At 41.9% G+C, this 72,089-nt stretch overlaps 1 protein-coding gene across 1 annotated transcript; it reads right to left on the reverse strand.

Annotated features, from left to right (window-relative positions):
- Nucleotides 1-28,972: 28,972 nt before the first annotated feature.
- On the reverse strand, nucleotides 28,973-38,257 carry LOC139354764 (uncharacterized). Its single transcript, XM_070999014.1, has 2 exons — nucleotides 37,951-38,257; nucleotides 28,973-29,682 (listed from the first exon to the last, which is right to left on the reverse strand). The coding sequence occupies exons 1-2, from the start codon at nucleotides 38,255-38,257 to the stop codon at nucleotides 28,973-28,975; spliced, it is 1,017 nt and encodes a 338-aa protein (XP_070855115.1).
- Nucleotides 38,258-72,089: the final 33,832 nt, after the last annotated feature.

Here is a 72,089-nt window from a genome sequence, read left to right on the forward strand (position 1 = left end):
CTCCCATAGTTTCCGAGATCTCAGCGTTCATCCGGACAGACAGACGGACAGACGGACATGGCTAGATCGACTCGGCTAGTGATCCTGATCAAGAATAAATATACATGCCTGTTACATACTTTCCGACGAATCTAGTATACCCTTTTACTCTACGAGTAACGGGTATAAATACTGAAATCCAGTTATCCGCGTGTATGTGTGTATATGGGATGTTCCACACCAACCCGGCCACTTATTTTTTATTTTTTTTAGTGCACAGCGCTTTTATACCCTTGCAGAGGGTATACTGATTTCAATCAGAAGCTTGCATTGCAGTGAAGGAGAGATTTCCGACCCCATAAAGTATATATGTTCCTCATAAGCATCAATAGACGAGTCGATCTAGCTTTGTCCGTCTCTCCGTCCGTGTGTCCGTCCGTCTGTCCGATTCTACGCAAACAAGTCTCTCAGTTTTGAAGTTATCGGGATTATACATTCCCAAAATATTTATTTCTGTTGCAGGTAGCTTATCTCTCACAGGAACGATCAAAAATAATTTTTTAAATGCTTAAATTATAATTTTAACTTTTCTTGTCACACTAACTTTTACTCCTGGGAATACCATTCTTTTAATATTTCAGAACTTCGAATAAAAAAGAATCATACGAATTTTGCGATCATATAATTAATGTCAAAACAATAAAATTCTATTATATTTTTATTTTTTATCCTTTCTCTTTATTTAAAACAAGGGAGAACGCTATCGTCGAGTGTTTCGACCATCGAATATCCGTTACTCAGCTTGTAAATTGAAAATTGATATAAGTTAAGTTAATATGTTAAGATGACCGCATTATAACTGGAGTAAACATCGAAGATTCGCTTAAAGTCCCATTAGGCACACGATTTCCGGCTTACGAGAGTTAGTCGTGAACTAATAGGAAAACATTAAGATAAACAGCGATGTTACGTCCACAAATTTTTACTATCCTATTACCTATTATACGGTAGTTAATAAAAAAGGAACAAGACCTTAATATTTCTATAATTCTTTTTTAGTTTTCTAAACATAGAAAAGCTCTATACATACAATGCTCCCACTAGAACGACTTGCAAGGGTGTAGAAACGTCGGCTTGCCGAAGTTTTCTTTTCAACACTGGGTAAACGATTTTCCGTCTCTTTCTTTTTCTCTTATGTGAATGCACTGCATGTCAGAATAAAGAGAGGGGTAATGAAAGGAGCAAAAAGGGCACCTCCCGCACACTTACCATGGTTTTTTGGCAAAGAACCAAAAGCCCCCCTCCCGCGCGCATAAGGAAACTGTATTTTAAGCATTTTAAAGTAAGCATTAACATAATGGGAGGCGGAGATAAGAGGTAACTATTTGCTTAAATTTTTAATTGTTCAATAGAATAAGTAAGCCTCGCACATAGCTCTCTCTTAGCGCCAGCTTTGCCGCGCAGTTTGATCTCCAACTATTTACTTACACAAATGCATAAATTCAATTGTTTTTGTCTGGCTCTAACGTCATTGCTTTTCTTCTTGGGAGGTTTGTGGGAGTTAGAGTGAGCATGGAAAACGCAATCGATAGGTATTGACGAGAACAATACATTTCAGTTGAGTTTGACTTTTTAGCATCAAAACTGTGGGCCTCGCAGTATTTCAAGGATTGTGGGCTTTAGAGTAGGCGTGGCACATCATCGTAACAAACATGCGCTGCGTACGAAGCTAAGGAATCTAGATCTTAAGCTAAGGAATCTAGATCTTATCTATCTTTGATAGTTTCCGAGAAATCAGCGTTCATATGGACCTTTTTTTTGTAGTTTGTGGGCGTGACAATTTTTTTTTAATCGATGAGTATTGATCAGAAGAAAACATTTTAGATACAATTTTTTTCTATCACTTAAAAAGTAGGAGTCAAAATTTTGGGCGGATCATGTGCGTTAGGGTGGGCGTGATATAATGCGGAAATAAACTTGCGCTGCGTAATAATCTCAAGAATCTGCTTGCCTAATCCCAACTTTCTAGCTTTTTGTAGTTTCCAAGATCACAGCGTTCAGACAGACAGACGGACATTGCTGGATCGGCTCGGCTAGAGATCCTAATCATGAATATAAATACTATATGGGGTCGGACAAGCTGCCTTCTACCTGTGGCATACTTTCAGACGAATCAAGTATACCCTTTTACTCTTTGAGTAACGGGTATAGCAAGAGAGAACGCTATAGTTGATGCCATCGATTTTTAAGTACCAGTAGTATGGAAACGCGTATTCTGGGAAAATTAGCATATGCATGTATGCGGGTTTTGGGACAGTTAGCATAATCCAATAAATTAACTGATTTTAATGGGCTTGGAAGTCCTAAAAATGTCACGATCATGTCTATAAGGAGTATACTTAATTGCCACCATCGCCCCCACATCCCCATATGAAAATATTGATCATGTATCCTTCCCCTCATTATGTGCAATTAATAGTCACGTGAGAAAGGTGCACGTGAGAAAGGTCGCACACCCATAGTATTCAAAAGTTGTTATCTAAGATGAACATATCCGATCATGTTGGGGAAAGTTGTGATCACGTACCCCTTTGCATCATTATCACAGGTGTTGCAGTGCACGTGAGAAAGGTCGCACACCCAAAGTAACCAAAGATAGTTATCTTAGAGGAATATGTCCGATCATGTTGGGGAACAATGTTTCCTATGATTGTAAAACTAATTTAGAAATCAAAAGAACCCCAAAAAACTAAATCTTACAAGTAAATGATACGCAGATGTGGAATATTTTCAAAAACACATTTTTGTTTCCGCCCCAGAACGTTTAACTGGTAAATTGTCTAAGATTCTCACCTTTCCACAAATGGGTCATAAACATGTCATAAAAGGGATTCAAGCAAGAGCTATATACCGCAATAAAAGGGACACATGCACAAGCCTTAAGGCACACGCTCATTGACAAGCGCAATAAAAGGGACACATGCCCAAGCCTGAAGGCGCGCGCTCATTGACAAGATCATGGGCCTCATGCCAACGACCTCACGGCTGACTGCTAACTCTATTACGTCCCATAATAGGAGTTGAAATCACGACCGCGCAACAACTCGCAAGTAGCCGACATATCTCAGTCAATGAAATATTTTTCATTCTCCGTACCTATAATTTTAACCCGAAATAAAAAGTCAGAAGTTTTTTTTGTAGCATAATAATACATTTATTCATTTATTTTGGTATTGCGAACATGTTTTATTATATATTGAAATTAATTTTCTGACTTCATTCCGGCGTTTCCGACGTCAATTCAGGATTACAAAATGTAAGGTGTTCACCAAAATTCGTAGTTTTGAGATCATGTCCACCTCGATTCATGAACATAGTTTTTGTATTTTGAAGGTATTGTAAATGTTGAACAATTATCTGTCCTTTAAATTGTTCAATAAATTGGGCACTTTCTTCATGAAATTTCGTTTTGTTAATTTGGTTTTCTTGTAGGTCTTTACACATCTAGTCTCATTCTCCATTTTAACTCGAAATACAAGGTCAGAAGTTTATTTTGTAGCATTTTAATACATTTATTCATTTATTTCGGATTATTATTGCGAATATGTTTTATTATATATTGAAATTAATTTTCTGACTTCGTTCTGGCGATTTGCATAGAAGAGGCAGGTGCACGTTTCCGACGTCAATTCAGGATTACGAAATGTAAAGTATTCACCATAATTCGTAGTTTTGAGATTATGTCCAAGGTATTAAAAATGTTGAACAATAATCTGTCCCTTAAATTGTTCAACAAATTGGAAAATTTTCACATAAAATTTTGTATTGTTAATTTGGTTTTCTTGTAGGTCTTTACACATATAGTCTCAACTTTAAAATGATGTTTAATAATTATTTTATTGTTTTGGAGCTACTTTAATAAAAATGTCAAAATAATGTTTGCATTGTTAAGAGCACAAACCCCGCCCTTAAAGTGTGTTTCACAATAGGGAAACCGGTTTCCTTTAAACCTGTTTAATGACGGACAGCCCATTTCCTCCCCCAAACCTAGAACATCAATCGAAACAGTATCTTTCAACATTTTTCTAATGTTATATAACTCATTGTACTAGTCCGTTTAATGGGTTATATTCAACTAAACGGTCATGCATGAGGAGACAGTAAGCTTGGGTATTTTCATGACTTGGTGTCTTCAGTTCTATTGAAATTCTCACATCAATAGGACCAGCTATCACTGACTCGTTTTGAAATGAAAGATCAACCACAATAATTCAATTTAAATTCATTTGGGATAAAAAATGGTTGTGATTCAGGATTGTAGTAACTAGTGTTGGGGCGGTGCGGCTTGATCGATGAAATAGTTGAAGCCCCAAGATCGAATGGTACGCATAAAAATACGCGGGTACTTTAGGGTTTTTACGCGACGTGCGTAGGTGTTTATTAGTACACTTTGAAACATGAACTGCTTAAGCCTAACTTAACTTAAGCGCTCCAGAGCAGAGCGGAGACTTAGGGGAGAGATGGAGAGGGAGAGCGGACGGCAGTGCGAGCGCGCGAGATATAGAAATCTGGATAAAACTGCCGCTCGACACTGCCTCCTGAAATTAAACGCCCTTTTGGCGTGAACAACTAGATTGAAATCTTGTATTCATTTCATATAGGTGAGCATACTGATTCTTACTAAAATCAACATTCAGATTATCATATGGATATGACTCAGAATTCAAGTTAACTTTCAAGTTTGATAAGTAATTTGTGATAAGTTCTCCGTTTAGTATAAATCCAATTATGGCAAATCTTGGTTTTTCGCGGTTAGCCGACAATTTCACATTCCAGTTGTGTTGACTCCCATACCCCAATTTGGCGTTAGCATATGAATACCAACTCCGGAATGCGATTGGTAGGTTTACACCATTTTTAATAATATCGTACATATTAATTTTTTCAAAATCGCTCGAAGTTATATGGGCATTTTCCAGGTTATATTCGACATTTCCAGTTTAAAAGTTTTCTTCATTTCTGTTTTGTTTAAGCATACCGCCAAGATTTTTAGTTAGCATCGACACTAGTTCATGTTTACATTATAACAAAACTTTTGTATCATCCCCAGCAAATCCCAACAAATTTTTTAATGGTACAGAAGAGATAAAGTGGGGTCCAGTAGAAATTTCGTCTCCACTGCTCCATCCGGAATTGAATAGATTTTGACTTTGAAGATTGTCCAGAGATATATAATTTTTTAGGGTAGTAGTCATACCGACATGAACTTGACACGTTGGACACATTGAACTTAGTTGTTACCTAGCAGTATTTTGAAGGTTACTTTCTGTTTAGTCTTTAGTCTAACTGTTCATGAAAGGTTGCAGTCTTTAATAAACTCTCAAATTTAGGCGCATAGTGCCATCTCTATCCTATGTAACAGAAAACTGACCAACATATATATATATACCTTTCTTCGTTTCTGGCAACGCTGCTACGACGGCGCCTTTTTGTGAAATTCGTATCAGTATCAAATAAGCTTCGCAACTAGCAAGAATAAAAATACATGCAGTCCACACATCCAAATCGTTTATATTTCTAACCAGTACCTGTACAGTACTTGGTTTTGAATTTTTACTATCTGTATAGTACCTGTAAAGAACTTGGTTTTAGATGGTAACTAACTTTTAACAAGTGTTATGAGTTGTTATAGTCTCTTATTAAAAGTTTTCAAAGCACACAAGCTATTGTTTCTCAGATGTGTTAGCTATATTTTACACACATTTAGAACTGAAAATATATTTGAGAAATATTTTAGTTGAGTAGTAGCACTGAAATATCTTCTGGAATTGTTTCAAGTGTACAATTGTGGGCAAAGAAAACTGGAATATTGTCGGGCACAAGTAACGGAATTGAAATACATGTATTCAATTCCGTTGCGTCGGATTAATCACTTTTGGACTTAGACAATATATCATACAGAAAGTTAGTCGAAATAGGGTTCGAAAAACTGGCTGTATGACCGGCAATTATAGTAAGTGGAACTTATCTGGAGCTGTAAGTAACGGAATTGAAATACATGTATTCAATTCCGTTGCGTCGGATTAATCACTTTTGGACTTAGACAATATATCATACAGAAAGTTAGTCGAAATAGGGTTCGAAAAACTGGCTGTATGAGCGGCAATTATAGTAAGTGGAACTTATCTGGAGCTGTAAGTAACGGAATTGAAATACATGTATTCAATTCCGTTGCGTCGGATTAATCACTTTTGGACTTAGACAATATATCATACAGAAAGTTAGTCGAAATAGGGTTCGAAAAACTGGCTGTATGAGCGGCAATTATAGTAAGTGGAACTTATCTGGAGCTGTTCAAGCCGGCTGGGACAAAGTCAAAGGAAACTCCAGGAGAGAAAAATCCAAAAGATTTTGAAATCCGGCTTCGACTGGACCAAAATGTTGGGGCGGGGTGGCTTGATCGATGAAAATAGGTGAAGCCCCAAGATCGAATGGTACCCAAAAAACACGGGAGTACTTTGGGGCTCTTACGCGACGTGCGTAGATGTTTATTGGATCACTTTGAAATAAGAACTGCTTAAGCCGAACTTAACTTAAGCGCTCCAGAGCAGAGCGGAGACTTAAGGGAGAGATGGAGAGGGAGAGCGGACGGCAGTGCGAGCGCGCGAGATGTAGACTTCTGGATAAAACTGCCGCTCGACACTGCCTCCTGAAATTAAACGCCCTTTTGACGTAAACAATACTATTGGGAAGCGAGCACGTATGGTCAGTGTTCACAGGACGAAAGATGTATGACAACAAGGGTAATCTTATCGCTATTTCCTCGGTATTCGGATGGGTTATCACTTTACTCATCACATCGAACGCAAGCAACGCTATTCCACTAACCACAACAATGGATATCGACAACACGCTTCAGAAGTTTAGGGAACTGGAGAATGTTCAAAGCAAAACAAAATTGGAACCGCAAGGCGACCAGGTCGAGAAGCACTTTCTCGTCACCCACAGTCGCGATGAAAACCGGAAGTATGTCGTTGAACTTCCATTCAACCTCAGATCGGAGAAACTCTACATGGAGCTCTTAAACGTTTCAAATCGGTGGAGCGACGACTACAACAAATCGAACAGCTGCGGATACATTACGTTTACTTTATGCGGGAGTATATCAATCTGGGACACATGCGTGAGGTGCCGCCAGAGGAAATCGCTACTGGCAATCAGTTCCTTCTTCCCCACCACCCAGTGCTAGACCGAAAACTGCGAGTGGTCTTTGATGGATCCTTTCGCGACGCCAATGGTATGGCCTTAAATGACACTCTTTTCACAGGGCCCAGGACTCAACGCGATCTATTTGCCGTGTACCTACGCCAAATATGGGTTAGCGAAAAGCACAGAAACTACCAGAAGATCGTTTTCAGAGAGGATCCATCCATTTTCAATTGTGCACTGTAACCTACGGAACGTCATGTGCACCCTTCCTGGGGGTACGAGTGCTGGAACAACTCGCCGTGGATCATCAAGAGGAACACCCGAATGCTTCAATAATCCTACTGGAGGATTTTTATGTCGATGATGTTCTTACTAGGTAAAACAATGAGGATGAGTTGATTCAGCTGATGTCGTGCGCAAATCTATAACTCGGGAAATGGTTATCCAATACCTTATTCATACAAACGAATGATACCTACGCACAATCGTCTCCAGTTAAAGTTCTCGGACTATACTGGCATCCTGGAAAAGACATTCTAACGTACAATATTGTTCTAGCGGCAAGTCCTGAATGCACAAAGAGACAAGTCTTGTCCGACGTCTTCAGGATATTTAATCGTCTCTGACTCTTAGCACCAATTGTAATACAGTTTAAGATTATTTTTCAAAAACTCTGGCTTTTAAACTTGGATTGGGATGACCCGCTCCCAACAACGACTAGCGGACAACTGGCTGATGTGGAGAGCAGATCAAGGCACTCTACAAAAATTCCAATTGTCACGCTTCGTTACCAACGACGCAGACAATATCGAGCTCCACGGATTTTCGGATGCTTCAACCAAGGCGATTGCTGCTGTGGTGTACAGCAGAGTTACAAATGACGACGGATCCATATCGGTGCCCTTGTGGGTGCGAAGACAAGGGTGGCGCCACTAAAACAACAATTCTTGCTACGCCTGGAGCTTTGCGCAGCACTTCTTCTAAGCCAACTCATTCGTTCGATCTCTTCTGGATTACGCCACAAGAACATAACTGTTTTTGCCTGGTCCGACTCATCAATAGTTCTCTCCTGGTTATCCTATGTACCAGCCCAACTAATAACTTTTTTCGGAAACAGAACTTCGGAAATCCTTGACACTATTCCTAGGAAGGCCTGGCGGCACGAAGACTCCAAATCAAACCCAGCTGACTGCGCTTCTAGGGGTCTGATGGCTGCTGACCTCATCGACTTCCATTTGTTTTGGAATGAACCTTTGTGGCTACGGGACCAGGATCAATACATGGTAAGGTTCAACGATTAACGTTTTGGTTTAGCTCTTTCAGACAAACGCATTCAAGGAGAAGTCAAGTCCAACTGTTTGACTACAGTGGCTGTTGCAACTCAGGTTCATCCACTCGATGAGCTGATCGCACGAGTTTCTTCTTGACTTAAGCTCGTTCACATTGTCGCCGATGTGAAGCGATTCATTCAACGCACACAATATCCGTCTCGTGCTAGGGCCTCAAGAGCTCTTACATTTGAAGATATTAAGGCAGCAAGGATCAAAACGCACCGAATCTCGAAGCTGAACCTGGAACACGAGCGCCGAGTTCGGGATTGGGATACCAGGAATCTCCGAATTGAGACGCACACGGCTAGGTCAAGGCAGTCGATTAACCTTATCCACAAAGTACTGGCGTTACGCCTGGAGAGAGTATAATGAGCCAGAAGGGAGAGCGGTCGATCGGTACGGTCTTGAGTGGAATTGTCCAGGAGAGCCCTACGGATTCGACTTGAGACGTCCCGGAGCGGCGTTCCTGAACCCCGAGTACCAAAAGCCACGCGGAAACGTCCCAGACAAAAAGCAAAAGGGTGAGGCTAGGGTGGAACGCTCGTTTACACTAGGCGTGGAAGCGAAGTAAAGCGCGAGACAGCTTCCTGGCGTTCCGCCTTGACTGTCCGCGCGGGCTGAGCGGAAACCCCAGTGGGACCATCCGGGACAAAGCAAGGGATAGGCGGCGGTGTGTCGAAAAGAGCGATCCTGGAGAGCGCAGCTTCTAGCTTCCTAGTCTGAGAATGGTGACGCTTCACTAAGCCCGTACGGCTGATCCCCCTCGCGAGTCCGAGTCGTTACCAGCAGTCACCAAGTCACGCGTGAGGAGCTGCGAGGATCTTCAGGGAGCTACAGAACTGGAGCACCGAGTCATCAAGGCGAGAGGTCGTCGAGCCAATCAGGACCGTCGGAAGTACCGAAGGTCACAAGCGACGAGTCAAGGCCAACCAAGCTACCAAGACATTTGTAATAATATACCCGCAATAAACCCAATACGAACTCGTGAATTCTGTGCTTTCCCACTGAGCTACTGGGCGGTCACGTTAATATAAATTTGTTGGGACGAACACACAATATACTGAGCTAGCCGCACGAATCTCGTAGCGAGCAGACCACAAAAATCAGTTCGTAACATCTGGCGCCCAACGTTTTAAATGTTTCCCGAAGTAAGGGGGGAATGTGAGGAGTTGAATAACTCCCCACAAATAGAAGCAGCAGCAGATGGCCGGCCGCTTACCAGATACGCGGCGAATTCGCGTAGTAACGGCGCGGCGAGGAGTCTTGGATGGAGAACGAGAGAGTTTGGAGACCAGGGATGGAGAGCGAGAAAGTTTGGAAACCAAGGATGGAGATCGAGAGAGCTTGGAGACCCAGGGTGGAGAGCGAGAGTGTTTGGAGACCTCGCGGGCAAGGCAAGTGTGCCGTGTGCAAAAGCGGATAACGGGACTCCACTTGACTTTGGACTCTCCCGTGAACTTTGGACCGGGAAAGGAAGTGCCACATCTCGGCAGTGGAGCGGCACACAGGCGCGCCACCAGCATCACGGGAATCAGAGGGACGGCAGCAGTGGGCGGAGCACCGGTTGGAAGCGGTACGTGAAGGACAACTGGGTCAACCAGGAGGCACGGACTTTGGACCCGGAGTGGAGAGATTCAGCGGGCCATGCGCAATAGGGAAATAACGGTTCCCGGAGGCCCTATATAAGGCCGCAGAGCGCTGGCAGCTGGATCAGTCGATCACAAGGAGTCAAACCGTCAAGATCATTTGGATACCAAAGTGAACAATCAAACAACCAGATAATCTACAAGGGAGCAACAGCAAGTCGAGTCGCCAGAGAAGCAGCGCCGTGGGAGCCTACAAGTAGCAAGATTGCTACGTCGAGACGTTTGGGATTGGGATACCAGGAATCTCCGAATTGAGACGCACACGGCTAGGTCAAGGCAGTCGATTAACCTTATCCACAAAGTCCTGACGTTACGCCTGGAGAGAGTATAACAAGCCAGAAGGGAGAGCGGTCGATCGGTACGGTCTCGAGTGGAATTGTCCAGGAAGCCCTACAGATTCGACTTGCGAGGTCCCGGTGCCGCGAACCCGAACCCCAAATATAACAAGCCAGAAGGGAGAGCGGTCGATCGGTACGGTCTTGAGTGGAATTGTCCAGGAGAGCTTTACGGATTCAAATTGCGAGGTCCCGGAGCGGCGTGCCCGAACCCCGAGTACCAAAAGCCACGCGGAAACGTCCCGGACCAAAAGCAAAAGGGTGAGGCTAGGGTGGAACGTTCGTTTACACTAGGCGTGGAAGCGATGTAAAGCGCGAGGCAGCTTCCTGGCGTTCCGCCTTGACTGTCCGCGCGGGCTGAACGGAAACCCATGTGGGACCATCCGGGACAGAGCAAGGGAGAGGCGGCGGTGTGTCGAAAGGTGCGATCCTGGAGAGCGCAGCTTCTGTTCACCCTAGTCTGAAAACGGTGACGCTTCCCTAAGCCCGTACGGCTGATCCCCCTCGCGAGTCCGAGTCTTTACCAGCAGTCACCAAGTCACGCGTGAGGAGCGAGCAGCGAGCGAGCGTCTTCAGGGAGCTGCGAGGATCTTCAGGGAGCTACAGAACTGGAGCACCGAGTCATCAAGGCAAGAGGTCGTCGAGCCAATCAGGACCGTCGGAAGTACCGAAGGTCACAAGCGACGAGTCAAGGCCAACCAAGCTACCAAGACATTTGTAATAATATACCCGCAATAAACCCCATACGATCCCGTGAATACTGTGCTTTCTCACTGAGCTACTGGGCGGTCACGTTAATATAAATTTGTTGGGACGAACACACAATATACTGAGCTAGCCGCACGAAATCAGTTCGTTAAATGTTTCAGTTCAGTTTTCAGTTTTAAATGTTTCCCAAAGTAAGGGGGGAATGTGAGGAGTTGAATAACTCCCCACAAATAGAAGCAGCAGCAGATGGCCGGCCGCTTACCAGATACGCGGCGAATTCGCGTGGTAACGGCGCGGCGAGGAGAGTTTGGAGTCTTGGATGGAGAACGAGAGAGTTTGGAGACCAAGGATGGAGAGCGAGAAAGTTTGGAGACCAAGGATGGAGATCGAGAGAGTTTGGAGACCCAGGGTGGAGAGCGAGAGAGTTTGGAGACCTCGCGGGCAAGGCAAGACTTTGGACTCTCCCTTGAACTTTGGACCGGGAGAAGAAGTGCCACATCTCGGCAGTGGAGCGGCAAAAAGGCGTGCCACCAGCAACACGGGAATCAGCGGGACGGCAGCAGTGGGCGGAGCATCGATTGGAAGCGGTACGTGAAGGACAAGTGGGTCAATCAGGAGGCACGGACTTTGGACCCGGAGTGGAGAGATTCAGCGGGCCATGCGCAATAGGGAAATAACGGTTCCCGGAGGCCCTATATAAGGCCGCAGAGCGCTGGCAGCTGGATCAGTCGATCACAAGGAGTCAAACCGTCAAGATCATTTGGATACCAAAGTGAACAATCAAACAACCAGATAATCTACAAGGGAGCAACAGCAAGTCGAGTCGCCAGAGAAGCACCGCCGTGGGAGCCTACAAGGAGCAAGATTGCTACTTCGAGACGTTCGGGATTGGGATACCAGGAATCTCCGAATTGAGACGCAGGTAGCTGAGGTCCAGAGTGCATCACACGGCTAGGTCAAGGCGGTCGATTAACCTTATCCACAAAGTCCTGGCGTTACGCCTGGAGAGAGTATAACAAGCCAGAAGGGAGAGCAGTCGATCGGTACGGTCTCGAGTGGAATTGTCCAGGAGAGCCCTACAGATTCGACTTGCGAGGTCCCGGAGCGGCGTGCCCGAACCCCGAGTACCAAAAGCCACTCGGAAACGTCCCGGACCAAATGCAAAAGGGTGCGGCTAGGGTGGAACGTTCGTTTACACTAGGCGTGGAAGCGAAGTTAAGCGCGAGGCAGCTTTTTGGCGTTCCGCCTTGTCTGTCCGCGCGGGCTGAGCGGAAACCCCAGTGGGACTTTCCGGGACAAAGCAAGGGATAAGCGGCGGTGTATCGAAAGGAGCGATCCTGGAGAGCGCAGCTTCTGTTCACCCTAGTCTGAGAATGGTGACGCTTCCCTTAGCCCGTACGGCTGATCCCCCTCGCGAGTTCGAGTCGTTACCAGCAGTCACCAAGTCACGCGTGAGGAGCGAGCAGCGAGCGAGCGCCTTCAGGGAGCTGCGAGGATCTTCAGGGAGCTACAGGACTGGAGCACCGAGTCATCAAGGCGAGAGGTCGTCGAGTCAGTCAGGACCGTCGGAGGTACCGAAGGTCACAAGCGACGAGTCAAGGCCAACCAAGCTACCAAGACATTTGTAATAATATACCCGCAATAAAGCCAATACGAACCCGTGAATTCTGTGCTTTCATGGTTTCATGGTTTATTCAACCATGCGAGGACGATGGTGGAATCAGTCCAGCACAAAATGTCGGAATTAGTAATTGCCATATTTGGAAGGATAGCTGCGATCATTTCTGACAACAACAATGCTCCACACAGCTCGAGCCGTGGAGGGACACCGTTTTAACAGGGGCGACTCGAGTTTTGGCGGTAAGCAGACGTGTCATAATGATATGGCCTACTTCAACCCGACGCATCACAAAAACCATGATGCTCTACCTTCACCTCTGGCTGGAAACCAACCCACCTTGGAATACGGATCTGTTCAAGCTCGGAATAGCTGCGCAAAAATTCTTGCCATCTTTGATTCATTTCTGTGGGGATATTTTCATCCCAGCCCAACTCTTGCAACCAAATTTCTTGCATAAAGATTATTGAGCGGACAATAAACGAGGACAGCCATCCGGCTGGGTCAGAAAGTTTCGCGATTTGAGAAAGAACCTCTCTCTTCGTATAAGTAGATTCAATCGAAACTGGCAGTGGACAAAATAGAACTCATCCGAAGTCGCTTTCCACCGAACACCAAGTGTTTTGGGAAAACTTTCGGAGTTAAGGTCACGAAAGGCGTCGTGGAGTAGATGCTCGTTTGGGATATCTTCGAGTATGCTCTCCTGATTAGCTGTCCATTTTCTCAATGGGAACCCAGCGCGGTTAAGGGCGTGGTGAAGCTCGCTGATCGCAGGTTGAGCCTATTGAATGGAATTGGCCCCTGCTAGAACGTCGTCTACGTACATAAAATGCCGAACAATATTGCTTGCTTTAGGGAAGTCCTTTTCTACGACATCTGCCAATTGCTGGAGTACGCGGAGTGCCAGAAAAGGTGCGCAGTTGACACCAAAGGTGCCGGTTTTTAGTTCGAAATTGCTTACTTCTCCTTCTTTATTCCGGAACAAAATTCTTTGGAACGGCGTATGCTTAGGATCGACCCAGATCTGATGGTACATCTTTGTAATGTCTGCACTGAACACGTATTTGAAATAACGCCACTTCAAGATCTGAATGGTTAAATCAGATTGTAGGACTGGACCAGCATGAAGAAAATCGTTCAAGCTTGTCCCATTTGCTGAAGGGCTAGAAGCATTGAATACCACGCGAAGTTTGGTGGTGGTGCTCTCAGGTTTGACCACCGCGTGGCGGGGAAGATAATACCTTGGAGAATCGTAAGACGGGGGGACTTCTCTCATGTGACCCAGATCCAAATACTCTTGAATGACTGAGTCATATTGCTCTTTTAATGGAAAGTTTCTTTTTAAAAGGTTTTCGTTTCTAAGAAACTGAGCTAGGGCAATGGATCGCGAGTGCCTCAATTTGGATCCGATATTTTCGGGTACGCGAAACGGTAAAGTTACCACGTATCTACCGCTTGCGTCTCTAGTGGTGGTTTGGAGAAAATTGCACTCGCAATAGGAATCTGATTCTTTTAACCTCTTAGTTGGTATATTGTCCACCTCCCAAAACTTAGTGAGAAGTTCTTCCAAACCCCTGTCACTTGTTTCGGTTATCTGGGTCGTGAAAGCTGATACCCGATTTTGGCTAGATGTACTAGCAACTGGGCCGGTAAGCACCCAGCCGAACATAGTTTCCTGACCTAGGAGAAAACCACAAATATTTGTGCGCGTGCCGCTCAGCAACACGGACGGTAAAATGTCGGCTCCGATCAGAACATCTATCTGGGATCTCTCTAAAAATGTTGAATCTGCCAGGGGAATGGCAGGTAAATCAATCAATGCAACAGTGTATGATGCCGCGCTCGACATGTGAAACAGCTGTGAGTGCTAGTACATTCACGTAGCTGGTGGCCTCTCGCGAAACAATTTAGGCAAAGCTGCTTTTTTTTGATGTAGTTCGTTCGCGTATCCACAGACATCTGAAGAAAACGCTGGCGCGCTTATGCCTGGATGACTCTCTTTTGAGCACAGATCGCAATTCTTTGGTTTTGTGCCCACCTTAGCTTCGAAGGAGTTGAGCTTCCTGGAAACGGATTGACTCTTAGTGTTAGAGTGATTGCTGGTGCTGGGTTTCATATCCTCAATCGCCTCCAGCGTTCGGTACCGGTCGCTAAGAACCGTGTTCATTTCATCCCAGGTCGGAATGTCGGACTTGGATGAAAGGGACTGCTCTCATAAGGAGAGAGTCAGTTTTGGTAATCTGCTGGCGCACAGGAATACCAGGAGACAAACCCAGTTCTCTGTGGAAATGTTGGAATGAGCCAGCGCTATCAAACACCCTTGGATTGTGCTCTGTAGGTCTTTCAGAGCCTTGTCAGATTCAGAACTTACGGAACTCAAATTAAAAAGAAGTTTGAGTTGGCTGTTTACTAGCAGTCTCTTATTTTCGAAACGGTCTGGAAGCGCTGCCCATGCTGAATCGAACCCCTCATTTGTGAGAGGGGACATGGCTACGATTGCCCTAGCCTCGCCGCTAGTTTTAGCGTTGAGATGAAAAAGTTTTTCGACCGATGTTAACCTAGAATTGTTGACATAAACTGCTGTAAAAAGATCCCTAAATGTCGGCCACTTCAGATAGTCCCCTTCGTATACTTCAGTATCGCATGGCGGTAACCGGCACCCCGACGGAATGTAAATGGACTTATTATTGGTGCTCGTGGGCGGATGCTGAGAATTGGCTCGGTCGATAAGCTCACTGAGCTGAACCGCTAGCTCCTCGTACACCGAATAGAAATATTCATATTTTCGGTGCAGAGTCGCCAGAATCTCTTCCGCCCCTTCAGTCGTAATGCTGGAAATCGTGTCTAGACACGCTTCAAATTCTTTCTCGGCTTTGTCCCAGAGTGAGCGGACTTGTTCCTTACGGACTTTGCAGGTGTGGACGGACGGAGATGACGACCCTAAAGTTTCAATCGTCGCTCTGAAATGGCTCATACATCGTGAGACATCGTGATGAACCGCGCGAGGGCTGCAATTGCAATTTCGTTACTCATTTTTTCCTGAGAAGGAGTTGATAGCGATTTTACGGATTTGGTCTGGATTTGTGGCCTAACCTTTGGCGTGAGCGGACTCAGAGACGATCGTTTCTGATTGCTGGTAGGTGGCTAAGGAAGTTTCGCTCTGGGTTTAGAACTGGCACTCCAGAACTCAGATTAACTGGGCCGCCGGAGAAACATCGATGTTTTTCGATGTTTTATCGATGTTTGCCTGTTAAAACATCGGAAAAGCGATGTTCTCTGCACCTCTACCGCCCTTGTTTGCTTTCTAAAAATTAGACCCACCCGGAAAAGTCTGTCCTGGAGTGTGGTCACACTGTTGCGGATCACCGGATTGGATTCCAAGAGAAAAAAGAACGAAAAAAAATCGTATGGAATTAATTTAATTTGAATTAATTTTATTTAATGGATATGAGCCGCAGGTGTGTGCGAATTAGCGCTGCTGAAATAAATATCATGCAAATTCTGGAAAGGCGTATCGTATGGGGTTCGGTGGAATCAGGTTATTTTGATTTTGATAATATTCATATACATATAATAAATATCTTTGTTATAATTTTTGTAGGGTGTACCGTATAAACTTATGTGCGTTTCTCCTTATGTACATATGCTGCAGTGGACAGGCATATGTACGTACATTAATAAGCATGCATCAGGGTTATATGTGTGTATGTATGGGAGTATGATTTGTGTGTTTTTGGGAACTCGGAAATATATGTGTGTATATTGGCCTTTTTATATTTAGAAATTATAAATAATGTGGACTGTATTGTAAATGTCGCTTTCGAAATGTTTGTAGGGTGTACTTGGGTTACCGTGCTTACGTTGCCTTACGTTACGCTACGTGACTTTTTCCCTTATGTACATATGTTGAGATGGCCAGGCATATGTACGTACATTAATAAGCATGCATCAGGGTTATATGTGTGTATGTATGGGCGTATGATTTGTGTGTTTCTCCTTATGTACATATGTTGCAGTGGACAGGCATATGTACGTACATTAATAAGCATGCATCAGGGTTATATGTGTGTATGTAAGGGCGTATGATTTGTGTGTTTGTGGGACTCGGAAATATATGTCTGTAAATTGCAATTTTAAATTTGTAATTTGCAATAATTTTGGAAATTGGAAATAATATGGACTGTATTGTTAATGTCGCTGTAGAAATGTCGCAGGGTGCAACGCGAATGGAAGTATGTGTATATGAATACGAATATGTATGGAAATGGCAAATACGAAAAAGAAGCCGGAATGTGGCGATCGTATGCACAATGGCCGATCAGACAAATATAAGAAAATTGGGAAATATCTGGCTGGTCGGCAATGGAAATATGGAATATTCGTACTCATCTTGGATTTTTTGAAGAACTCGGAAAAACTCCGCCGCTGAACGCTGGAACTCGTAACTGTTGGAAATATCCGGTCGATGGATCATGAACTGGAGGGTGGCGGCTTTCCTGGGTTCCTCAAGCTTGTGGTGGGGAATTTCCTGGAAGAAATATGCTTCAGGGCATAGAAAACTACTTGGGCTTCGTTTCACTTGGAACTTCACTTTTATTAGCCACAGCGTGGGCTTTCTTTCGATGGTAACTTAGCACTAACAGCTTGAACTTAACTCTAATGTTAGGAGAGCGGGGCTGGAGACTGTTAACAGTCTGAGAGCGAGATGAGAGACCATCTGGACGTAACTGCTCTCGTCTGTTAACCACTAACATTAACAGTAGCGCCTCCTTGGCGCGGACAGTTTTCATTCAACAATTTTTGGAACTTTTTTTTTTAACGCGGCCCCACGTTGGGCGCCAATTAAATTCTTTGTTAGAATATGATTTAAACAAATGTTTTTTTTTTTATTTTAAAACTCGTGTGTTAAACCTTTATTCTTGATACACAATTAATACAAGACACTTTTAAGACTTGCAAACCGATCGCGGTCTGGGACAAAATAGGAGTGACTTCTTAATTCTAAAAATTTATCCAACGAATGTCGGCCAGAATCTTTTCTTTCTTAAGCTTCCAGAACTTTAATTTTTGTTTAAAATAAAAGATTATGCTGAAACTGTCGCATCTCGTTGTGAAATGAAATTATTCTGACCGATGCAATTTGATTGAGAATCGGACTAAGTACAAGGGGAGTTCCGAAGTAAACAGGACTTTAAGAAAAAAAAAGAAAAAATAGTTTTTTCGGCCAAATCAATTTATTTTATTCAAAATAGTCTCCTTCTGCTTTAATACAGCGTTTTGCACGGTCCAAAAGCATGTCGAACGAGTGTCTTAGCTCGTTGCCCGGTATGGTCGCCAGTATGCCGGTGCAAGCCTTTTGAATGGCCTCTACGTCTGCATAACGCTTTCCTTTCATCGGCAAATGCATTTTTCCGAAAAGGTAGAAAAAGCTCGGTGCCATATCAGGTGAATACGGGGAGTGGTTGATGGTTAAAATGTGATCTTTTTTTGCCTCTTTAATGATGTTCTTCGAATGTTGAATTCTGAGCAATTTTTGGGCGTCAGTCATTTTTTGTGCGAAAAAACCGTGCACACACCTTTTGTAAGCCCATATGTTCGGTCCAAATGCGATAAATCGATGTCTTGGAGATGTTCAATTCTATTTCCATGAATTTCAATGATGATTTCGGCTGATTTTTTATGAATTCACGCACAGTTTCGATGGAATTTTCGGGGATCACGGATTTTGGTTGGCCCACATGTTCATCGTCATTTATGTCCTCACGACCACTTTGAAAACGCTGAAACCACTCGTGCACTCTGCTACGGGATAGGCAATCATCGCCATAAGCTTGTTTAATCAATTGAAACGTTTCGGTAAAAGTTTTACCAATTTTAAAACAAAATTTAATGTTGGCTCTTTGTTCGAAGCTCATTTTCGCACCGATGACAAAAACATACTGACACTTAAAACGCAATAACCTCACTGTTTGTGCCTAACCGAAGTAGACACTTCCGGGTCACACCGCGGGACAAGGGGGTAATGAGTACTTGTCGCTGGCACGGGGACGCTATGATGGCAGGACGATCGCGTCGCGGCAACGGTAACGATGGTTACTGCGATGCCGGACCACAGGCGATGCTGGAGCTGCGCTGAGGGTGAGCTAACGTGGTTAGCTGCTAGTTGAGATAGTGTATTACGAGCCCTATTCCCAGTTGTAGGAAGTAGAACCGCGGAGTTAAGTGGTGATAACTGTTTTATTCTTCATTTGGAACATGTTTATATACTACTAGGAACACGGAAGCTTAGTGTAATGATTAGTGAAGTGAGCTATATTCTAAAGTAAGTAGGTAGGTCAGGGAGTTTTGATTATGGTAGCAGTTTGTGTAGTTGGCTCGGCAGACACTGCAAAATGTGCTGACTGCATTGGCCGGTCAGTGTGCCGTTGAGTCGGTGAGACGGTGAGTTAGTGAGACATATAATATGCTGATCACCAATTCTCATATGCAGTGGGTGCTACTGAGCGCCTGGTACTGTTCCCAACTGGGCTACTGCTTGAATTGTTGGGTGTGGTCATGTTGAGTACTTTTGGGTACGAACATTCTCCCCCCCATTGAGGGGTACCCTCAATTAAGTCGTGATGTCGGTCAGCCCTTGACCGAATTGTATAGGAAGCACCTAACAAATCATTGACCAAGGTGGATCTTTTCTTCAACTGCGGTTCACGTTTGTGATTCAGGTCATTCACATCTTCTTGATGCTGCTTAACACTCCCCTTTGCGATAAAATTGACATTACCGTGGGGACTGAAATTGTGCCCTCGTAGAACTTGATCATTTGGCACGTCTATGGTGTGATTTTTATCTTTTGTTGGCTCATAAGCAGCGTTCGGTTCTGCAAAATCACCTCTGCCTTCTACCACAATAGGATTGATTTCCGTATCAGATGAGGTTTCTTTATTGAGATAACCTGTGATTACATAACCAAGCCTAGTGCCTTGTGCCAAAGGTTTATTAGGTCCTAGTTCAAGAAGTTCACCGGTTATTACACGAGAATACACCTCAGCCCCTAAGGTTAGGTCAATGGGTCCAGGTTGCCGAAAGTCAGGATCTGCTAATGGCAGTCCCTCGGGAATATTAAGATCGGTTGTAATCGGTACTGACGGTTGGTCTGCAATGACTGTCGGCATAATAAATACCTCTAATAGTTTTTCAAACCCTGATGTACATGATGAGAGCTTTAGTGTTGATCTAATTGCTGTTGATATCTTTCCTCCGATTCCAGATATTTCAATCGGTGCCCTTTCCTTAAGAGATAGCAGATCTGCCATTCTCCTTGAGATAAGATTCACATGTGATCCACCATCTATTATAGCGCGACATGTTTGTAATTGACCGTTTGACCCTTGTAATGAGATCTTGGCGGTCGCGGCAGCTAACATGGTTAGCTGCTAGTTGAGATAGTGTATTACGAGCCCTATTCCCAGTTGTAGGAAGTAGAACCGCGGAGTTAAAAGGTGTGTTGATAACTGTTTTATTCTTCATTTGGAACATGTTTATATACTACTTGGAACACGGAAGTTTAGTGTAATGATTAGTGAAGTGAGCTATATTCTAAAGTAGGTAGGTAGGTCAGGGAGTTTTGATTATGGCAGCAGTTTGTGTAATTGGCTTGGCAGACACTGCAAAATGTGCTGACTGCATTGGCCGGTCAGTGTGCCGTTGAGTCGGTGAGAAGGTGAGTTATTGAGACATATAATATGCTGATCAGCAATTCTCATATGCAGTGGGTGCTACTGAGCGCCTGGTACTGTTCCCAACTTGGCTACTGCTTGATTTGTTGGGTGTGGTCATGTTGAGTACTTTTGGGTACGAACACTCACTTCTAATAGATGAAATGTCATGAAATTTTTACTGGAAGTCGATAAAGGATAGCAGATTCTAACGCACTAGTTGACATATAGATGGCGCCACTAGAGGGCGCTAGATTGAGAAAGTCCTGTTTACTTTGGAATTCACCTTGTATAAATTGGTACAATAGGCGACCCAAAACTGCCCCTGAATTCCATTTCTGTTCTTTTTTCAATCTTTGCTTTTGCCATTTCTTTTTGATTAAAAAACGGTGCTTTTCGTAATTTTTGTGGAAGTCATATTTGTTTACCAAATAAAAATACTGAAATCCAGTTATCCGCGTGTATGTGTGTATATGGGATGTTCCACACCAACCCGGCCACTTATTTTTTATTTTTTTTAGTGCACAGCGCTTTTATACCCTTGCAGAGGGTATACTGATTTCAATCAGAAGCTTGCATTGCAGTGAAGGAGAGGTTTCCGACTCCATAAAGTATATATGTTCCTCATCAGCATCATTAGACGAGTCGATCTAGCTTTGTCCGTCTCTCCGTCCGTGTGTCCGTCCGTCTGTCCGTCCGTGCGTCCGTCTGTCCGTTTCTACGCAAGGAAGTCTCTCAGTTTTGAAGCTATCGGGATTAAACCTTTCCAAAATATTTATTTCTGTTGCAGGTAGCTTAGAAGTCGGAGCGAGCCGGATCGGACAACTATGCCCCATATCTCTCACAGGAACGACGTTTAACGTTTCTTGTCACATTAACTTTTACTCCTGGGAATACCATTCTTTTAATATTTCAGAACTTCGATTAAAAAAGAATCGTACGAATTTTGCGATCAAATAATTAATTTAAAAACAATAAAATTCCATTATATTTTTATCTTTTATCCTTTCTCTTTATTTAAAACAAGGGAGAACGCTATCGTCGAGTCGAAACCATCAAATATCCATTACTCAGCTTGTAAATTGAAAATTGATATAAGTTAAGTTAATATGTTAAGATGACCGCTTTATAACTGGAATAAACACCGAAGATTCGCTTAAAATCCCATTAGGCACACGATTTCCGGCTTACGAGAGTTAGTGGTGAACTAATAGGAAAACATTAAGATAAACAGCGATGTTACGTGCACAAATGTTTACTATCCTATTATTATACGGTAGTTAATAAAAAAGGAACAAGATCTTAATATTTCTATAATTCTTTTTTAGTTTTCTAAACATAGAAAAGCTCTATACATACAATGATCCCACTGGAACGACTTGCAAGGGTATAGAAACGTCGGCTTGCCGAAGTTATCTTTTCAACACTGGGTAAACGATTTTCCGTCTCTTTCTTTTTCCCTTATGTGAATGCACTGCATGTCAGAATAAAGAGAGGGGTAATGAAAGGAGCAAAAAGGGCACCTCCCGCACACTTACCATGGTTTTTTGGCAAAGAACCAAAAGCCCCCCTCCCGCGCGCATAAGGAAACTGTATTTTAAGCATTTTAAAGTAAGCATTAACATAATGGGAGGCGGAGACAAGAGGTAACTATTTGCTTAAATTTTTTATTGTTCAATAGAATAAGTAAGCCTCGCACATAGCTCTCTCTTAGCGCCAGCTTTGCCGCGCAGTTTGATCTCCAACTATTTACTTACACAAATGCATAAATTCAATTGTTTTTGTCTGGCTCTAACGTCATTGCTTTTCTTTTTGGGAGGTTTGTGGGAGTTAGAGTGAGCATGGAAAACGCAATCGATAGGTATTGACGAGAACAATACATTTCAGTTGAGTTTGACTTTTTAGCATCAAAACTGTGGGCCTCGCAGTATTTCAAGGATTGTGGGCTTTAGAGTAGGCGTGGCACATCATCGTAACAAACATGCGCTGCGTACGAAGCTAAGGAATCTAGATCTTAAGCTAAGGAATCTAGATCTTATCTATCTTTGATAGTTTCCGAGAAATCAGCGTTCATATGGACCTTTTTTTTGTAGTTTGTGGGCGTGACAATTTTTTTTTTAATCGATGAGTATTGATCAGAAGAAAACATTTTAGATACAATTTTTTTCTATCACTTAAAAAGTAGGAGTCAAAATTTTGGGCGGATCATGTGCGTTAGGGTGGGCGTGATATAATGCGGAAATAAACTTGCGCTGCGTAATAATCTCAAGAATCTGCTTGCCTAATCCCAACTTTCTAGCTTTTTGTAGTTTCCAAGATCACAGCGTTCAGACAGACAGACGGACATTGCTGGATCGGCTCGGCTAGAGATCCTAATCATGAATATAAATACTATATGGGGTCGGACAAGCTTCCTTCTACCTGTGGCATACTTTCAGACGAATCAAGTATACCCTTTTACTCTTTGAGTAACGGGTATAGCAAGAGAGAACGCTATAGTTGATGCCATCGATTTTTAAGTACCAGTAGTATGGAAACGCGTATTCTGGGAAAATTAGCATATGCATGTATGCGGGTTTTGGGACAGTTAGCATAATCCAATAAATTAACTTATTTTAATGGGCTTGGAAGTCCTAAAAATGTCACGATCATGTCTATAAGGAGTATACTTAATTGCCACCATCGCCCCCACATCCCCATATGAAAATATTGATCATGTATCCTTCCCCTCATTATGTGCAATTAATAGTCACGTGAGAAAGGTGCACGTGAGAAAGGTCGCACACCCATAGTATTCAAAAGTTGTTATCTAAGATGAACATATCCGATCATGTTGGGGAAAGTTGTGATCACGTACCCCTTTGCATCATTATCACAGGTGTTGCAGTGCACGTGAGAAAGGTCGCACACCCAAAGTAACCAAAGATAGTTATCTTAGAGGAATATGTCCGATCATGTTGGGGAACAATGTTTCCTATGATTGTAAAACTAATTTAGAAATCAAAAGAACCCCAATAAACTAAATCTCACAAGTAAATGATACTCAGATGTGGAATATTTTCAAATACACATTTTTGTTTCCGCCCCAGAACGTTTAACTGGTAAATTGTTTAAGGTTCTCACCTTTCCACAAATGGGTCATAAACATGTCATAAAAGGGATTCAAGCAAGAGCTATATACCGCAATAAAAGGGACACATGCACAAGCCTTAAGGCGCACGCTCATTGACAAGCGGAATAAAAGGGAGACATTCACAAGCCTGAAGGCGCGCGCTCATTGACGAGATCATGGGCCTAATGCCAACGACCTCACGGCTGACTGCTAACTCTATTACGTTCCATAATAGGAGTTGAAATCACGACCGCGCAACAACTCGCAAGTAGCCGACATATCTCAGTCAATGAAATATTTTTCATTCTCCGTACCTATAATTTTAACCCGAAATAAAAAGTCAGAAGTTTTTTTTGTAGCATAATAATACATTTATTCATTTATTTTGGTATTGCGAACATGTTTTATTATATATTGAAATTAATTTTCTGACTTCATTCCGGCGTTTCCGACGTCAATTCAGGATTACAAAATGTAAGGTGTTCACCAAAATTCGTAGTTTTGAGATCATGTCCACCTCGATTCATGAACATAGTTTTTGTATTTTGAAGGTATTGAAATTGTTGAACAATTATCTGTCCTTTAAATTGTTCAATAAATTGGGCAATTTCTTCATGAAATTTCGTTTTGTTAATTTGGTTTTCTTGAAGGTCCTTACACATCTAGCCTCATTCTCCATTTTAACTCGAAATACAAGGTCAGAAGTTTATTTTGTAGCATTTTAATACATTTATTCATTTATTTCAGTATTGCGAATATGTTTTATTATATATTGAAATTAATTTTCTGACTTCGTTCTGGCGATTTGCATAGAAGAGGCAGGTGCACGTTTCCGACGTCAATTCAGGATTACGAAATGTAAAGTATTCACCATAATTCGTAGTTTTGAGATTATGTCCAAGGTATTAAAAATGTTGAACAATAATCTGTCCTTTAAATTGTTCAACAAATTGGAAAATTTTCACATGAAATTTTTTATTGTTAATTTTGCTTTCTTGTAGGTCTTTACACATATAGTCTCAACTTTAAAATGATGTTTAATAATTATTTTATTGTTTTGGAGCTACTTTAATAAAAATGTCAAAAAATGTGTGTGCTGTGTTAAGAGCACAAACCCCGCCCTTAAAGTGTGTTTCACAATAGGGAAACCGGTTTCCTTTAAACCTGTTTAATGACGGACAGCCCATTTCCTCCCCCAAACCTAGAACATCAATCGAAACAGTATCTTTCAACATTTTTCTAATGTTATATAACTCATTGTACTAGTCCGTTTAATGGGTTATATTCAACTAAACGGTCATGCATGAGGAGACAGTAAGCTTGGGTATTTTCATGACTTGTTGTCTTCAGTTCTATTGAAATTCTCACATCAATAGGACCAGCTATCACTGACTCGTTTTGAAATGAAAGATCAACCACAATAATTCAATTTAAATTCATTTGGGATCAAAAATGGTTGTGATTCACGATTGTAGTAACTAGATTGAAATGTAGTATTCATTTCATATAGGTGAGCATACTGATTCTTACTAAAATCAACATTCAGATTATCATATCGATATGACTCAGAATTCAAGTTAACTTTCAAGTTTGATAAGTAATTTGTGATAAGTTCTCCGTTTAGTAAAAATCCAATTATGGCAAATCTTGGTTTTCCAGTTGTGTTGACTCCCATAGCCCAATTTGGCGTTAGCATATGAATACCAACTCCGGAATGCGATTGGTAGGTTTACACCATTTTTAATAATATCGTAAATCTTAATTTTTTCAAAATCGCTCGGAGTTATATGGGCATTTTCCAGGTTATATTCGACATTTCCAGTTTAAAAGTTTTGTTCATTTCTGTTTTGTTTAAGCATATCGCCAAGATTCTTAGTTAGCATCGACACTAGTTCATGTTTACATTATAACAAAACTTTTATATAATCCCCAGCAAATCCCAACAAATTTTTTTATGGTACAGAAGAGATAAAGTGGGGTCCCGTAGAAATTTCGTCTCCACTACTCCATGCGGAATTTAATAGATTTTGACTTTGAAGATTGTCCAGAGATATTTAATTTTTTAGGGTAGTAGTCATACCGACGTGTTTAGATGTTACCTAGCAGTATTTTGATAATTACTTTCTGTTTAGTCTTGTTTTTGGATGGCTGTTTTGTGTTTAGTACCTGTACCGTACTTGGTTTTGGATGTTTACTATCTGTATATTATACGTAAAGTACTTGGTTATAGATGGTAACTAACTGTTAGCAAGTGTTATGAGTTGTTATAGTCTCTTATTACGAATTATCAAAGCACACATGCTATTGATGCTCAGATGTGTTAGCCAAACAGACTTGCCGTCAACTATCATTACCTGACCGTCATCAAAGTCACATGCCCAATACCCAAGGCGCAGGACGACTGATTAGATCATACATCTCAAGACCATTGAAAAGGGATGAAGTTAGACCTTTCAACAACTCGGAAGTATTTTATTCTTGTAAACATATTTCATTAAATTCATAATTAATTATATATTATATATATTTGTATATAATTAATTTTCTGACTCCACCCTCTGTAAGAAATATTCCGGTTATTAATCTTCGTTTCAAACGCAGATTTTCGGTTGGTTCCCATAAATAGATGTAAAGTAATTTTAACAACTTAATGTTTCTCAGATGTTGGATTATTTATAAGCATTAATTTGTTCTATTCCATATTAACATTAAAACATATTTTGAAGTCATCATTACCTAACATAGGATCGTCTTTTAACTTAATTTATGATTTAAGTTTATGATAGAGCTGTTGGGACCTGGTTATATCTGTTTTTTGTTGCCAACTATTTTTCTAGTTCTTGTTTTCTAATTCTATTCTATTGTCTTAGATTTGGAATAAGTTTAATAAACTCTTTATTTACAATACTCATCTGGATTTCGTGATTCATGAGGGCGGTTGAGCTGCTTGGACTTTGATTACTAGCTGTTGTTAACTGTTATGAGCTATTATTAGATGGTTACTATCTGTTTAGTAGATGTCAACTAGTTGCTTACTAGTTGGTATAACCTGGCTAATATATGTTTAGTAGATGTATACAAGTTGTTAACTAGATATTATTAGCTGCAAACTAGCTGTTTAGTATCTGGTTTCTATATGTTTAGTAAATGTATACAAGTTGTTTACTAGATTTTATTAGCTGGTTACTAGCTGTTTAGGATTTACTTGATGTTTACTAATTGTAATTAGCTGGTTACTAGTTGTTATTAACTTCTAAGAGCGGTTATAGTCTTTTGTTAAGAATGATTAGAAATTCTTGATCGCAAGACGACTTTCGGTGTGAAGTAAAAACCTATACTCTGATTTTCAATGTGTTTGCTGTGAGGAAGATCGCACAACCAAAATATCTGAAGATTGATAAATAAATCTAAGAGGAACATGTTCAATTATGTTGGGGAAAGATGTATCCTGTGATTGTAAAACTAATGAAGAAATAAGTTGTTCACAAGCTGTCTAAAAGCTGTTTAGAAGCTGTTTTGAAAAACAATTTCGATTCATGTTGACAGATATTAAGAACATATAATAATATCATCCACTTTAACTAGTATATTGTAAAAATAATATATTTTCTTTTTTTATATTATTTTTTCCTATGTAGGTGTAATAAGTGTATCCTTAACTACAATAGCTAGCCTTACACCCCATAACTATAGTCATTAGCTACAATAAAATGTCTAGAAAAAACAAAATGTATGAACGTCAAAAAAAGATTTCAAACTAACTATAATTGGGAAAGTAATTGATGTGTAATAAATTTGTATACCCACACCTAAATGACCAATTAATTGCTAAAATATCTCGGGAATAACAGACTCAAAACTAATACAAGGGTTAGTCATAAATTTTTCGCCAGCACTAACATTATATAAAGAGATGTTTGTTGCTTGATAACGCAGGCATAACACCAGAAGACACCACAGCAGAAGGATGAGCGGATTCCCCAGGGACATCGCTAAAATGCGCGCTCGCCTGAGCGAGCAAAGGCGCAAGTGGGGCGCGAAAGGAGAGCCCTACCGGACCGAAGGATGGGCACGCCAACAGGCCGAAGCGCTGCAGGATGAAGCAGAGCAACAATATTAGGAGGAACTCCTAACGCGCTGAGGACCACTGCGTTCCAGCTCCGGAATGTTCTCGCGAATCGTCGGGTAAACCAGGATAGGCTTCTCGCGCGATGATCAGTCGTCCTGCGCCTTAGGTCTTGTTTACAATAATATAAAAAAAAATTTTAATGATCCTACAAATTTATTTCTGGCTGTAATTAAAACTAAAGGTACAAAAGAATGGAAGGTATTTTATCAATGGTCTTGAGATGTATGATCTTATCAGTCGTCCTGCGCCTTAGGTCTTGTTTACAATAATAAAAAAAAAATTTTAATGATCCTACAAATTTGTTTCTGGCTGTAATTAAAACTAAAGGTACAAAAGAATGGATGGTATTTTATCAATGGTCTTCAGATGTATGATCTTATCAGTCGTCCTGCGCCTTAGGTCTTGTTTACAATTATAAAAAAAAATTTTAATGATCCTACAAAATTTGTTTCTGGCTGTAATGAAAACTACAGGTACATAAGAATGGAAAGTATTTTATCAATGGTCTTGAGATATATGATCTCATCAGTCGTCCTGCGCCTTAGGTCTGGGGCATGTGACTTTGATGACGGTCAGGTAATTATAGTTCACGGCAAGTCTGTTTAGCTAACACATCTGAGAAACAATAGCTTGTGTGCTTTGAAAACTTTTAATAAGAGACTATAACAACTCATAACACTTGTTAAAAGTTAGTTACCATCTAAAACCAAGTTCTTTACAGATACTATACAGATAGTAAAAATTCAAAACCAAGTACTGTACAGGTATTGGTTAGAAATATAAACGATTTGGTTGTGTGGACTGTATCTATTTTTATTCTTGCCAGTTGCGAAGCCTATTTGATACTGATATGAATTTCACAAAAAGGCGCCGTCGTAGTATCGTTGCCAGAAACGAAAAAAGGTATATATATATATGTTTGTCGGTTTTCTGTTACATAGGATAGAGATGGCATTATGCGCCTAAATATGAGAGTTTATTAAAGACTGCAACCGTTCATGAACATCCTGGCCCGCCCTGAAACACAGTTTCTGAACTGGGCAAAACGGCAACTTTCTTGATTGGTCTGATCATCTCTCCGGTTGATGTCTTCAGCTTGACTGCTCGAACGAGGTTGTCCTTCCCTGGACAGGTTTCCATAACCCATGCGATGTGCCACGATGCTGGTGGTGTATTGGACTCCGTAACGAAAACTACATCACCGATCGAGAGGTTGAAGTGGTCCATTTCGGATGTTGTTGCAGAGTAGTCAAATACTCCTGATGCCATTTCTTCCAGAATCCTTGAAGCATAGCCTGGATGCTTTGCCAATATCCAAATCGTCCCACAGGGATGTGGCTTAAGTCTGGATCTGGCACGGTGGTTAAAGGTCGCCCAATTAAGAAGTGGGCGGATGATAAGTAGTTGTCTTCGGTATCAGATGTGTAGCATAAGGGGCGTGAATTTATCACTGCGCTGATTTGAGCAAGCAAGGTGCGCATTTGTTCGAAGGTGAGCGTTGAGTTGCCGGTGACTCGGCGCAGATGCAGTTTGATACAGCGAACTGCCGACTCACATTTCACTCCCCAATGAGGAGCTCTAGGGGGAATGAGTATCCACTGAATTTCATCATCCGCCAGAGTGGATGTGACGATGTCCTTGTGTCGTTGTGATGAAAATAATTCTTGCACTTCGTTGAGGGATCGCTTAGCTCCAATAAAGTTCGTTCCGTTGTCGCTGTAGATCGTGCTACACTTGCCACGTAGCGATATGAAGCTTCGCAAGGCAGCCAAGAAGGTTTCTGTTGTCAGGTCTGTGGCAAGTTCCAGGTGTATGGCCGAGGTGACCATGCAGACGAACAGACAAATGTAGCCCTTGTTGATACGTGACTTCCAAACTAAGGCATCCTTCAGAAAGATGGGACCTGCATAGTCGCAACCAGTATTGACAAATGGAAGGGCTTGATGACACGCACACGTCAATCAGCCATTTGTTGTTGGACAGTGTGGTAGCTTTCACGAAAGCAGGATAAACTGTCGTGTGTTATTCTGCGAATGAGATTACGTGCTCCAATTATCCAGAATCTCCGACGAACGATTACAAACAGGGAGGAAACTCCATGGTGAAGATTTACTCGGCGCTCGTGTTCCAGGATCAGCTTCGAGATTCGGTGCGTTTTTGGTACCAAAACTGGGTATTTTGCCTCTCGTGACAATTCCGATTAGTGCAATCGTCCGCCTACCCTCAGCAAATCGTTTTCTTTTATCATTGGTGCCAGTTTGACCAGCTGCGATCCGTTCCTTAGGGGTTTCTTGGCAAGGAGCAAATGATAGTCCTCGTGAAAGCAGCTTGCGCGTGTTTTGTACAAATGATCCTTGCTGCCTTAATATCTTCAAATGTAAGAGCTCTTGAGGCCCTAGCAAAAGTCGAATTTTGTGTGCGTTGAACGAATCGCTTCACATCGGCGACAATGTGAACGAGCTTGAGCCAAGAAGAAACTCGTGCGATCAGCTCATCGAGTGGATGAACCTGAGTTGCAACAGCCACTGTAGTCAAACAGTTGGACTTGACTTCTCCTTGAATGCGTTTGTCTGAAAGAGCTAAACCAAAACGTTAATCGTTGAACCTTACCATGTATTGATCCTGGTCCCGTAGCCACAAAGGTTCATTCCAAAACAAATGGAAGTCGATGAGGTCAGCAGCCATCAGACCCCTGGAAGCGCAGTCAGCTGGGTTTGATTTGGAGTCTACGTGCCGCCAGGCCTTCCTAGGAAAAGTGTCAAGGATTTCCGAAGTTCTGTTTCCGACAAAAGTTATTAGTTGGGTTGGTACATAGGATAACCAGGCGCCACCCTTGTCTTCGCAGCCACAAGAGGCACCGATATGGATCCGTCATGATTTGTAACTCTGCTGTACACCACAGCAGCATACGCCTTGGTTGAAGCATCCGAAAATCCGTGGAGCTCGATATTGTCTGCGTCGTTGGTAACGAAGCGTGGCAATTGGAATTAGATCTGCTCTCCACTTCAGCCAGTTGTCCGCTAGTCGTTGTTGGGAGCGGGTCATCCCAATCCAAGTTTAAAAGCTAGAGTTTTTGAAAAATAATCTTAAACTGTATTACAATTGGTGCTAAGAGTCAGAGACGATTAAATATCCTGAAGACGTCGGACAAGACTTGTCTCTTTGTGCATTCGGGACTTGCCGCTAGAACAATATTGTACGTTAGAATGTCTTTTCCAGGATGCCAGTATAGTCCGAGAACTTTAACTTGCGACGATTGTGCGTAGGTATCATTCGTTTGTATGAATAAGGTATTGGATAACCATTTCCCGAGATTTAGATTTGCGCACGACATCAGCTGAGTCAACTCGTCTCGGTTTCGACGTTGGTTATCCTCATTGTTTAACCCAGTAAGAACATCATCGACATAAAAATCCTCCAGTAGGATTATTGAAGCATTCGGGTGTTCCTCTTGATGATACACGGCGAGTTGTTCCAGCACTCGTACCAGTGCACAATTGGAAATGCTTGATCGGATCGGATGGATTCTCTCTCCAAACGATCTTCTGGTAGTTTATGTGCTTTTCGTTAACCCATATTTGGCGTAGGCACACGGCAAATAGATCGCGTTGAGTCCTGGGCCCTGTGAAAAGAGTGTCATTTAAGGCCCTACCACTGGCGTCGCGAAATTATCCATCAAAGACCACTCGCAGTTTTCGGTCTAGCACTGGGTGGTGGGGAAGAAGGAACTGATTGCCGGTAGCGATTTCCTCTGGCGGCACCTCTCTCATGTGCCCCAGATTGATATAATCCCGCATAAAGTATACGTAATGTATCCGCAGCTGTTCGTTTTGTTGTAGTCGTCGCTCCACCGATTTGAAACGTTTAAGAGCTCCATGTTGAGTTTCTCCGATCTGAGGTTGAATGGAAGTTCAATGACATACTTCCCGTTTTCATCGCGACTGTGGGTGGCTAGAAAGTGCTTCTCGACCTGGTCGTCTTGCGGTTCCAATTTTGTTTTGCTTTGCACGTTCTCTAGTTCCCTAAACTTCTGAAGCGTGTTGTCGATATCCATTGTTGTGGTTAGTGGAATAGCGTTGCTTGCGTTCGATGTGATGAGTAAAGTGATAACCCATCCGAATACCGACGAAATAGCGATAAGATTACCCTTGTTGTCGTACATCTTTCGTCCTGTGAACACTGACCACACGTGCTCGCTTCCCAATAGTATTGTTTACGTCAAAAGGGCGTTTAATTTCAGAAGGCAGTGTCGAGCGGCAGTTTTATCCAGAAGTCTACGTCTCGCGCGCTCGCACTGCCGTCCGCTCACCCTCTCCATCTCTCCCTTAAGTCTCCGCTCTGCTCTGAAGCGCTTAAGTTAAGTTAGGCTTAAGCAGTTCTTATTTCAAAGTGATCCAATAAAGATCTACGCACGTCGCGTAAGAGCCCCAAAGTACTCCCGTGTTTTTTGGGTACCATTCGATCTTGGGGCTTCACCTATTTTCATCGATCAAGCCACCCCGCCCCAACATTTTGGTCCAGTCGAAGCCGGATTTCAAAATCTTTTGGATTTTTCTCTCCTGGAGTTTCCTTTGACTTTGTCCCAGCCGGACAGCTCCAGATGAGTTCCACTTACTATAATTGCCGGTCATACAGCCAGTTTTTCGAACCCTATTTCGACTAACTTTCTGTATGATATATTGTCTAAGTCCAAAAGTGATGAATCCGACGCAACGGCATTGAGTATATGTATTTCAATTCCGTTACTTGTGCCCGACAATATTCCAGTTTCCTTTGCCCACAATTGTACACTTGAAACAATTCCAGAAGATATTTCAGTGCTACTACTCAACTAAAATATTTCTCAAATATATTTTCAATTCAAATTTTGTGTAAAAGATAACTTAGCCACAGTAAAAATTCCCGATCATAAAATTTGTCCTTAATATTTGCACTCTTTATTATACCCGTTACTCGTAGAGTAAAAGGGTATACTAGATTCGTCGGAAAGTATGTAACAGGCAGAAGGAAGCGTTTCCGACCCCATAAAGTATATATATTCTTGATCAGGATCACTAGCCGAGTCGATCTAGCCATGTCCGTCTGTCCGTCTGTCCGGATGAACGCTGAGATCTCGGAAACTATAAGAGCTAGGCTATTGAGATTTGGCGTGCAGATTCCTGAGCTTCTTACGCAGCGCAAGTTTTTTTTCAGTAGACTGCCACGCCCACTCTAACTCCCACAAACCGCCCAAAACTGTGGCTCATACAGTTTTTATGGTAGATAGAAAATTTTAACTGAAATGTATTAGTCTTGTCAGTACCTATCGATTGACCAAAAAAAAAATTGCTACGCCCACTCTAACTCCCACAAACCTCCAAAGAAAAAAGCTATGACGTCAGAACCAGACAATGCGAAATGTTTTTACGCATGTATGTGTGTGTATGTAAATAGTTGCCGGCCGAACTTAGAGGCAAAGAAAAAAGCCCTGCCGGCGCTTAGAGAGAGCAAAGTGCGCGGCAAAAACCTTTAAAGATCTGTACATCTTTATTTATCTCTTTTAAAGAATATGAATTAGCTTAATAAATACCTATAGATTGTCCCAAAAAAACTTTTGCGTTTTCAGTCCACTGCTTTCAAACCAAAGTAGTTACGACAAGCCTTGACACTAGAGCCAGAAAACGACATACATACATACACATGTATTTATGCATGTGTGTGGACGTAAAAAATTGCAATTTAATATCCGCGGCAAATAGAATTCTTTCAAACAAAGCTATTCAACCAAATATTTTGAAATACAGAATGTGCCTTAAAATTGTGTATGTTTAGCAAGCATACATAAATATAAATGTGTTTTGTCTATTTTATGTGTTGCTTTCTCATTCTTGGCGATGGCTGAAACAAAACCAGAGCCGAGAAATGAAAGCAAGGGAGAGAGAACAAAGTGCGCGGCTAACTTATTTTAAAGTTTGTTATCTGAGTAACGGGTATCTGATAGTCGAGGTACTCGACTATAGCGTTCTTCCTTGTTATACCCGTTACTCGTAGAGTAAAAGGGTATACTAGATTCGTCGGAAAGTATGTAACAGGCAGAAGGAAGCGTTTCCGACCCCATAAAGTATATATATTCTTGATCAGGATCACTAGCCGAGTCGATCTAGCCATGTCCGTCTGTCCGTCTGTCCGTCTGTCCGTCTGTCTGTCCGGATGAACGCTGAGATCTCGGAAATTATGAGAGCTAGGCTATTGAGATTTGGCGTACAGATTCCTGAGCTTCTTACGCAGCGCAAGTTTGTTTCAGTAACTCCTACAGTTTTGACGCTAGATATAAAATTTTAACCGAAATGTATTGTTCTCATCAATACCTATCGATTGACCTAAAAAAAAGTTTGCCACGCCCACTTAAACGCCCACAAACCGCGAAAACCTGTGACGCCCACAATTTGCACAATTTTACAATTTTAACTGAAATGTATTGGTGTCGTCAATACCTATCGATTGATCCAAAAATAAATTTTCCACGCCCACTCTAACGCCCTTAACGCTTAAATCTGTCTACCGCCGGTAGGTGGCGCATTTTAATCTCGCTTTGCTGCTTGCATATCTCCATTTCCCTTTGAGTAACGGGTATCTGATAGTCGAGGTACTCGACTATAGCGTTCTTCCTTGTTTTTTACTGTGTTCCAGCTGCGTGTGTATATTTACAAAAACAATCTAATATAGTCCACTCTAACTACTCTTTCTAATAAAGTCCACTCCAACTACTTTTCTCGACCTACAAATACGGCTAAACTATTTCTAAAATTAAAAACAAAGTTACAATATTCAAAAATTTACTCCAGCAAATCGTTTGCAATTTAGTTGTGCAGGTGACAAACAAACGCACCGACATACAAACATAAGCGAAGTCTTTCCAATTCCCGCAACGTTATTCCGCTATTCGCACCCCACATAAGTACATATGTACAGTGTACATACATAATTATATCGATATTTTCGTCAGTGCACAGTGGGTCAAGAGCTCACAATAAGTCCGTGATTCTTTACTTAAGTCCGACCTTCCGATATAATTAATATATTTATATATTTACAATCTTGATTTGTTCCTAAATTCCAATTTAATTCCAATCCGTTTCCTTGCTTCTTAATTAAAATTCTAAATAATTTAACGTCATGGCAACATCAGTAAAATCCGCTTTAACCCGATTTATGGCCACAGCTGACTGCCTGATCCACTTTGAGGCCACTGTGAACGCTCCAGGTGTTCCTACCCCAACGTTATCCGCCTGTAAAAACCGTCGCGATCACCTCAATTCCTTGTGGCAAACGGTAAAGTATTACCAAACGTACTCTACTTACGAAATATTTGCCGCGCAAATGATGGAACAAATCCAAAAAGGCTCCTCCCAAATACCTCAAGCTCCAGTAACTCTGTCCCAAAATTCCACGTCTTATGGCTGTCGGCTCCCTCCTATCGACACAGAGGTTTTCTCTGGCGATTATCTTCGCTGGCCGACTTTCCGGGACCTTTTCACGGCAATATACATAGACAATCCGAGTCTAACGCCCGTTGAAAAATTATTCCACTTTAATTCAAAAACAAGGGGCGAAGCTCATTCCATAGTTTCAAGATCAGCCTGGATCAGCCTGGAATAACCTAACCGAGCGTGTCGAAAATAAGCGATTACAGGTGAACAGTCACCTGAAAACACTTTTCAATTTGCAATCCATAGCACAGGAGTCGGGATCAGCCATAAAGGAACTTCAACGCACTTTTCAAGTGGCTTAACTTTTTTAAAGGCTGCGATCTGTGTTCGAAGAATAACCACCCCGTGCGTTTATGTCCACGTTTCCTACAATGTTTACGTCAAAAGGGCGTTTAATTTCAGAAGGCAGCCATCTCTCCCTTAAGTCTCCTTTCTGCTCCGGAGCGCTTAAGTTAAGTTAGGCTTAAGCAGTTCTTATCTCAAAGTGATCCAATAAACATCTACGCACGTCGCGTAAGAACCCCAAAGTACTCCCGTGTTTTTTGGGTACCATTCGATCTTGGGGCTTCACCTATTTTCACCTATCAAGCCACCCCGCCCCAACAAGTATATCTACTGGTGTGTTTGCGTTGAAATGTGTATCCGCCAGCTGCAGATCCTTAAGTACCTCGAGTGTCGATGCGTCGATATTTTGGCCTTCCAGAGATAAGGTAATTCTGCCTAGCACGTGGGCATAGACAACCAAACGATCATCGGATATGCAAGACTTAATTCGCAGCGTGCTGCATCCCTTTGTCGTGTCTAACTTTAAGGAAAAGATTCCCGTAACCAAAATGCGTGATGCCGACCGTGTCAATCCGAGAGCTTGGATGCAACGCTCAGATATATAAGACAGCTCAGATCCTGTGTCCAATAGAAGACGACATGTTACGTGGTCACCTTTTTGAACATACACCATAGCAGCTGGTAATATGCTTCGTTTGAATTCCGTTAGATGTGTAGATTTTGCAGTGCCTTGTGCACATACAATCTTTTGGGTGCCCACTCCTTGGGCAAAATGACTGAGTGTCACTGAGCTTGTGTTAGACGCACTTAAGTTTTGCTCCGCTATTTGGCAAGATTCCCACTATCCTGTAGGTTCGGTTGGACATGAAGAAGAGAGTGATGATTTCCTTTGCATTGCCTGCACTTGTATGTATGTTGACTTGCACCTGTTGACCCCATCACCAGGTCGCAAGCAGTTGAAGCATAGTGATTTCTCCTTCACAAATGATCGCCTCTGCAGTCCAGACATATTTAGAAACTTCTGGCAGCCATATAGAGTGTGCTCTATAGAGCTACATTTGGTGCAGCCACTACTTTCAACCGCAACCATCGATTGTGTGATCCTCCTTGGGTTTTCAGGATGTGGTGTTGTCTTGCTTCCAGTCGCAAGGTCCCTTTTGATCAGCTCCAGTTCCTCGCAGCGAGAATCGAGAAACTTGAAGAATTCCCCTAGGGGGGTGAATCTGTCTCCGTTCTGCGCTCAATCCACCTGCGCCGTGTGTCAGCGTCAAGTTTCTCTAGGGCTATATAGATGATCCAACAATAGCGTCCCGTCTGATTCACCGCATCAAATCCACGAACAATTTCGTATGCTCCGTCCAAAACCTTCCGTAGAACTGTTGCATCGATCTTCGTATTTGTTGGCAGGCTCATAAACTGTTCCAAAATCGATTTTACAGTGTGCCGTGGACGATTGTATCTTTCTTTAAGACGTTTCCAAGCAGTGTTGTAAGCCGTGTCCGTAACGGCCAAGTGTCGAACAAAGTTGGCAGCCTCATCAACGAGTAGAGTTTTTAAGTGATGGAACTTCTGGGTGTTGGAAAAATGCTGTTTGTTAAAAAATTTTGCTTTCGTATATGTCTTGAAAGGATGGCCACTCTGTGTAGTTGCCAGAGAACCGTTTGATTTGAATTTTCGGCAATTCGCTCAGATTTGAATTCGCCGTGAGTACCCAGTTCCCAGAATTCGCTAATGTGACGTCACAACCAACTTGATCAGGCGTGTTCGGTGTGGTCTGACTTACAGCAAGTCGCTCAAATAGTCGTTGGTTTTCTTGCAGCTTTTTCAAGATTGCATCGTTGTTTGAATGTTGCCCGTTTCTGCAACGCGGCCTGCTTGTAGATGTCCCCGGTTGTAGATCAGTACTCCTTTTCTTTGAGAATAGCGCTTGCCCTTAAGTATTTTGCTTCGTAGACTGCGCTGTCTATGAATCGCAATGCAATCGCTAAACTGGTTGAACTCCTTCCAAACTTCGTTTAGGATATCTATTCGTGTGACGATCTCTATATGTGTAGCAATCTTCGTTTGTTCAGCCCATGCCAAGACACGTGTGATGTTGGACTTGAGTCTGGCACGGCTCTTCACTAATGATTTTAATTGTTCCATTGCAAACAATTACTCTGAGAATCAAATCACCTTAAAACTGTTAGAAATATAAACGATTTGGATGTGTGGACTGTATGTATTTTTATTCTTGCCAGTTGCGAAGCCTATTTGATACTGATACGAATTTCACAAAAAGACGCCTTCGCAGCAGCGTTGCCAGAAACGAAAAAAAGGTATATGTATATGTTTGTCGGTTTTCTGTTACATAGGATAGAGATGGCATTATGCGCCTAAATATGAGAGTTTATTAAAGACTGCAACCGTTCATGAACATCCTGGCCCGCCCTGAAACACAGTTTCTGAACTGGGCAAAACGGCAACTTTCTTGATTGGTCTGATCATCTCTCCGGTTGATGTCTTCAGCTTGACTGCTCGAACGAGGTTGTCCTTCCCTGGATAGGTTTCCATAACCCATGCGATGTGCCACGATGCTGGTGGTGTATTGGACTCCGTAACGAGAACTACATCACCGATCGAGAGGTTGAAGTGGTCCATTTCGGACGTTGTTGCAGAGTAGTCAAATACTCCTGATGCCATTTCTTCCAGAATCCTTGAAGCATAGCCTGGATGCTTTGCCATTATCCTAATCGGCCCACAGGGATGTGGCTTAAGTCTGGATCTGGCACGGTGGTTAACGGTCGCCCAATTAAGAAGTGGGCGGGTGATAAGTAGTTGTCTTCGGTATCAGATGTGTAGCATAAGGGGCTAAATTTATCACTGCGCTGATTTGAGCAAGCAAGGTGCGCATTTGTTCGAAGGTGAGCGTTGAGTTGCCGGTGACTCGGCGCAGATGCAGTTTGACACAGCGGACTGCCGACTCCCATTTCCCTCCCCAATGAGGGGGAATGAGTATCCACTGAATTTCATCATCCGCCAGAGTGGATGTGACGATGTCCTTGTGTCGTTGTGATGAAAATAATTCTTGCATATCGTTGAGGGATCGCTTAGCTCCAACAAAGTTTGTTCCGTTGTCTCTGTAGATCGTGCTACACTTGCCACGTAGGGATATGAAGCTTCGCAAGGCAGCCAAGAAGGTTTCTGTTGTCAGGTCTGTGGCAAGTTCCAGGTGTATGGCCGAGGTGACTATGCAGACGAACAGGCAAATGTAGCCCTTGTTGATACGTCACTTCCAAACTTAGGCATCCTTCATAAAGATTGGACCTGCATAGTCGCAACCAGTATTGACAAATGGAAGGGCTTGATGACATGCACACGTCAATCAGCCATTTGTTGTTGGGCAGTGAGGTAGCTTTGACGAAAGCAGGATAATCAGTCGTGTGTTATTCTGCGAATGAGATTACGTGCTCCAATTATCTAGAATCTCTGACGAACGATTACAAACAGGGAGGAAACTCCATGGTGAAGATTTACTCCAGGATCAGCTTCGAGATTCGGTGCGTTTTTGGTACCAAAACTGGGTATTTTGCCTCTCGTGACAATTCCGATTAGTGCAATCGTCCGCCTACCCTCAGCAAATCGTTTTCGTTTATCATTGGTGCCAGTTAGGGGTTTCTTGGCAAGGAGCAATTGATAGTCTTCGCGAAAGCACCTTGCGCGTGTTTTGTACAAATGATCCTTGCTGCCTTAATATCTTCAAATGTAATAGCTCTTGAGGCCCTAGCACAGGACGGATTTTGTGTGCGTTGATTGAATCGCTTCACATCGGCGACAATGTGAACGAGCTTGAGCCAAGAAGAAACTCGTGCGATCAGCTCATCGAGTGGATGAACCTGAGTTGCAACAGCCACTGTAGTCAAACAGTTGGACTTAACTTCTCCTTGAATGCGTTTGTCTGAAAGAGCTAAACCAAAACGTGAATCGTTGAACCTTACCATGTATTGATCCTGGTCACGTAGCCGCACAGGTTCGTTCCAAAACAAATTTAAGTCGATGAGGTCAGCAGCCATCAGACCCCTGGAAGCGCAGTCAGCTGGGTTTGATTTGGAGTCTTCGTGCCGCCAGGCCTTCCTAGGAATAGTGTCAAGGATTTCCGAAGTTCTGTTTCCGACAAAAGTTTTAAGTTGGGCTGGTACATAGGATAACCAGGAGAGAACTATTGATGAGTCGGACCAGGCAAAAACAGTTATGTTCTTGTGGCGTAGTCCAGAAGAGATCGAACGAATGAGTTGGCTTAGAAGAAGTGCTGCGCAAAGCTCCAGGCGTGGCAAGAATTGTTGTTTCAGTGGCGCCACCCTTGTCTTCGCAGCCACAAGGGGCACCGATATGGATCCGTCGTGATTTGTAACTCTGCTGTACACCACAGCAGCATACGCCTTGGTTGAAGCATCCGAAAATCCATGGAGCTCGATATGGTCTGCGTCGTTGGTAACGAAGCGTGGCAATTGGAATTAGATCTGCTCTCCACTTCAGCCAGTTGTCCGACTTGTCTCTTTGTGCATTCAGGACTTGCCGCTAGAACAATATTGTACGTTTTCGGTCTAGCACTGGGTGGTGGGGAAGAAGGAACTGATTGCCGGTAGCGATTTCCTCTGGCGGCACCTCACGCATGTGCCCCAGATTGATATACTCCCGCATAAAGTATACGTAATGTATCCGCAGCTGTTCGTTTTGTTGTAGTCGTCGCTCCCCCGATTTGAAACGTTTAAGAGCTCCATGTTGAGTTTCTCCGATCTGAGGTTGAATGGAAGTTCAACGACATACTTCCCGTTTTCATCGCGACTGTGGGTGGCGAGAAAGTGCTTCTCGACCTGGTCGTCTTGCGGTTCCAATTTTGTTTTGCTTTAAACGTTCTCCAGTTCCCAAAACTTCTAAAGCGTGTTGTCGATATCCATTGTTGTGGTTAGTGGAATAGCGTTGCTTGCGTTCGATGTGATGAGTAAAGTGATAACCCATCCGAATACCGAGGAAATAGGGATAAGATTCCCCTTGTTGTCGTACATCTTTCGTCCTGTGAACACTGACCATACGTGCTCGCTTCCCAATAGTATTGTTTACGTCAAAAGGGCGTTTAATTTCAGGATGCAGTGTCGAGTTTTATCCAGAAGTCTACATCTCGCGCGCTCACACTGCCGTCCGCTCTCCCTCTCCATCTCTCCCTTAAGTCACCGCTCTGCTCTGGAGCGCTTAAGTTAAGTTAGGCTTAAGCAGTTCTTATTTCAAAGTAATCCAATAAACATCTACGCACGTCGCGTAAGAACCCCAAAGTACTCCCGCGTTTTTTGGGTACCATTCGATCTTGGGGCTTCACCTATTTTCATCGATCAAGCCACCCCGCTCCAACATTTTGGTCCAGTCGAAGCCGGATTTCAAAATCTTTTGGATTTTTCTCTCCTGGAGTTTCCTTTGACTTTGTCCCAGCCGGCTTGAACAGCTCCAGATAAGTTCCACTTACTATAATTGCCGGTCATACAGCCAGTTTTTCGAACCCTATTTCGACTAACTTTCTGTATGATATATTGTCTAAGTCCAAAAGTGATTAATTCGACGCAACGGAATTGAATATATGTATTTCAATTCCGTTACTTGTGCCCGACAATATTCCAGTTTCCTTTGCCCACAATTGTACACTTGAAACAATTCCAGAAAATATTTCAGTGCTACTACTCAACTAAAATATTTCTCAAATATATTTTCAGTTCTAAATGTGTGTAAAATATAGCTAACACATCTGAGAAACAATAGCTTGTGTGCTTTGAAAACTTTTAATAAGAGACTATAACAACTCATAACACTTGTTAAAAGTTAGTTACCATCTAAAATCAAGTTCTTTACAGATACTGTACAGATAGTAAAAATTCAAAACCAAGTACTGTACAGGTACTGGTTAGAAATATAAACGATTTGGATGTGTGGACTGTATGTATTTTTATTCTTGCCAGTTGCGAAGCCTATTTGATACTGATACGAATTTCACAAAAAGGCGCCGTCGTAGCAGCGTTGCCAGAAACGAAGAAAGGTATATATATATATATGTTGGTCAGTTTTCTGTCACATAGGATAGAAATGGCACTATGCACCTAAATATGAGAGTTTTTTAAAGACTGCAACCGTTCATGAACAGTTACTATACACAAAGTAACCATCCAAAAACAAGACTAAACAGAAAGTAACCTTCAAAATACTGCTAGGTAACAACTAAGTTCAATGTGTCCAACGTGTCAAGTTCATGTCGGTATGACTACTACCCTAAACAATTATATATCTCTGCATAATCTTCAAAGTCAAAATCTATTAAATTCCCGATGGAGCAGTGGTGACGAAATTTCTACGGGACCCCATTTCATCTTTTCTGTACCATTAAAAAATTTGTTGGGATTTGCTGAGGATTATAAAAAAAGTTTTGTTAAAATGTAAACATGAACTAGTGTTGATGCTAACTAAGAATCTTGGCGATGTGTTTAAACAAAACAGAAATGAACATAACTTTTAAACCGGAAATGACGAATATAACCTAGAAAATGCCAAAATAACTCCGAGCGATTTTGAAAAAATTAAGATGTACTATATTATTAAAAATGGTGTAAACCTACCTATCGCATTCCGGAGTTGGTATTCATATGATAACACCAAATTGGGGTATGGGAGTCAACAGCTGGAATGTGAAATTGTCGGCTAACCGCGAAAAACCAAGATTTGCCATAATTGGATTTACCCTAAATGGAAAACTTATCACAAAAAACTTATCAAACTTGAAAGTTGACTTGAATTCTGAGTCATATCCATATGATAATCTGAATGTTGATTTTAGTATGATTCAGTATGCTCACCTATATGAAATGTATACAAGATTTCAATCTAGTTACTATAATCGTGAATCACAACCAGTTCTGACCCCAAATGAATTTAAATTTAAGGCCCCTATTATTGTGGTTGATCTTTCATATCAAAACGAATCAGCGAAAACTGGTCCTATTGATGTGAGAGTTTCAATAGAACTGAAGACACCAAGTCATGAAAATACCCAGACTTACTGCCTCCGTCATGACCGTTTAGTTGAATATAACTCATTAAACGGACTAGTACAACGAGTTGTTTAACATTAGAAAAATTTTGAAAGATACTGTTTCGATTGATGTTCAAGGTACCTTTGATAATAATAATAATTTTATTCTAAAGGAAATTGGAATTGTATTCGAAAAAGATCCAAACTTGAAAAATAGTTATTTAATAGAACCACCATATGATTTTACTTTGCTAAATACAAAATCTCGAAAGACTGCAATTTGGTTAACCAATACACATAATTAAATTTTTAAGAACGGTGGAGAAAACAGTTTTTCAAAAACTTTAAAGTATCTAAAAACAATTACTAGCGGAAAATAAAGGAGTCGAGAGCTTATTGATATCGAAGAAACAACAAAAAACAGGTTTAAAGGAAACCGGTTTCCACCTTAAAGGCGGGGTTTGTGCTCTTAACAATGCAAACATTATTTTGACATTTTTTAAAAGTAGCTCAAAAACAATAAAATAAGTTTTATACATAATTTTAAAGTTGAGACTAGATGTGTAAAGATCTACAAGAACACAAAATTAACAAAGGTAAATTTCATGAGGAAATTGAACAATTTATTGAACAATTTTAATGACAGATACTTGGTCAACATTTTTAATACCTTCAAAATACAAAAACTGAATTGACGTCGGAAACGTGCGCCTGCCTCTTCTGTGCAATTAGCCGGAACGAAGTCAGAAAATTAATTCCAATATTTAATAAAACATGTTCGCAGTACCAAAATAAATGAATAAATGTATTATATTCTACAAAATAAGCTTCTGGCTTTGTATTTCGAATTAAAATTAGAGGTACGGAGAATAAAAAATATTTCTTTGACTGAGATATGTCGGCTACTTGGAATTGTTGCGCGGTCGTGATTTCAACCCCTATTATGGGACGTATTAGAGGTAGCTGTCAGCAGTGAGGTCGTTGGCGTGAGGCCTTTGATCTTGTGAATGAGCGTGCGCCTTCGGGCTTATGCATTATTCCGCTAAAAGATGAAGATGAAAACCTATTTAAAATTTCCTTATAAATTGTGTAAGCATATTTAAAAGTGTAAGACGAGATTGTAGACTTAGATAGACAACATGCATTCAGTTAAAATAAATAACTTTCTGAATGTATTTGAAGGAATTCTGTTCAATGCACACTATGTACGGCCAGTTCATACAATCAAAACTCTTTGAATGTGATGGAGGTTACGTGAAAACATCTATTCATGGAAATCATATGGACACCTGCGTGTGGACCAATGATGCAGCCACTGAGGGAGTTGATACTTGTGTATGCCATCGAATCTCGGGTTACAAAACGGAAGCACTCACATTATGAATATATTCTATAATCTAGAAAAAAATTGAAAAAGATTATATAAACAATTAAAAGATGTTCGCAATACCAAAATAAATTAATATAATTATGCTACAAAATAAACTTCTGACTTTTTATTTCGAGTTAAAATTTCAAGTACGGAGAATTGAAAATTTTTCCTTGACTGAGAAAATTCGGCTACTTGCTAGTTGTTGCGCGGTCGTAAGTGCAACCCCTTTTATGGGACGTATTAGAGGTAGCTGTCAGCAGTGAGGTCGTTGGCGTGAGGCCCATGATCTTGTGAATGAGCGTGCGCCTTTAGGCTTGTGTATGTGTCCCTTTTATTTTGCTTGTCTATGAGTATGACATGTTTTTGACCCATTTGTGGAGAGGAGAGAATCTTAGACAATTTACTAGTTAAACGGTCTGGGGCTGAAACAAAAATGTGTGTTTGAAAATATTCGACATCTGAGAATGATTAACTAGTGAGATTTATTTTATTAGGGTTCTTTTGATTTCTAAATTAGTTTTACAATCATAGAAAACATTATTTCCCAACATGATCGGACCAACAGATAACCATCTTTGGTTACATTAAGTGTGCGACCTTTCTCACGTGTACAGCAACACCTGTGATAATGAGGCAAAAGGGTACGTGATCACACCTTTCCCCAACATGATCGGATATGTTCATCTAAGATAACAACTTTTGGATACTATGGGTGTGCACCTTTCTAACGTGCACCTTTCTCACGTGACTTTTAATTGCACATAATGAGGGGAAGGATACATGATCAATATTGTCACATGGTGGTGTGGGGGCGATGGGGCAATTAAGTATGCTCTTTAGAGACATGATCGTGACATTTTATGACTTCAAAGCCCATTAAAATCAGTTAATTTATTGGATTATGCTAATTATCCCAGAACCCGCATACATTAATGAGTGGTGGAGGGGGACGGGGGCCATTAATATGCTAGTTTTCCCATATTTCGCGTTTCCATACTACTCATGTTAATATTAAGTTGTGGTATTTTCGTTAGTTGTCGCTGCAAGCGCGTAGTTATAGTTTCATTGGTCGCATCCGGTCATGCTATACCTTTTTGAAAAGCTTTTTTCATGCGCTAACACGTGTTTTATTGAGTGTTGTTCCTTTTTAGTCGTTCGTGAGTCATAGCGTCGCAAAAATGGTGCAAAATGCAGAGAAAACATGGTATATTTCACAGTACTACTACGATAAAGGCAAAACTGCATCTGAAGCCTTCAATGAAATTTGTGTAGTTTATGGACCCAATGCAGATTCCATTTCCTCCGCACAAAGATGGTTAATGTAAAATTTAAATTAATGAAAAACAATGGGTGTGGCGCGTTAGGGGGATTCTCGCTCTTCTTTTTCTCTCTCTATTCTGACATGCAGTCCATGCAAATGGTCCAAAAGCAAAAAGACTGAGTGGCAATTATTCATGGAGGCCTACCGGCCAGATACGAGGCGAACTAACGCGTAGTAACGGGAGATTGGAGAAAGTGTGTTTGAAGTTGGACAAAGAGAGTTTGGAGAACGAAAGGTTGGAGACAGAGAGTTTGAAGAAAGAGAGTTTGGAGAACATGAGGTTGTAGAAAGAGAGTTTGGAGAACGAGAGGTTTGAGAAAGAGAGTTTGGAGATTGAGAGGTTGGAGAGAGAGGGAGAGAGTGGAGGCTTCGACGGCAAAATAAGAGTGTAAATAACAAACTGCGGCAACAACGGAAATTGCGCAAATAACGCAACGCAGCGCACTTTGGACTCTGCCGTGACCTGTGGACTAAAAGAAGACGTGCCACATCTCAGCAGCGGGACGGCGCGTCTGCGTGCCACATGCCACAGGAGGGCCAGCAAGACAGCGCAAAGAAATAGGACTGCAGCTGGTAGCCGTGACGGATTGACTCCTCGCGATCGATACATTCGGCTTCCAGTTCTGTGTCCATATATATGGCACCCGGGAACCGCTTTGTCCTAGTGGGTCCGTGACGGATTGACTACTCGTGATCGACTCATTCAGCTCCCAGCGCTCTGCGGCCTTACATATGATAACCGGGTACCGTTGTTTCCCTCTCTACTCTCTATTCCACTAGAACAAAGAGGCCAAACAGGATCCGAGGGCTTTGGACCTGGGAGCGGGCCGTGCCGAAAAAGAAATAACGGTTCCCGGGTACCCTTAGTGTTACATTAAGCTTAAGATGTTGTGCATTGATCTTAGTTTAAAGACAGTAAATTTAGATGGTGTCGATGACCAAAGTCAAAAACAAATTAACAAAACAGAAATATAGGCTTACTAATAATATTTGTGCCTAAACGGAAAAACTTAATAAAACAATAAAACAAGTGAAATCCCGAGTGACTTCGAAACATTATCACTTGAATTTTCATTTCTTAATAAGCAAACATCCCATTGTTTTTTTGGAGTGTCACTTGTTCTTTACTCGTGCAAGCTGACATGTCCCGCGTTACTTACAAGGTGATACACAAGTGAAACTTTTTTTTCGGAACTGAATGGATTGTTTTTGCCTAGCCGAAGTAGACACTTCCTGGTCACACCGCGGGACAAGGGGGCAATGAGCACTTGTCGCTGGCACGTGGACGCTTTGCTGGCAGGACGATCGCGTCGCGGCAATGGTAACGATGGTTACCACAGGCGATGCGGAACTGCGCTGAAGTTGAGCTAACGTAGGTTAGTTGCTAGTGGAGATAGTGTATTACGAGCCCTATGTAACGGCGCCTGTAGCGACTGGCGAACATAGGTTCAGCCTGAAAGCCTACTGTACAGGGTCCGCTTAAACCAAAGCTTGAGCTAGTCTGGCCACCTGTGTCGGCTATTCGATATTTCGATAGCTTTGAACAGCTGAGCCAGGGTGGTATTGGAAAGTTCTAGTTTTGACACCTGTCGGTCGTCATATGATATATATTTCCGCCGAGAGCCTCGCTGTTATCCAGCCGATTCCGGTTAAGTTCTTCTTATTTTAACCAGCGAGAGAAACGGACGTGCGAACAGCTCAAAATTTAATTTTTTCAATTAAAAGGCTAAAAGCCCGAAATATATATTTTTTGAGTGGCATCCAGTATTTTTGAGTGGCATCCAGTATTCTAAGTGGTGTTTAGCACTCAGTGTGGCTGCCAGCTATAAAAGCTGGCCAGCGAATAAAGCTTAAAGTAAGTGCAAGTGCATTTGTTTAGAAATTGGGGAGTACTTAACCTACAACAAAATTTCATTACAGGTGTTTTTAATATTCCGGGTGGAAAACCCAGCCAGTGCTGTCACAAGTTGCCGCCAAAGGCGCATCTTATTGATTCGGCCAATTTACCGGAGGATTTACCACCTCGAGAAGGCCAAATTCAAATCTCGGGGCCCAATCGTCAGGTTGGCCCGCGAGGAATGATTTGGAGGGATTAGTGCCCTGAAGTACCCCTATCTACTATCTACCTATCTATGGGCTATGTAGTGCCTTCCAAGAAGAGCAGTTTATATAAAGAGGACCCGATGGCAATTTAATTCAATTATATAACCTGTCCCGATGCCCATCATGCCGCGCATCCGTACACCAGCCGAGTTTTAAGGGGTGCGCGTATCCGCCTAGGAGGTTTCCGAGTGGAATATCGCTGCCACAGATTTAGGTATTTATACCCGTTTATTTTGTAAAAGCGCCGCGTGTGGGAACGGCCTTAACCTAGCATGGCGCACTAGCCAACCGTGTTTAACCTTAAGCATAGTACTCAGATCGGCTAAGAGTTTCACTAGTCGAAAAATCTTATTCTTTGTAGTGAGACCGAAGTATTCAAAGTTCACCCGCAATGCATATGGCATGGTCTTACTGTCAAGCAGCTGGGCTTGTTGCCAAACGGAAAAGAAATCAATTGGAGCAATTTAAAAAAGAAGAGTCTGCTGGTGCACAAAGAAATAAAAATAAAAATAAATAAAATGATCAACGAGTGTTTTTATTTATGTAAGTTATAAGTTTAAGGCTTTCTCCTCGTCCCACGGATGCTTCGCCATCTTTCCCGCGCCATCTTTAGTCCAGCTCCAAGTCCCAATAGGCTGGCCAATAATGGCTGGTGATGGCTCCTCCAGCTGTCCCTTAGCGGGCGACCTTATTTTCTCCTCCCTATAGAAGCCGGCGCCTCCTCCATCTTTGCTTTGGCTGCCAAGTAGCTGGTGGAGGTGGAGTCCTCAATGGAGACGTCGTCGGAGATCGAGCTATGTCCCACGTTCCTTCCCACTGGGATTCTCTAGTGGATCTCCTCCAGCGCTTCAACTATTCTGCGGATTTGCCCCGTTGTGGTATTGGTTCCTGTCGGTCAAGTCCCACAATAATGGGCAACAGCTTGGATTAGGCGCCCTTTTTCATCTGCACTGACCTCCTTTAGCCGTTTTTGGTGTTTTTCTTCCATTTTTCATTTTTAAATTCCCCACCGCTTCTGCACGACCATCGCCAAAGATTAATTTTCTTATTCTTTGGGCCGCGGCTAACGGCGTTCATCGAAAATTCACTCGCGAGATCTGGTATTTTTTCTGGTATTTCCTTAGCTCATCTGAGTACCGCGCTGAAAAACAGACCCGACGAAAAGCTTTAGCCGCCTGCTTGCCTCTCGCTCACTCCTATGGTTAGCTCGCAGTTTTCGTCGATGTGAGTACTACGCTTTAATGAAGATAAAAACTCTCTTTCGTAATGGATCAGTCCTAACCCTGTTATATAACCATCGTGCTATGTAAACCATAAAGCAAACAATAATTTTTCGTAAACCCTCAAGTGGCAACGCTATGTAAAGCGATAGTTATATTTGACAAATTGAAATAAAATAACCAGTCACTCGGGTTAAAAGAGATAATGCACGCCGAGAAGCATTAATTTAATTTAAGAAGAGTTACATTTTTTTTTTTAGATTTAAATGAGAAATTTGTTATTGTAAAGCATTCAAGGAAGAACGATGAATTAGGTACGGGTTACAAGTTTAGTTTAAATCGTTCGTGCGTCTAATACAAATGAGAGAAATGTTTATTCGCCCTTTAAATTCTACATGGCGAGAAAAATCGCTACCCTTTAGATTACAGCCAACCCATCCCGTCCGGAGATCGATCTTCAACGTTGGAGGAAATGCCGTGAGTCACACGAACTAATCACCTATATATATTACTTTATTCACATTTCTCGCCGACCCGTAAAGTGTCAACTTATTTAAACATAAACCCCGATCTAAAAACAGTTAATTAATTAAAATACCTTGAGTTATTTGCATTTTGCGATTTTCAAAAGAAGTTGAATATAAACTAAGATCGCCTATTGTTAAATCCTAAAGTCTCTAATTCCCTAAAAAAAATAAAATTTAGAGAAAGTCCCTTTAATAAGATTTTTTTTTTGTGCAAAAATAATACAAGAAATCTAGAACTATCGAGAACTATTTCTTTAAGCTAAAATTTATATTTAGTAAAATACATTGTTATATCATGAATATTATCTTCTTATGCCTTATTTTTTTCAAATACCCTATGTTCTTTTTATAAATATTAAATATGACTCGTACCGCTATTTTCGGAAAATTAATTACCTTTTCGAACAGAAATAAAACCATGGATCTTTAAATAACATTGAACTGAACGAGCTGATGATTTCTCGATCGTAGGGTATCAAAGGGGTCACCGAAGCCATGCTTTAAGGTGGTGATCATAGGTTGGGAGGGTGATACGCGACCACAATACCATCCGTGAATTCGCATATCTAACTTTCTCCAAAACTTTTCTGTCCCTATAATACTTATTCCTGTATTTATTTATCGTTCTCTTCCGGTTTCAGTTTACTATTCTCTCTTGTCGCTAGCACGCTTATATCTGATCTTATTGATAATAATGTGTAGTCAGTACGCGAATCTGTAGGCGCAAGACCTCAACCCCCAAAGCCGACGAGCGAGTGCCGGACCCTAATAGCGTGCCCCGCAACTGCAGATTCCCGATTTCATGCAACCGTTACACGCTACAGATATAATTCATTATTATTAATAACGCTCAACGTGTGGGGCCTTAGTGAGTACAGTAATCACTCATTAAGACTCACCGGTAATTAAATTCTAATTCTTTTCTACACTTCTTTAATTTCAACTTTTAATTTATTCACTTCTACAAAATACCTTTTTTTGATCGTTAATTCTTTTGGAGAACAGAGACAAAGAACATTAGTTTTCTTTCTGGCCAAAATTAATAATCAGAGTTTTTCTTTACATAGTTAGTGGTGTTTAGAAAACTCAGTCTGAGGAAAATGCAGAAAGTATCAAACTACAGTAGATCTTCTGACCCTTTCTGATTTGCTACATCATTACCTTAACCACACTTTGCAAATTATAACGTTTCTATAGGCTCAAGCGTTTTGGAAAATAGGTACAACTTTAAGTGGTACACTATCCACGAAAGGCCTGTAGAAATTTTAATTTCGTTTAGCCTTAGAGCGATTACATTTTTCCATTAGTGAAGCAGGAATACAGCAGTATTAGTTCTCTATATATATTCTGTCCGCAATACACTTTAGAAAATCTAACCGCCTCCCTAAATGGATTTAGTTTTATTGGAGAAAACGAGAAGTCCGATTAATCTGTCTTTTATTATTTTTCCGAGAAAGTTTAGCAGTTAAAAATAAAAAAAAAATATATAGTTATCCTACGATACGGGAAACATTAAACAAAAGATCAGATTTACTAATTTTTTGGTTTATATATCGAGAAAATATTAGTTTTATATCTACTACCTTGGATTCTCTTTGGTTTTTGTGTTTCTTAAAATTTAATTACTTCTAAACTATCCTGTTCGTACCCAAAGGTACTCAACATGACCACACCCAACAAATCAAGCAGTAGCCAAGTTGGGAACAGTACCAGGCGCTCAGTAGCACCCACTGCATATGAGAATGGCTGATCAGCATATTATATGTCTCACTAACTCACCGTCTCACCGACTCAACGGCACACTGACCCCCCAATGCAGTCAGCACATTTTGCAGTGTCAGCCAACTACGCAAAGTCAACTACGCAAACTGCTACCATAATCATAATTCCCTGACCTACTTTAGAATATAGCCTACTTCACTAATCATTACACTAAACTTCCGTGTTCCAAGTAGTATATAAACATGTACCAAATGAAGAATAAATCAGTTATCAACACACCTCTTAACTCCGCGGTTCTACTTCCTACATCTGGGAATAGGGCTCGTAATACACTATCTCAAGTAACAGCTAACCACGTTAGCTCACCCTCAGCGCAGCTCTAGCATCGCCTGTGGTCCGGCATCGTAGTAACCATCGTTACCATTGCCGCGACGCGATCGTCCTGCCATCAAAGCGTCCCCGTGCCAGCGACAAGTGCTCATTACCCCCTTGTCCCGCGGTGTGACCCGGAAGTGTCTACTTCGGTTAGGCACAAACATTGGTGACCCCGACGTGATCCTTTAACAACAAAGGATCACACTCAAGCAACCCCCTTCCCACTAAAGGACTCACAGCTTTATCCAGCTTCATAGGATACGCTTCTTCTTCCAGCGTCACAGGAACTTCAGCTTAATCCAGCTTCACAGGATACGCTTCGTCTTCCAGCGTCACAGGAACTTCAGCTTCATCCAGCTTCACAGGATACGCTTCTTCTTCCAGCGTCACAGGAACTTCAGCTTAATCCAGCTTCTCAGGATTCGCTTCTTCTTCCAGCGTCACAGGAACTTCAGCTTAATCCAGCTTCACAGGATACGCTTCGTCTTCCAGCGTCACAGGAACTTCAGCTTCATCCAGCTTCACAGGACTCGCTTCTTCTTCCAGCGTCACAGGAACTTCAGCTTAATCCAGCTTCACAGGATACGCTTCGTCTTCCAGCGTCACAGGAACTTCAGCTTAATCCAGCTTCACAGGATACGCTTCTTCTTCCAGCGTCACAGGAACTTCAGCTTAATCCAGCTTCACAGGATACGCTTCGTCTTCCAGCGTCACAGGAACTTCAGCTTCATCCAGCTTCACAGGACTCGCTTCTTCTTCCAGCGTCACAGGAACTTCAGCTTCATCCAGCTTCACAGGATTCGCTTCTTCTTCCAGCGTCACAGGAACTTCAGCTTAATCCAGCTTCACAGGATTCGCTTCTTCTTCCAGCGTCACAGGAACTTCAGCTTCATCCAGCTTCACAGGATACGCTTCTTCTTCCAGCGTCACAGGAACTTCAGCTACATCCAGCTTCACAGGATACTCAGCTTCATCCAGCTTCACAAGATTCTTTGTTTCCAAGACACACAATATGTCTACTTCATTCATTGAGGAAACAAGTCACACAAGAATCGATTTACACAATCGATTACTAGACACACAAAACGAGCTGCAAGGGAAAATCCAACAGCTCATTAAGAATTATGGCAAGGATTCTGCCGACCGACGCCACCGAGACGGCTATTATTCTGGTAAGCTAAATCAGTTAAACGATCTCTGGCGGCAGTTTTGCGACCTAGATGAAGAAGTCCAGCAAGCGGCACTACCCACTGGAAGTGAGTACTCTTCACGACTAGTAGCACTTAAAGAGCTGGTCGAAAAATATCAGAATATCTGTCTGGACAACATGCCGACTGGAAGCGGGCTTCCGAAGGCCCCCAGACGAACGTCGGCCAACATCAAGCTCACAACAAAAGATCAAGTCAAAGGAGATTCCGCAATTGACACGGTGATCCGACAGTTGCAGAGAAGATGCAACGAATTGGAGTCATCATTAACATTAGCCTCGAACGCCCCAACTGTCACCCCAGCCTTACAAAGGCACCTGGATCTCCATTGGGCGTTACTGAGGCAAGCCCACGACGAATTGGATAGCACACCTGGGGCCGCAGCTCTGGCAGAAGCAGAGCTAGCCCAATTCCACACATTATACGAGGAATACGAAATGAGCCTGCTACGAGAAAACGACGCGCCAATGAGCCTAAACTTGGCACTTCCGCCAATTAGCATTCCGGAGTTCAACGGCGAGTATCTAGACTGGCCACGGTTCCATGATCTCTTTGTGGAATTGGTACATAACAAACCATATTCGGCCAGTCAAAAACTACATATTCTACAGAGTTCGCTTCGTGGGGAAGCGAGGAACGTCTTGACAGACACAGCCTTCTCACAGGGTGGCTATGACGACACCTGGTTGCGGTTGAAGGCCAGGTACCAGAACGGCAAAATACTAGTATTCGCCGCCATAGCAAAAATTATTGACCATACGCCCATAGACGGTTCCTCGCGCCAACTAAGGGCATTACATGACACTATAAAAAACTCAATGAGTACTCTTCAAAACCTCGATATCAGCACAAAATCCTGGGATCCAATCTTGTGTTTTCTTATCAGAAGAAAACTAGACCAGCAGTCTCTAGCTGCTCTAGAAAATTCAGCGGATGCACCAACGGAAATTCCAACGTTAAGGAGTGTACTAACGTTTATTGAACGGCGCGCTTGCATGCTGGAGACGATAAGCGCTCAACCTACAGCAACACTACGCCATCAGTCAGTTTACAACGAAGAGAGCTGTAAGATTTGTCACCTAGGACCACATAATCTTAGAGCATGTAGCCGTTTCCAGGAAATGGACCCCAAAACACGGCGCCAAGCCATTATTCAAATAGGAGCATGCACAAATTGTTTGTCTACAGCTCATATGGTTGAAAACTGTGGATCACCGACCAATTGTCGAGTCTGCCAGCAACGGCATCATTCACTGTTACACAAAGGACCGACTAGCAATCCAGTGGCCGGCGCAGTAACCATTGCAGGCTACGACAACGTAGGAGGATATACTCTGCTCGCGACTGCCAAGGTCTCATTACAAGGGCCAAACGGTCAATTACAAACATGTCGCGCTGTAATAGATGGTGGATCACAGGTGAATCTTATCTCAAAGAGAATGGCAGATCTGCTATCTCTTAAGGAAAGGTCACCGATTGAAATATCTGGAATCGGAGGAAAGATATCTACAGCAATTAGATCAACACTAAAGCTCTCATCATGTACATCAGGGTTTGAAAAACTATTAGAGGTATTTATTATGCCCACAGTCATTACAGACCAACCGTCAGTACCGATTACAACCGATCTTAATATTCCCGAGGGACTGCCGTTAGCAGATCCGGACTTTCGGCAACCTGGACCCATTGACCTAACCCTAGGGTCTGAGGTGTATTCTCGTGTAATAACCGGTGAACTTCTTGAACTAGGACCTAATAAACCTTTGGCACAAGGCACTAGGCTTGGTTATGTAATCACAGGTTATCTCAATAAGGAAACCTCATCTGATACGGAAATCAACCCTATTCTGGTAGAAGGCAGAGGTGATTTTGCAGGACCGAACGCTGCTTATGAGCCAACAAAAGATAAAAATCCGATGAATATAGAACCGACTTCTCATCAATTTAAAACCTACAAGAAGGCTGACTTTGGTTCAACATTTCTAAACCTAACCAAGAAATATATTAGTTTTGTTGCAGAATGTCCACATACCATAGACGTGCCAAATGATCAAGATCTACGAGAGCACAATTTCAGTCCCCACGATAATGTCAATTTCATCGCAAAGGGGAGTGTTAAGCAGCATCAAGAAGATGTGAATGACCTGAATCACAAACAGGAACCGCAGTTGAAGGAAAGATCCACCTTGGTCAATGATTTGTTAGGTGCTTCCTATACAATTCGGTCAAGGGCTGACCGACATCACGACTTAATTGAGGGTACCCCTCAATGGGGGGGAGAATGTTCGTACCCAAAGGTACTCAACATGACCACACCCAACAAATCAAGCAGTAGCCAAGTTGGGAACAGTACCAGGCGCTCAGTAGCACCCACTGCATATGAGAATGGCTGATCAGCATATTATATGTCTCACTAACTCACCGTCTCACCGACTCAACGGCACACTGACCCCCCAATGCAGTCAGCACATTTTGCAGTGTCAGCCAACTACGCAAAGTCAACTACGCAAACTGCTACCATAATCATAATTCCCTGACCTACTTTAGAATATAGCCTACTTCACTAATCATTACACTAAACTTCCGTGTTCCAAGTAGTATATAAACATGTACCAAATGAAGAATAAATCAGTTATCAACACACCTCTTAACTCCGCGGTTCTACTTCCTACATCTGGGAATAGGGCTCGTAATACACTATCTCAAGTAACAGCTAACCACGTTAGCTCACCCTCAGCGCAGCTCTAGCATCGCCTGTGGTCCGGCATCGTAGTAACCATCGTTACCATTGCCGCGACGCGATCGTCCTGCCATCAAAGCGTCCCCGTGCCAGCGACAAGTGCTCATTACCCCCTTGTCCCGCGGTGTGACCCGGAAGTGTCTACTTCGGTTAGGCACAAACATATCCTAAAAATGGGGTTAGACCGATCTGCAGGAAAAGGCTCTCAGGAAGCCACCAAGCCAGGCTGTCCGATATGCAAGTCCGAAATTAAATCATCTTCCGAACTTTTCGAAACCATATGCCGTCACGAGTTTCATAAGAAGTGCATTGATGCGCATTTCAAGAAAAGCGACTGTGTCCAGTATGCAAAGTTTCTTGCAGGCCAGTGGTCGAAAAATGCTTACAAACTCGGTCTCAATCTAAAGGTCGCCAACAAGGAGTTAGCGATAATACCCCGGGTCCATCTGGAAGCGCTCAGAGCAACAAAAATAGCGTTACTGATCAAGCAACCGCAATAAACACGGTCACAATGGTGTCCATGGAGCGAAGGCTGTTTTCTCTTCTTTCAGAGAAAATTACCGATTTAATCCAGAATTCAGTAGAAGAAAGTGTAAAGAGACTGATCAGAACTCCGCCAAATTCCGCTGTAAGTGGCGAGGAAAGATCAGCAACTCCTCTTCCAGTAGACGAGGAAAATAACGAGCCAGCTGTTGTCGAGCAAATTCAAAACAGACATCGGGTCCTGCCTAACATAGGTTCTCCTGGTTCTCACCGAAATGACTTTTCCGATCTCCTAACTAGACCCGACAAGGTCGTTCATATTTTAAACGGATGGAAAATTAAATTTTCGGGATCAGGTGTTTCAGTAGATAAATTCATTTATAGAGTTGAGGCGCTGACGCAAGGCCAACGAATTTTATTGGCGTTACCATAAATCGGTAACTCAAGTCCGCTGGGATAGGTTATGTTCTGCTTTACGATTGCCATTTCGTCAGAAAAGGGATGATATTGACATCGAGGAGTTGATCCGCAACAGGAAGCAGAAGCCTAGTGAAAGCTTCGATACCTTTTACGATAGCGTAAACATTTTAGTCGATCAACTAGTGATACCATGGAGCTCAAGAAAACTTGTCCGAGTTCTCAAGAATAATCTGATGCCTGAAATACGACATGAGTTATTAAATGTGGATATTTCAACAGTCTCAGAGTTAAGAGAAACCTGTCGTCGACGCGAAGCTTTTCTCGACGACGTTAAACGCGCTCACGGTGATAGTAAAAGTAGCCCATTTAGATAAATAAATAAATAATCAGAAAAAAAAAATAAATATCAGAACTGATTCTAGAATCTAAATCTCAGAAAGGTTCTGAATCGGAAAACGAATTAGAAGTAGACGCGTTTACCTTAAAATGCTGGAATTGTCGCAAAGATGCCCACATTTACCAGGATTGTTTAGCCGATAAAAGACTTTTTTGTTACGGCTGTGGAGCAGATAACACTTAGAAATCGAATTGTGCAAAGTGTATGAAAAACTCCAAGTCCGGCGCTTCGAAATTGCCGTACAAACTGAAAACTACGAGTGCCTTTCGCAACCAGTCAACGATGACCGATTAAATGTGGATGTACCGTTTGTTGCACCACAAACTATCCCTGACGTACCGGAAAGCAATGCCAGCTCTTTACCGTATTGTAAAGTTAAAAATTTACCTGATATTCCAAATCCAAAATTTTGTCTTAACTCTCTCTTGGAAAGATTTAAGTCTCGGAGTTCGAAAAGAATCAAATCTTTTTGGCAAAACATTAGAACCTGTCGGCTAGGATTGAAATATATTTGTTCTGTTCCGATAGAAACAAGAGATCCTCGACCGTTTTTGCCGGTTCGTTTATTATGTCGTACCGTGTACGGTTTACTTGACTCCGTTGCATCTATAAGTTGCTTTGGGGGTGATTTAGCCAGCGAACTCATGAAAAATAATAGTGCTTACAAGTCGTTAAACGTTAGTGCTACCACGGCAGATGGAAGACCACAACGAATAGTAGGCAAGATGAAAGTTAACATAGAATATGGAATCATTCAAAAGATTTTAAACATTTATATTGTACCATCACTAAAACAAGATCTATACTTGGGCATAGATTTTTGGAGGCTGTATGATCTTCTTCACAAAAATCTGCATATATCCGAGTTAGAATCTAAAAAGTCTAGCAAAGTTAGCAGCGACGTCGAGGTAGATCAACACGGCTTGTCTGAAGCAGAAAAGTTAAGATTAGTTAATGTTATCAATTCTTTTTATTTCATTCGCTCAGGAAGGTCTTGGGCAGACTAGTTTGATTAAACATACAATTGACGTGGGCAGTGCTAAGCCAGTTAAACAGCGTCATTTCCCCGTCTCACCTGCCGTTGAGAAGAGTATGTACGCAGAAATAGACCGAATGTTGCAATTAGGGGTTATTGAAGAGTCGGAAAGCGCATGGTCCTCTCCCATCGTCATGGTTACTAAACCTGGCAAAGTGAGGATTTGTTTAGATTGCAGAAAGGTCAATAGTTTCACCGAGAAAGACGCATATCCACTTCAGCAAATCAGCGGCATATTAAGTCGGTTGAAAGACGCCTATTGGCAAGTGCCGTTGGAAGTTCAATCCCGAGACAAGACTGCGTTTACAGTCCCCGGTAGGCCACTCTACCAATTTAAAGTAATGCCTTTTGGGCTTTGTAATGCAACCAGCACAATGTCTCGCTTGATGGACAAAGTCGTCCCACCGCATCTCAGGAACGAGGTATTCATATACTTGGATGACCTCCTGGTAGTATCGTCAAATTTTGAGAATCATCTTAACGTACTTAGGGAGATCGCCGTTCACATCAAGCGTGCAGGATTGACAATCAATATTGGCAAAAGTCAATTCTGCATGCGACGTGTACGTTATCTGGGCCATATCATTGGTTATGGCGGAATTCGTACAGATCCTGAAAAGGTGAAAGCAATCACCGAGTTTCCCGTCCCGAAAACTCTGCGAGGTTTGAGGAGTTTTATGGGCTTATGTGGCTGGCACCGCAAATTCGTTCCGAATTTTGCATCACTCGCTTCTCCCTTAACTGATTTAATGACAACCAAACGAAAGTTCACTCTAACTCCAGAAGCACTAAAAGCCTTTGAAATCTTGAAGACTCGTCTTAGCGAAGCTCCGGTGTTATGTAGTCCGGACTTTTCTAAACCATTTGCTATCCATTGCGATGCTAGCAAGTCTGGTGTCGGTGCAGTGTTAGTACAGGTATCTCAGGAAGGAGACGAACGTCCTATAGCATTTATCTCGAAAAAACTAAATCGAGCTCAAATAAATTATACCGTGACCGAGCAGGAGTGTCTGGCGGCAATAGTAGCCTTGAAGAACTTTAGAGCTTACGTGGAAGGACATGATTTCACGATTATAACTGACCATGCCTCGCTTAAATGGCTTATGTCTAACCATGATCTCAGTTCTCGTTTAGCTCGATGGGGGTTAGCCTTGCAAAGGTATCGATTTAAAATTGAGCATCGTAAGGGTACTATGAACGTGGTACCTGATTCCTTGTCCCGCGTTAACGAGGACGAAGTCGCGGCGATAGATTTGCGGGAAGGTTTGTTGGTCGATATGAATTCAAACCACTTTAAATCTCCTGCTTACAAAGATCTAGTAGCTAAGGTTGAAGAGAAGAAAGATAATTTCCCTGGTCTTAAAACAGAGGAGGGGTATTTGTATAGAAAAGCAGAACATTTAACTGGAGAACAAGTACACGATGAATACGCATGGAAGCTTTGGTTACCTTCAGAGCTGATCCCCGAAGTTCTTTTTCAAGCCCATACCAGTCCATTAGCTTCCCGCCGTGGGATACATAAGACTGTCGAGCGCGTTAGGAGGTATTATTTTTGGCTTCGCCTCGTGCCTGACGTGAAAGCATACGTTAATGCCTGTGAGACATGTAAGTCGTCTAAACCACCGAATCATGTTCTCAGACGACCGCTAGGAAAAGCGCCAGAAACTGTGCGACTGTTTCAACGAATTTTCATCGACTTTCTCGGACCTTACCCACGTTCGAGAAGCGGGAATATCGGGATTTTCATAGTCCTAGATCATTTCTCTAAATTTGTATTTCTAAAACCTGTAAAGAAGATTAATGCTAGTGTTGTTATTAAGTACCTCGAAGGCGAGCTCTTCATGACTTTCGGTGTCCCGGAAACTGTCGTATCAGACAACGGATCACAATTCCGTTCTGAAGCGTTTCAGAAACTAATGAAGACGTATGAGATTTCACACATGCTGACGGCTGTTCATTCGCCTCAAGCTAACGCCTCTGAGCGAGTCAATCGTTCTGTTATTTCAGCGATTCGAGCTTACCTTCGTCCAGATCAGAAAGATTTGGATGAGTATTTGAATAGGATATGTTGTGCCTTGAGATCCTCGATCCATGCCAGTATCGGTACAACGCCGTACTATATGGCTTTCGGCCAGCGTATGGTAACTTCCGGTTCTACTTATTCCTTGCTAAGGAGACTGAACATGCTAGATGATCGTTCCTTGATGTTTAATAGGCAAGATTCATTTAAAATAAACCGAGAGAAAGCGACTAAGCAAATGCAGAAAGCTCACCATCGGAACGAAAAGCGTTATAATTTGCGCTCGAGAGAGGTTTCCTACGCTGAAGGGCAAGAGGTATTTCGACGCAATTTCAAGCAAAGCTGCTTTCAGACCGGCTATAACGCCAAGTTTGGTCCATCATTTGTAAAAGCCCGAGTTCGAAGAAAATTGGGAAGATCTTACTACGAACTAGAAGACTTGAAAGGTCGACTCTTGGGTAACTATCACGCGAAAGATATTCGCCAGTGATGCGACTCCAGGCGGTAATCTGTCTAGGGTATCTAGATCCAAATACCCTAGCCTGATTCTAGTGGGGGGGCTTTTGTAACGGCGCCTTTAGCGCCTGGCGAACATAGGTTCAGCCTGAAAGCCTACTGTACAGGGTCCGCTTAAACCAAAGCTTGACCTAGTGTGGCCACCTGTGTCGGCTATTCGATAATTCGATAGTTTTGAACACCTGAGCCAGGGTGGTATTGGAAAGTTCTAGTTTTGTCACCTGACGGTCGTCATATGATATATATTTCCGCCAAGAGCCTCGCTGGTATCCAGCCGATTCCGGTTAAGTTCTTCTTATTTTAACCAGCGAGAGAAACGGACGTGCGAGCAACTCAAAATTTAATTTTTTCAATTAAAAGGCTAAAAGCCCGAAATATATATTTTTTGAGTGGCATCCAGTATTTTTGAGTGGCATCCAGTATTCTAAGTGGTGTTTAACACTCAGTGTGGCTGCCAGCTATAAAAGCTGGCCAGCGAATAAAGCTTAAAGTAAGTGCAAGTGCATTTGTTTAGAAATTGGGGAGTATTTAACCTCCAACAAAATTTCACTACAGGTATTTTTAATATTCCGGGTGGAAAACCCAGCCAGTGCTGCCACAAGTTGCCGCCAAAGGCGCATCTTATTGATTCGGCCAATTTACCGGAGGATTTACCACCTCGAGAAGGCCAAATTCAAATCTCGGGGCCCAATCGTCAGGTTGGCCCGCGGGGAATGATTTGGAGGGATTAGTGCCCTGAAGTACCGCTATCTACTATCTACCTATCTACGGGCTATGTAGTGCCTTCCAAGAAGAGCAGTTTATATAAAGAGGACCCGATGGCAATTTAATTCAATTATATAACCTGTCCCGATGCCCATCATGCCGCGCATCCGTACACCAGCCGAGTTTTAAGAGGTGCGCGTATCCGCCTAGGAGGTTTCCGAGTGGAATATCGCTGCCACAGATTTAGGTATTTATACCCGTTTATTTTGTAAAAGCGCCGCGTGTGGGAACGGCCTTAACCTAGCATGGCGCACTAGCCAACCGTGTTTAACCTTAAGCATAGTACTCAGATCGGCTAAGAGTTTCACTAGTCGAAAAATCTTATTCTTTGTAGTGAGACCGAAGTATTCAAAGTTCACCCGCAATGCATATGGCATGGTCTTACTGTCAAGCAGCTGGGCTTGTTGCCAAACGGAAAAGAAATCAATTGGAGCAATTTAAAAAAGAAGAGTCTGCTGGTGCACAAAGAAATAAAAGTAAAAATAAATAAAATGATCAACGAGTGTTTTTATTTATGTAAATTATAAGTTTAAGGCTTTCTCCTCGTCCCACGGATGCTTCGCCATCTTTCCCGCGCCATCTTTAGTCCAGCTCCAAGTCCCAATAGGCTGGCCAATAATGGCTGGTGATGGCTCCTCCAGATGTCCCTTAGCGGGCGACCTTATTTTCTCCTCCCTATAGAAGCCGGCGCCTCCTCCATCTTTGCTTTGGCTGCCAAGTAGCTGGTGGAGGTGGAGTCCTCAATGGAGACGTCGTCGGAGATCGAGCTATGTCCCACGTTCCTTCCCACTGGGATTCTCTAGTGGATCTCCTCCAGCGCTTCAACTATTCTGCGGATTTGCCCCGTTGTGGTATTGCTTCCTGTCGGTCAAGTCCCACAATAATGGGCAACAGCTTGGATTAGGCGCCCTTTTTCATCTGCACTGACCTCCTTTAGCCGTTTTTGGTGTTTTTCTTCCATTTTTCATTTTTAAATTCCCCACCGCTTCTGCACGACCATCGCCAAAGATTAATTTTCTTATTCTTTGGGCCGCGGCTAACGGCGTTCATCGAAAATTCACTCGCGAGATCTGGTATTTTTTCTGGTATTTCCTTAGCTCATCTGAGTACCGCGCTGAAAAACAGACCCGACGAAAAGCTTTAGCCGCCTGCTTGCCTCTCGCTCACTTCTATGGTTAGCTCGCAGTTTTCGTCGATGTGAGTACTAGGCTTTAATGAAGATAAAAACTCTCTTTCGTAATGGATCAGTCCTAACCCTGTTATATAACCATCGTGCTATGTAAACCATAAAGCAAACAATAATTTTTCGTAAACCCTCAAGTGGCAACGCTATGTAAAGCGATAGTTATATTTGACAAATTGAAAGAAAATAACCAGTCACTCGGGTTAAAAGAGATAATGCACGCCGAGAAGCATTAATTTAATTTAAGAAGAGTTACATTTTTTTTTTAGATTTAAATGAGAAATTTGTTATTGTAAAGCATTCAAGGAAGAACGATGAATTAGGTACGGGTTACAAGTTTAGTTTAAATCGTTCGCGCGTCTAATACAAATGAGAGAAATGTTTATTCGCCCTTTAAATTCTACATGGCGAGAAAAATCGCTACCCTTTAGATTACAGCCAACCCATCCCGTCCGGAGATCGATCTTCAACGTTGGAGGAAATGCCGTGAGTCACACTAACTAATCACCTATATATATTACTTTATTCACATTTCTCGCCGACCCGTAAAGTGAACGAAACTTATTTAAACATAAACCCCGATCTAAAAACAATTAATTAATTAAAATACCTTGAGTTATTTGCATTTTGCGATTTTCAAAAGAAGTTGAATATAAATTAAGATCGCCTATTGTTAAATCCTAAAGTCTCTAATTGCCTAAAAAAAATAAAATTTAGAGAAAGTCCCTTTAATAAGATTTTTTTTTGTTCAAAAATAATACAAGAAATCTAGAACTATCGAAAACTATTTCTTTAAGCTAAAATTTATATTTAGTAAAATACATTGTTATATCATGAATATTATCTTCTTATGCCTTATTTTTTTCAAATACCCTATGTTCTTTTTATAAATATTAAATATGACTCGTACCGCTATTTTCGGAAAATTAATTACCTTTTCGAACAGAAATAAAACCATGGATCTTTAAATAACATTGAACTGAACGAGCTGATGATTTCTCGATCGTAGGGTATCAAAGGGGTCACCGAAGCCATGCTTTAAGGTGGTGATCATAGGTTGGGAGGGTGATACGCGACCACAATACCATCCGTGAATTCGCATATCTAACTTTCTCCAAAACTTTTCTGTCCCTATAATACTTATTCCTGTATTTATTTATCGTTCTCTTCCGGTTTCAGTTTACTATTCTCTCTTGTCGCTAGCACGCTTATATCTGATCTTATTGATAATAATGTGTAGTCAGTACGCGAATCTGTAGGCGCAAGACCTCAACCCCCAAAGCCGACGAGCGAGTGCCGGACCCTAATAGCGTGCCCCGCAACTGCAGATTCCCGATTTCCTGCAACCGTTACACGCTACAGATATAATTCATTATTATTAATAACGCTCAACGTGTGGGGCCTTAGTGAGTACAGTAATCACTCATTAAGACTCACCGGTAATTAAATTCTAATTCTTTTCTACACTTCTTTAATTTCAACTTTTAATTTATTCACTTCTACAAAATACCTTTTTTTGATCGTTAATTCTTTTGGAGAACAGAGACAAAGAACATTAGTTTTCTTTCTGGCCAAAATTAATAATCAGAGTTTTTCTTTACATAGTTAGTGGTGTTTAGAAAACTCAGTCTGAGGAAAATGCAGAAAGTATCAAACTACAGTAGATCTTATGACCCTTTCTGATTTGTTACATCATTACCTTAACCAAACTTTGCAAATTATAACGTTTCTATAGGCTCAAGCGTTTTGGAAAATAGGTACAACTTTAAGTGGTACACTATCCACGAAAGGCCTGTAGAAATTTTAATTTCGTTTAGCCTTAGAGCGATTACATTTTTCCATTAGTGAAGCAGGAATACAGCAGTATTAGTTCTCTATATATATTCTGTCCGCAATACACTTTAGAAAATCTAACCGCCTCCCTAAATGGATTTAGTTTTATTGGAGAAAACGAGAAGTCCGATTAATCTGTCTTTTATTATTTTTCCGAGAAAGTTTAGCAGTTAAAAAAAAAAAAAATATTTAGTTATCCTACGATACGGGAAACATCAAGCAAAAGATCAGATTTACTAATTTTTTGGTTTATATATCGAGAAAATATTAGTTTTATATCTACTACCTTGGATTCTCTTTGGTTTTTGTGTTTCTTAAAATTTAATTATTTCTAAACTATCCTAAAAATGGGGTTAGACCGATCTGCAGGAAAAGGCTCTCAGGAAGCCACCAAGCCAGTCTGTCCGATATGCAAGTCCGAAATTAAATCATCTTCCGAACTTTTCGAAACCATATGCCGTCACGAGTTTCATAAGAAGTGCATTGATGCGCATTTCAAGAAAAGCGACTGTGTCCAGTATGCAAAGTTTCTTGCAGGCCAGTGGTCGAAAAATGCTTACAATCTCGGTCTCAATCTAAAGGTCGCCAACAAGGAGTTAGCGATAACACCCCGGGTCCATCTGGAAGCGCTCAGAGCAACAACAATAGCGTTACTGATCAAGCAACCGCAATAAACACGGTCACAATGGTGTCCATGGAGCGAAGGCTGTTTTCTCTTCTTTCAGAGAAAATTACCGATTTAATCCAGAATTCAGTAGAAGAAAGTGTACAGAGACTGATCAGAACTCCGCCAAATTCCGCTGTAAGTGGCGAGGAAAGATCAGCAACTCCTCTTCCAGTAGACGAGGAAAATAACGAGCCAGCTGTTGTCGAGCAAATTCAAAACAGACATCGGGTCCTGCCTAACATAGGTCCTCCTGGTTCTCACCGAAATGACTTTTCCGATCTCCTAACTAGACCCGACAAGGTCGTTCATATTTTAAACGGATGGAAAATTAAATTTTCGGGATAAGGTGTTTCAGTAGATAAATTCATTTATAGAGTTGAGGCGCTGACGCATCAAACGTTAGACGGGAATTTTTCAGTCCTTTGCAGGAACGCCAGCGTTCTCTTTGAGGGCAAGGCCAACGAATTTTATTGGCGTTACCATAAATCGGTAACTCAAGTCCGCTGGGATAGGTTACGTTCTGCTTTACGATTGCCATTTCGTCAGAAAAGGGATGATATTGACATCGAGGAGTTGATCCGCAACAGGAAGCAGAAGCCTAGTGAAAGCTTCGATACCTTTTACGATAGCGTAAACATTTTAGTCGATCAACTAGTGATACCATGGAGCTCGAGAAAACTTGTCCGAGTTCTCAAGAATAATCTGAGGCCTGAAATACGACATGAGTTATTAAATGTGGATATTTCAACAGTCTCAGAGTTAAGAGAAACCTGTCGTCGACGCGAAGCTTTTCTCGACGACGTTAAACGCGCTCACGGTGATAGTAAAAGTAGCCCATTTAGACGCGAAATATCAGAATCTGAATCTCAGAAAGGTTCTGAATCGGAAAACGAATTAGAAGTAGACGCGTTTACCTTAAAATGCTGGAATTGTCGCAAAGATGCCCACATTTACCACGATTGTTTAGCCGATAAAAGACTTTTTTGTTACGGCTGTGGAGCAGATAACACTTAGAAATCGAATTGTGCAAAGTGTATAAAAAACTCCAAGTCCGGCGCTTCGAAATTGCCGTACAAACTGAAAACTTCGAGTGCCTTTCGCAACCAGTCAACGATGACCGATTAAATGTGGATGTACCGTTCGTTGCACCACAAACTATCCCTGACGTACCGGAAAGCAATGCCAGCTCTTTACCGTATTGTAAAGTTAAAAATTTACCTGATATTCCAAATCCAAAATTTTGTCTTAACTCTCTCTTGGAAAGATTTAAGTCTCGGAGTTCGAAAAGAATCAAATCTTTTTGGCAAAACATTAGAACCTGTCGGCTAGGATTGAAATATATTTGTTCTGTTCCGATAGAAACAAGAGATCCTCGACCGTTTTTGCCGGTTCGTTTATTATGTCGTACCGTGTACGGTTTACTTGACTCCGTTGCATCTATAAGTTGCTTTGGGGGTGATTTAGCCAGCGAACTCATGAAAAATAATAGTGCTTACAAGTCGTTAAACGTTAGTGCTACCACGGCAGATGGAAGACCACAACGAATAGTAGGCAAGATGAAAGTTAACATAGAATATGGAATCATTCAAAAGATTTTAAACATTTATATTGTACCATCACTAAAGCAAGATCTATACTTGGGCATAGATTTTTGGAGGCTGTATGATCTTCTTCACAAAAATCTGCATATATCCGAGCTAGAATCTAAAAAGTCTAGCAAAGTTAGTAGCGACGTCGAGGCAGATCAACACGACTTGTCTGAAGCAGAAAAGTTAAGATTAGTTCATGTTATCAATTCTTTTCCTTCATTCGCTCAGGAAGGTCTTGGTCAGATTAGTTTGATTACACATACAATTGACGTGGGCAGTGCTAAGCCAGTCAAACAGCGTCATTTCCTCGTCACACCTGCCGTTGAGAAGAGTATGTACGCAGAAATAGACAGAATGTTGCAATTAGGGGTTATTGAAGAGTCGGAAAGCGCTTGGTCCTCTCCCATCGTCATGGTGAGGATATGTTTAGATTGTCGAAAGGTCAATAGTTTCACCGAGAAAGACGCATATCCACTTCCACAAATCAGCGGCATATTAAGTCGGTTGCCAACAGCCGAGTATATTACTAGTCTTGACTTGAAAGACGCCTATTGGCAAGTGCTGTTGGAAGTTCAATCCAGAGACAAGACTGCCTTTATAGTCCCCGGTAGGCCACTCTACCAATTTAAAGTAATGCCTTTTGGGCTTTGTAGTGCCACCAGCACAATGTCTCGCTTGATGGACAAAGTCGTCCCACCGAATCTCAGGAACGAGGTATTCATATACTTGGATGACCTCCTGGTAGTATCGTCAAATTTTGAGAATCATATTAACGTACTTAGGGAGATCGCCGTTCACATCAAGCGTGCAGGATTGACAATCAATATTGGCATGCTACGTGTATTGCATGCTACGTGTACGTTATCTGGGTCATATCATTGGTGATGGCGAAATTCGTAAAGATCCTGAAAAGGTGAAAGCAATCACCGAGTTTCCCGTCCCGAAAACCCTGCGAGGGTTGAGGAGTTTTATGGGCTTATGTGGCTGGTACCGCAAATTCGTTCCGAATTTTGCATCACTCGCTTCTCCTTTAACTGATTTAATGACAACCAAACGAAAGTTCAGTCTAACTCCAGAAGCACTAAAAGCACTTGAAGACTCGTCTTAGCGAAGCTCCGGTGTTATGTAGTCCGGACTTTTCTAAACCATTTGCTATCCATTGCGATGCTAGCAAATCTGGTGTCGGTGCTGTGTTAGTACAGGTATCTCAGGAAGGAGACGAACGTCCTATAGCATTTATCTCGAAAAAACTAAATCGAGCGCAAAGAAATTATACCATGACCGAGCAGGAGTGTCTGGCGGCAATAGTAGCCTTGAAGAACTTTAGAGCTTACGTGGAAGGACATGATTTCACGATTATAACTGACAACGCCTCGCTTAAATGGCTTATGTCTAACCACGACCTCAGTTCTCGTTTAGCTCGATGGGCGTTAGCCTTGCAAAGATATCGATTTAAAATTGAGCATCGTAAGGGTACTATGAACGTGGTACCTGATTCCTTGTCCCGCGTTAACGAGGACGAAGTCGCGGCGATAGATTTGCGGGAAGGTTTGTTGGTCGATATGAATTCAAACCACTTTAAATCTCCTGCTTACAAAGATCTAGTAGCTAAGGTTGAAGAGAAGAAAGATAATTTCCCTGATCTTAAAACAGAGGAGGGGTATTTGTATAGAAAAGCAGAACATTTAACTGGAGAACAAGTACACGATGAATACGCATGGAAGCTTTGGTTACCATCAGAGCTGATCCCCGAAGTTCTTTTCCAAGCCCATAACAGTCCATTGGCCTCCCACGGCGGGATACATAAGACTGTCGAGCGCGTTAGGAGGTATTATTTTTGGCCTCGCCTCGTGCCTGACGTGAAAGCATACGTTAATGCCTGTGAGACATGTAAGTCGACTAAACCACCTAATCATGTTCTCAGACCACCGCTAGGAAAAGCGCCAGAAACTGTGCGACTTTTTCAACGAATTTTCATCGATTTTCTCGTACCTTTTCATAGTCCTAGATCATTTCTCTAAATTTGTATTTCTAAAACCTGTAAAGAAGATTAATGCTAGTGTTGTTATTAAGTACCTCGAAGGCGAGCTCTTCATGACTTTCGGTGTCCCGGAAACTGTCGTATCAGACAACGGATCACAATTCCGTTCTGAAGCGTTTCAGAAACTAATGAAGACGTATGAGATTTCACACATGCTGACGGCTGTTCATTCGCCTCAAGCTAACGCCTCTGAGCGAGTCAATCGTTCTGTTATTTCAGCGATTCGAGCTTACCTTCGTCCAGATCAGAAAGATTTGGATGAGTATTTGAATAGGATATGTTGTGCCTTGAGATCCTCGATCCATGCCAGTATCGGTACAACGCCGTACTATATGGCTTTCGGCCAGCGTATGGTAACTTCCGGTTCTACTTATTCCTTGCTAAGGAGACTGAACATGCTAGATGATCGTTCCTTGATGTTTAATAGGCAAGATTCATTTAAAATAAACCGAGAGAAAGCGTCTTAGCAAATGCAGAAAGCTCACGATCGGAACGAAAAGCGTTATAATTTGCGCTCGAGAGAGGTTTCCTACGCTGAAGGGCAAGAGGTATTTCGACGCAATTTCAAGCAAAGCTGCTTTCAGACCGGCTATAAGGCCAAGTTTGGTCCATCATTTGTAAAAGCCCGAGTTCGAAGAAAATTGGGAAGATCTTACTACGAACTAGAAGACTTGAAAGGTCGACTCTTGGGTAACTATCACGCGAAAGATATTCGCCAGTGATGCGACTCCAGGCGGTAATCTGTCTAGGGTATCTAGATCCAAATACCCTAGCCTGATTCTAGTGGGGGGGCTTTTGTAACGGCGCCTTTAGCGCCTGGCGAACATAGGTTCAGCCTGAAAGCCTACTGTACAGGGTCCGCTTAAACCAAAGCTTGACCTAGTGTGGCCACCTGTGTCGGCTATTCGATAATTCGATAGTTTTGAACACCTGAGCCAGGGTGGTATTGGAAAGTTCTAGTTTTGTCACCTGACGGTCGTCATATGATATATATTTCCGCCAAGAGCCTCGCTGGTATCCAGCCGATTCCGGTTAAGTTCTTCTTATTTTAACCAGCGAGAGAAACGGACGTGCGAGCAACTCAAAATTTAATTTTTTCAATTAAAAGGCTAAAAGCCCGAAATATATATTTTTTGAGTGGCATCCAGTATTTTTGAGTGGCATCCAGTATTCTAAGTGGTGTTTAACACTCAGTGTGGCTGCCAGCTATAAAAGCTGGCCAGCGAATAAAGCTTAAAGTAAGTGCAAGTGCATTTGTTTAGAAATTGGGGAGTATTTAACCTCCAACAAAATTTCACTACAGGTATTTTTAATATTCCGGGTGGAAAACCCAGCCAGTGCTGCCACATGTAAAGCGATAGTTATATTTGACAAATTGAAAGAAAATAACCAGTCACTCGGGTTAAAAGAGATAATGCACGCCGAGAAGCATTAATTTAATTTAAGAAGAGTTACATTTTTTTTTAGGATTTAAATGAGAAATTTGTTATTGTAAAGCATTCAAGGAAGAACGATGAATTAGGTACGGGTTACAAGTTTAGTTTAAATCGTTCGCGCGTTTAAGAGAAATGAGAGAAAGGTTTATTTGCCCTTTAAATTCTACATGGCGAGAAAAATCGCTTTCCTTTAGATTACAGCCAACCCATCCCGTCCGGAGATCGATCTTCAACGTTGGAGGAAATGCCGTGAGTTACACTAACTAATCACCTATATATATTACTTTATTCACATATCTCGCCGACCCGTAAAGTGAACGAAACTTATTTAAACATAAACCCCGATCTAAAAACAATTAATTAATTAAAATACCTTGAGTTATTTGCATTCTCTATGAATTGATTTGCGATTTTTAAAAGAAGTTGAATATAAATTAAGATCGCCTATTGCTAAATCCTAAAGTCTCTAATTGCCTAAAAAAAATTAAATTTAGAGAAAGTCCCTTTAATAAGATTTTTTTTTTGTGCAAAAATAATACAAGAAAACTAGAACTATCGAAAACTATTTTTTTAAGCTAAAATTTATATTTAGTAAAATACATTGTTATATCATGAATATTATCTTCCTATGCCTTATTTTTTTCAAATGCCCTATGTTCTTTTTATAAATATTAAATATGACTCGTACCGCTATCTTCGGAAAATTAATTACCTTTTCGAACAGAAATAAAACCATGGATCTTTAAATAACATTGAACTGAACGAGCTGATGATTTCTCGATCGTAGGGTATCAAAGGGGTCACCGAAGCCATGCTTTAAGGTGGTGATCATAGGTTGGGAGGGCCATACGCGACCACAATACCATCCGTGGATTCGCATAGCTAACTTTCTCCAAAACTTTTCTGTCCCTATAATACTTATTCCTGAATTTATTAATCGTTCTCTTCCGGTTTCAGTTTACTATTCTCTCTTGTCGCTAGCACGCTTATATCTGATCTTAGTGATAATAATGTGTAGTCAGTACGCGAATCTGTAGGCGCAAGACCTCCACCCCCAAAGCCGACGAGCGAGTGCCGGACCCTAATAGCGTGCCCCGCAACTGCAGATTCCCGATTTCATGCAACCATTACACGCTACACCTATTCCCAGAGGTAGGAAGTAGAACCGCGGAGTTATGAGATGCGTTGATAACTGTTTTATTCTTCATTTGGAACATGTTTATATACTACTTGGAACACGGAAGCTTAGTGTAATGATTTGTGAAATAAGCTATATTCTAAAGTTGGTCATGCAATTATGATTATGGTGCAGTTGGCTCAGCTGCCGCGTCAGTGTGCCGTTGAGTCGGTGAGTTAGTGAGACATATAATATGCTGATCAGCAATTCTCATATGCAGTGGGTGCTACTATACGCCTGGTACTGATACTGCAACATGTGCTGACTGCATTGGCGGGTCAGTGAGCCGTGGAGTCGGTGAGACGGTGAGTTAGTCTGCTACTGAGCGCCTGGTACTGTTCCCAACTTGGCTACTGCTTGATTTGTTGGGTGTGGTCATGCTGAGCACCTTTGAGTACGAACAGGGATACTACCTCCAATAGAAACAAGACTTTTGGAAAAAATTCCTTACGATAGTTTTAAAACTGAGAGTCTAGTTTGCGTAGAAAGTGTAACTTATTTCTATTACAGGTAGTATATAAGTCGGAACGAGCCGGATCGGACAACTATTTCGTATACCTCCCATAAGAATGATAAAAAACTATTTTTGAACAAATGTAAAAATACTTAACCTGTTGTGTTTTTAGACATACATATTAAGTTCCACTCTTGCGAATATCATTGTTATAATGTTTCAGAATACTGAATGAAATTTTAAAAATATCGGAAAACTATATCCTATGGGATATATCCCATAGGAATAATCGGAAAAATAATGGAACTTTCTGTTTGAAAAAGTCGATCTAGCCATGTCCGTCTGTCCGTTTGTATGTCTGTCTGTCCGTATGAACGGTGTGATCTCGAAAACTATAAAAGTTAGAGATTTGGGACGTGGCATGTAGATTCGTGCGCTTATTGCGCAATGCAAGTTTGTTTTAGCAGGCGCCCACCGTTTTTGAACAAGAAACAAAATTGTAACTGAAATGTATTGTTCTTATCAATACCTTTTGATTAACTCAAAACAAGTTGCCACGTGCACTTTAACGCCCACAAGCCGCCCAAAAATGTGGCACCCACAGTTTTCATGCTAAAAAAATGTTCACTTAAGTGTATGTGTCTCGCCAATATATATCGATTGACCCAAAAAAAGTTTTCATGCCCACTCTAACGCCCATAACGCTCTGTCTGCCACCCACTTAATCATATATTGATAGATTCCACATTACAATATCGCTGATTTCATATCTTCATCTCCCTTTGGTCCCTTAGCTGAGTAACGGGTATCTGATAGACGAGGCACTCGACTATAGCGTTCCTTGTTTTAATTATATTTGAAAAGAGGGCATTGTTCGGGCTAACGCCAAGTAGATGTAACGCC

The sequence above is a fragment of the Drosophila suzukii genome, unplaced genomic scaffold, assembly GCF_043229965.1.
Source record: "Drosophila suzukii unplaced genomic scaffold, CBGP_Dsuzu_IsoJpt1.0 scf_21, whole genome shotgun sequence".
NCBI classification, from domain to species: domain Eukaryota; kingdom Metazoa; phylum Arthropoda; class Insecta; order Diptera; family Drosophilidae; genus Drosophila; species Drosophila suzukii.

Excerpts from the sequence above, each read along its gene's own strand:
- LOC139354764 (XM_070999014.1), bottom strand. The coding sequence starts at position 38,257 with ATGGCAAAGCATCCAGGCTATGCTTCAAGGATTCTGGAAGAAATGGCA. Across the intron at positions 29,683-37,950 it reads GTTTCAGGGCGGGCCAGGAT|GTCCCATCTTTCTGAAGGAT; the intron begins GTTCATGAACGG and ends GCGACTATGCAG.